Genomic DNA, 72,089 nt, shown 5'->3' on the forward strand with positions numbered 1-72,089 from the left:
CACAAATGGCTGGAAAGGTCGTGTCCCAATACTTTTGTCAATATAGTGCATGCCATTCCAACATGTACTTTTACAACTGTGGAAATTGTGCCATCTAGTGCCAGACTTTTCTGCTCCTCTACCTGAAATGGAAATGGACCATAAGTAAGTGGGAGCTGATTAGAATGGGATGAGATTTGGCAAAGTTCATCATCGATCCTCGTGATTTTCTTCTTTTTTGTTCGTTCAGTCATCTTCTGTACCCGGACACATTTCCCTGACTTAGGGATTGTTATTTTCTTAATAACTTTATCGTCACTCAAATCAAACAATTACTAATATATTACTAGTCTGCTAACCATAATTTGGTCTTACAACATGCCTTTAATCAAGGATGGTGGATTCTGACTTGCTGTATCTTTTATATGTCTGTTTTATATTTAATTTCTATCCTCAGAGGGTTTTAAGATATATACAGTATTGTGCAAAAATTTTAGGCCAGTGTGAAGAAATGCTACAGTGAGATTGAAGAAGACAGTTTCATGTCACAAGTCATACACTATGGTAAGATTGAGCACAGGAACAGGACACAATGTAGTTTTGCTGGGGGTTTCCAGATGTGCTCTTCAAGCTATTTGGAAGAAGCACTAAGAAACAGGCAGTGTTGGAGACTCATCAGAACACCAAACAGAACTTTTGGTATGTTTCCACACGGACAGTTTAAATTGCCGGATGGGTGCAGCATGGTGGATTTCGGTGCTTGATTTAAGACTTCAGTAAAATAAATGTTTAGTTATTAAAACTTATTTTTTGCTGGAGTTTATTATTGCCTCATATATATATATAGTTATTTATTTTATATCATATGTAAATATGCACACACACACACTCCTGCTTGTTAATGCAATGACCAAATCAGCCTATCATGTGGCAGCAGCAGCAGCTCAATGCATAAATCATGCAGAGATTGGTTACACTTCAGTTCATTTCAAACCTCAGAATATGGCAGGGTTGTTGATGCCAAGATGACTGTTTTGGAAATTTCTTTTAAGACACTACTGATCATCTGGGATTTTTGTGCCAAGATTCTGTAGAGCTGCAGTTGTGCAGGTGAAAAGCCACGAGATTAAAGGAAAAATGGCCAAAATAAATATTCGAACTGACAGGAAGGAAATAACCACTCTTGACTCTTTTTAATACTTTATATTACAAAGAAACGCATCGGTGAACATCCAACACATTGAACCTTAAGCCAGAAGAGCTACAAAATTAGAAAACCATGTGGGATTGTTTGCCTGTAAAAACCGTAGCTGTACACTTCTGCTCCATGAATATTTTGCGTTTGTGTGTTCGGAGATGCCTTTCTGCTCACTATGGTTGTAAACAGCATTTCTTGTTATTACAGACTTCCTGTCAGCTCCAGTTAGACATTCTCTGAGTTGTCATCAAGTCATTTATGCACACTGAAATTATGCTAGCTGGAGGTTGTTTTTTTCCCTCTTTAGCACTTTGAATCCCATCTAACTGGCATCCAGGAACAAAAATAGCAATTTTATAATACTGCTTAGTATAAGACAAGAAACTGCAAGAATATATGAAGCTTCATGATGATTTCTGACAATCTACTAGTTTATGAATTCCTTTTTTTTTTAAGGATTTGATGTCTCTGAATTTGAGGTGACCTCGCTGTTTTTCCAGAGCAATAAAAACATATTTGCTGTAATAAATTAATGTATTATCAGAAACACAAGAGGGCAGCTGATTTAAACTGATTAGGTTTATTTCAGATATTCATGACTGGTTTCACAGTCACCTCTGGCTAACTTAACGATACCATAAGAAGAGCAGGGAAAGAAAAAAAAAATACATTGATCAATATAAAGAAATGAATGAAATACACATATAGTAAACTGGCTAAGCGCTTTAGACCCCCTTTCCCCAAAACACCACCACAATCTATCCATCAACTAAACAATAGTGTTTTATCAACTGGAATATTTAGCAGGCATTTGCAGGACAGCAGGGGAAAAAAATAGGAAATGAATATTAAACATGAGAAAGCATGGGACAGAGGTGTGTTCTGAGGTCTATTTAAACTCCTGTTGCTCTCTCTATTGGGAATTCAATCTTGTTTACATTCAACCACTCAAGTGAAGGCCGTTAGTCCTTTCTCTTTTCACCAGTAGCTGGACAGTTAGAATTAGTTTTGACAGAAGGCTACATTTAGATTTTTATTTTTTGTGTGCAATTTGTGTAGCATGTTTTTATTTATCTCAGAGCACATTTATAAAAATCGAAGCAAACAATCATAAAGGGATCATAGTGTAGAAAACACGACATCCCTATTTAAATTCAGCACTTAGGCCTAATTTTCTAAACCTTGCCTGGTTTGTCACTCAAGCTGTGCAAATGTTCTTTTTCATATCCAAGATTTAACCATATAATCCAAACACATGTGGAACATGTGGAACTTTATAGGAACAAAGGACAGCCCCCAAAAGACGAGAGCAAGAATGTAAACAGTTCATTAAAATACAGATCAAGATTAACAAAGTAACACTGTTTGATTTTAAGAAATGCACATGATGTGTGTCAAGGGACTCGTTCAGTGGCTAATCTCTCATTTCTGCTTCTAGTGAAGTTACTTAGGATCTACAAAAGTAGCAAAATATTTGCAGATTAATAAAGGTGAGTTTATCTTTCTATGTTCTAGGTTTATAAAAAAAAATGTGCTGAAGACGTGCAGCATAAAATAAAGGCCCTTATATCTAAAATATAGAGTCTGCTTTGTCATGTCTAGCACCAACTGACAGGAGGAAACAACCATCCTCTGAAAGAACAGAGCACTTTAACAGTTAGTTCATATTTTAATATATATACTCATATTATTACCGTTAAATGATGAATAATATCCAGCTCTAAAACCAAAAGTTCAAATCTACATAAACAAAGGGAAAGCAAAAATCAAAGGAAAAACTACATCAAAAAATATAAACAAAGCGTATAGAGATACATGATTTGTTCTAAAGCAACATGCTAGTGTTTGTTGGCAGTTTATAACTATTTTAACTGAATTTCAGTGAATGCATTTGTTACACAACCTCTCGTTTTCAAGTGGAGCATAAGCTATACTTCTGTACATTTTCACCGATGGCTGAGTGACTTTTATTAAACCCTGAGAGTTAGACATTGCATTATCATCTTTACTGTTTGACCATATTTTGATGAAATATAAATTGCCCGGCAAAGTATTAGGGCTCATTATGTCTTTTTTTTTTTACTTCAAATATAGTTTTCTTCAAATTTCTTATTTGCAAGGTGTTAACTGCACCCATGCAATCAAAAAATGTGTATGTGTGTAAATACATTATATATATATATATATATATATATATATATATATATATATATATATATATATATATACACACACACACACACACACACATGTATAAAAGCTGCAATACTTTCCTCTCAAACCATCCCAGTCTGACATGCTCTTCTTAGTGTTCCTTTGGTTATGTATAAAATCTACATGCATCTCATCCTTTACATAAAAAAAAAAGATTACATAGAAAAAAGACCGTTAAAAATAGTTTCTGCACCTTTAAGAGGGTATTTTCTGATTAGTATGAAAATTTCTCACAATATATCCCAAATCTCAAACATGAAAATTAGTCTGTACGCTTATTTGCTTTGTTTCCTTTTCAACAAATTTATACAAAAGATCGTTAGTACCACATAAGAAAAATAAGTCACGCACAGAGAAAACTAAGACGTGCCCCGGTTTTGTGCTGCTGTACAGAATCTTATATGGTAAGGGCACATTTTATGGAGTATTTCTTTCATCCTTGGAATGAAAGTATTCAATGTTGTTTTTGATTGTTTCTATCTACACTGAATTTAAGCACTTATAAGTACTTAACATCACACACGCGCACACACACGCACGCACGCACACAGCCATGCAAACCCTTCAAAATATTATAAGTATCTTGCTATTGGGCATATCGATACACAATGCCATTCAACTTGACAGAGTTGGCATAGTGGTAAAACCCATAGAAACCCAATTTTTAAGATTCCATGGTAAAATCTAAATGCCCAGTGTATTATCACATTTCTTCATACTGTTAACAATTTAAAAACAAATCATCATCTCACTCAATGATCAGTCCCCCACTCTTTATGACATTAAAAGAAGAAGAAAAAAAAAAACATCTTCCTGAGTAGAGTCATAAAATGCTAAACTACAAGCATTAACAATATTCTTTATCAACCACCTCAAAATATCCAGCCTCCAAAGCAAAACACAAGCAGAATTTGTACCACTGAGAGTGCGAATGCAACAAAAGTGTCCAAATATATTTATGTTCTGGGCTCGGTGCAACAGTCCCCATTCAAACTCTGATTAATGCTGAAGATGTTCATATGTCAAGTTTGTGCTTCACCTGATCAAAGGATCCAAACAAGTGATCAATCAAAAATTTGTGATTTTTTTAATTGCATGGTGATTTTTAATCCATTCTGTTTTTTTCTGGACCAGTGGAGAAAGATCTCTAAGTATCAGCAATGTTGGATTCTGCTGGCTAAATCAGAAGTGTCTTCGAATCTAGAAAAAGGTCCCTCTCAGCACTGCTCTACTTTGGTGTTAGTAATAGACATTACTGTAATAAACTTGTTTAGTAGTTTATTAGTTGTGTTTCACCACCTCTCCTTTTTCCTACAGCAACTTCCAATCTTCTGGTGGTCTGGTTTCTCCTAGCTGACTTCTCTGTGTATGATGGCACTTGTGTAAGATTTGCTTTTGTGTCTTGAAATTTTGGCCAAAGGTTTCAGCCAAAGCAGTTTATGTATTTGAGGTACAATGGCAAATATGAAGGCGAACAAACTGAAGGGGTGACATTTAAATTAATGCACCATGTCAGATTCTACTATTTGGTGAGGGATGAAGGGCTGACCTGAAATTTAAAAGATGAACAGAAGAATGGTTAAACATGTTATTTGTATTCATATTCTAACCGACATTAAGAAACAAAGGGCACAAAATATCTAAAGGTGGAACAATATATGAATTTAAACATGAAATTAGATGTAAATAATTAAATAGTATATTACTTGTAATTAATGTTCTCTGTTGTATTTTTAAAGCTAAAAAATGTCTGTTACCTGCACCTATCCTTAGCTGGGCACCCAGTTGTGAGATGAGCTCTGTGTGGTGGCTGGCCCAGGGTAATTTTGCCCACCTGGTACAATGGGGTCAAAGTTGAAGTCAATCATATCTCCATCCATAAGGTCGCTGTTGATTATATAGTCAACATCACAGTCCAGGTTCTCGGTAAACATTTCAATATCCAAGTCTGTGGGCAGGCGATCGTGAGAGGGCAGAAAGCAAGCTGGTGTCCCATATTGCCCCTGCAAACCACCATTCCCAGCTGCAGAAGGGACAGCTCCATGTTGAAGTTGCCCTCCAGCAGACATTTGATGCTGGGTCTTCATAGTTGCTAGCTGTGGGTGTTCCTGGCCCATGCCAGGCAGCATCATGCCAAAGTTCATTTGAGAGTGCTGCTGATGCTGCAGTTGCGATTGAGTCTGAAGAGACATTTGCGGCACCTGGCTAGGTTCAATACTCTTACCCAACATCATCTGGCCAGCCTTGGTTTGGTTGCCAGACATGGGTTCCCCAAGGCCCAACAGATTATTACCTCCCTGGCTGGGCATCAGAGGGTCCACTTGAGTCATCAAGATATCAGTTGGTGGGGGTGAGTCAGAGGTGAGGAGTGCCTCAAGACTGGACGGCACATGGGTACTGAAACCACTTCGGGATCCTGGACCAGGCAGGGGGTTAAAGAGGGAGTTTCCAAAGTTAGATAAGTTAGGATTGGGCTCCCCAGCTTGCTGAATAGAGCTCTGCGACCCTGGTTGGGATGGTCCTTGAGATCCCTTAACTGGCTGCAGCTGACGATATGAAGCAAAATTAGACCCACGGGGCAGAAGGGTAGAAGCAGACGGCAATGGAGTAGGTGGAGCTTGAGGTGCTGTGCTTGGGCTTGCACCGCCTTGCTGTGAAGTCATCAAGGTAAGCCCATCAATTAGGTCCAGCTCCTCCATTAGAGTCTCAGTAAGTGTTAGTGGAAGACCGCTAGTGGTATACCCACTCAGAAGTCCATCTTCAGGCAAGTCATCTTCATCTTCTTTCACTGGGGGAATTGGAGAGTGCCTGCCACTTAAAGTACTGGCGTTTGAACTAGTACGTGGTCTGAAGCTTGTCCACATGTCTTGGTCATCCAAGCTACCACGTGATGATGGGCTGCTACTGTTCACTCCCCATTTTCCAAACTGTCCTGGAGTGCCAGGACTGTCTGCATTTCCTGCACCAGACACACCCTCACTCTGTATAGCACTGCCAGGACCACCACCTGCTACTGCTTGCTTCTTTGTCTGCTTTGCCCGCATACGACTTTTTAGCAATTTAGTGCTATTGTCCATGGAGGTAGCACGGCGCCGAGGTGCTTTTCCCGTCTTACCCCCTTCGGGATTAAGCATCCACCATGAGCTTTTTCCAGTAGATTCATTGTGTACTCTCAAAAACTTGTTGTGGAGGGACAAATTGTGACGAATTGAGTTCTAGGTGAAAGCATAAAACATGCACAGACAAACACACAAAACTATGAAATAACTGGTTCTGACACAATATAAAGCATTAATAACCTCATAGTACAACATTCAATAATGTTTCATAGTTCAGAATAATCAAAGCATGTGTCCTAATTTTGGTGAATATTCTGAAATAAACTGTATAAATTTGTAAATGAGAATTTGAATCTACCTTCCATCCAGCAGAACTGTTGCTGTCTCCTTTATCCTTAAAATACGGCACTGTTTTAACCATCCAGTCGTAGATCTGTGCCAAAGTGAGTCGCTTTTCCGGTGAGTTCTCAATCGCTTGGCTTATCAGATCAGCGTAGGACTGATTCCCCCAGGCGTTGCGCCGGGACGAACCCTTTCGAGGTGCAGCTCCGCCCACTCCTGCAATCAATCCTCCCTCCGAGGTGGCGGATTTTTCGGGCTCAGATATGATTGGCTGTGGCTCCTGTTTTTCTTCCTCTGCCGGTGGGGTTCCTGCGGCGGACTCGGCGCCGTCTGGCCCCTCCACTTTGACAGCTGAGATGTCGGGCCGAGGCAGTGGCCATGTGCAGGACCTCGGCCTGCTCTGCGGCTCGAAATCTGGGTCAATCGGGGGTGCATTGTCCGTCTCCATTGTAGAGAGCAATTACTCCAATTTCAAGAAAGAGTCTGTTGGTTTACAACGTGAAACTAACCACCACCACGTACCTGCTATTCTTAACCAACTAAAACTGTATTGCAGCTAACGTAAGATTTTACTTACTAATGATTTTTCGATCGTTAAAAGTTATGCAGATGACATACAAAAAGTTTCGCTGATTTGGAACGATATTTATTAAAAAATTATTTTGAATATTTGATCTAGTTTCTTTTTTCTGGTGGATTGAGCGAACGGTAATAATCCGATCGCACAACTATATATCTACAGAGCTGTTTAATCCTCAGATTGGAGATTAAATGGGGCAAATAATCTTCTTAATAGTAACTGTCATAAACCTTCCGACTGACAGGTGGGTCTCTTTGTTTACATAAAGAACAAAGGAAATTCACATGACAGATAGCAAGGAATCCATTACAACCTACTGACTCCCAGGGTTAAAGTTTAAATAAAAAATGATAATAAGAAATACGCCTAAAACATATATCTTCGCTAGAAGTTAACGACTAAAAAATTAAAAATAAAAAGGGCTGCAAAAAACATGTAATGGAGAAGAAAAAAAAATACCCAATAGTAAACTTGTAATAGAATATCTAACACACACCTGAATTGATCTCCGGGTTATACTGAAAAATCGAGATCAGTCACTTTCAAGTCATTACTACAGCAAGATACAATTATGAACATTTCTTGTAAACCAAATATTCGTTTTCATCACTTTATAGGCACACTGTCATGCCGTTTAAAACCAAATCCACTAGACTGGAACCCCGGTCGACTTTATTAATGGGTAATAATTGCACACACAGCATCGTGCAGGTCCAAATCATCCAATCGTCCGTCATTTCACGGTACCGGGGGTCCAATTTTGCGCTCAAATGTCACTTAGATGAGTAAATGGGTTATTTTGTACTGTACTGTACTGTACTTCCACACTAGACCCTCGCCACCACGCACGCGCCGTGTACACGACGTTTTGTAGGAGATTTGAATAGTCAAACCTTTTCCGGGTCAATATGAGTAAACTGAACTAATGAGTCCAGATTGTTTCCATCTGAATTGAACTACAACACTTCGTGTTACTGTCGTTCAAGTGTGTTCGCTCCAACACGCTGTGTGTAGGCGCGTGTCACCATCTGCCATGTTCCTACACACACACACGCACGCACGCACGATGCTCGCGCGGCAACTACGCCGAATGCGTCCGTACCCCGATCGCCGATTCCGAGCGATATCTCCGAACTCCTTTTAATCGTAAAGTGTAAGAATTCAGCCCCGCATGTGGACACCGAGTTTTCAAGAGCTCCGTCTATCCGGACAAAACTCGACACCAAAGTTTGAACGTGAGAAGAAACTGGGTAGCCACCGAGTTGGCTAACTCCTCCGGTTAGTTATAAAACAATCCCTCTGGAAAAGTGGAAGAAAGCGGATTTTCTTGTGGAAGCTGGTTTCCCGGTGTAGTTTGGATCCAAATCCTTTCCGTCGTGACCCCGATTCAGATTATCCAAGACTCATTCATCGTATGGATCTTGTTTTGTTTTGTTTTGTTTTGTTTTGACTCGAGGCGAAGACTCCCTTCTGACGTCTGTTTACCACGGCCAGCTAAAGTCTTTTGCGCATGCGCGAAAGAGGGGCTCTGGGAAATGAAGTTAGTCGTGTGATGGTACACCGCCTATAGTCTATAGGTGTAGTATGTCACTACTGATTTATGCTAATACAATTATTTATATATAAATATACCCTCATATAAGAATATAATGATCCCCTTATAACAAATGGGCCCCTTAGAACTTGTACAAAATCTTAATGTAGACATACACATATTCATTACTTTTTCTGAAACTAGACAAGTATTGGGACTGGGAAAATCGTATAGTCATGATGCGTGGTGACTGGAGGTGACCGGATATCCGCTATTAGTGAACTTAACACTGTTATGGACAGGCCTCGTGTATGAACTACATTAACCAGAAGGTGCTGCGCGCTGCTGTAGATGGGGGTAGAGAGACGACATGTTGCATGATGCAACAGGAAAAAAACGTGTTGCCGTTTGGAGTCTTTATCTCTATAAATGTTTTAGACCCCCTTAGTGACTCTAATAATAAAAAACAAGTTCGGCGACTTTTGAACACATCGTTGCGACAGTCGAACGCGATACGATTTGAGAACAGGTTTGTCCGAATTACTATCAGGGTGTAACTCTTGACAGTGAAGCGAGTTCGACCAATCATCGATCACAATTCTTTGCAGTGACCAATCACTGTGCACCTTTGTTTTTCGTCGACTAGTCAATCATCTGAAGTGTTTGTCCCGCCCCTTGTACTATTTTTCTATATTAACGTTTTTAAACTTGGAGATGGTTTTGTAAACTTTTTTTTGTTTGTTTATTAAAAAAAAAAAGCCATACAATTATTATTTGTACATACCATATGTACAACTGGAAATACATAAAAAAAATCTAAATTAAAAATAAAGTATAACACAATGTTATAATAAACGAAATTACCCCCCCCCCCCATGATATACAGTATTGCATTCACACTTTAAATCGACTGTTAATTGAATTATAAAACATGTTCATTTGCGCACAATTCATACAATTTTCCAAGCAGAATGAACATTTTATGGATGCACCAATAATAGAAGCCAATAATAGAAGCTCTAAAAAACGTATCATGGGTTCATCTGTTGTAAATATTTAATGAAATGCACAAGAAACTGAAAAGAATATCCTGTTCCAGAAACCTACAGAGTATCTGCAGGTGAAAAATAAATGTATAGGTTTACAAAAAGAACAGAGAGGTGAATTATCTTTCCTGAATTTATATTTAAAGGCACTGCAGGGCTCATATGTTTTAGTCTCGGAGTATTAGTTTTAAATATAATACAAAATAATGATGATGATGATGATAATAAAAAAAAATAATAATAAAATATAATATTACAACAGTCCATTATAATAGTATAGGTATTATCAAGTCTAGAAACTTTTATTGTCATTTCAACCGTATATAGCTGATGCAGTACAGAGTGAAATGAGACAACGTTCCTCCAAAACATTGGTGCTACATAACAGAACATAGAGCTAAGGACTAAAGTAAGTGTCCTCGCCACATAAGGTTCATCGTCTGCAACCTGACAGACACAGGACAGTGTAGGACAAAAACACAAAATAGCACCGCCAGTAAACCTGCTGTGTTATACAGTACAGTGTGCAAAAGAGAACTGTATACAAGAGTGTACTTGTAAATAAACACAAAATGTAAACACTAAAGGTTGTGCAAAACAGAAATAGCAGCAATCAAGTGGATGTGCAAAAAAAACAGCATGTAAACAGTTATGTAATAATAAAATAATAATATTATATGGGTGATACTGAAGACATGGATGTTTGAAATGAGTATGCGTCTGTTTTTGAGTTCAGAGTTGTAGCAGCTCAGTAACACACAGATAAGTGAGTGTGGGTCAGTTTCAGTTTTTATTATAATAATAAAACTACTATTACTAAATAATAATAATAATAATAGTAACTTCTACTGCTACTACAATTACTACTATTATTATTATTAGAAGAATGCTGAAGATGGAGCCACCAGGTAGGAGTAAAAGAGGAAGGCCAAGGAGGAGATTCATGGATGTGGTGAGGGAAGACATGCAGGTAGTTGGTGTGAAAGAGGCAGATGTAGAGGACAGGGTGGTATGGAGACGGATGATTCGCTGTGGCGACCCCTAATGGGAGCAGCCGAAAGAAGAAGAAGAAGAAGATTATTATTAGTAGTAGAAGCAGCAGTATTATTATTATTATTATTATTATTATTATTATTATTATTATTATTATTATTATTATTATTATATTTACTAGTAGTAGTAGTAGTAGTAGTAGTAGTAGTAATGTAATTATGATACATATAATATATTGTACTTATATTATACTTGTATATATATCACACACACACACACACATATATATATATATATATATATATATATATATATATATATATATATATATATATATATATATGTATATATTAGTAGTAGTATTATAATTATGATCATTATTATTATTAGTAGAAGTAGTATCTTTAAAACCAACATCATCATGATTTAATCCTATATTTCATAATGAAATCCTAATAACGATAGTACAATAATGAAATGTTATGTTATATTTTTATTACTGCTTGTATTTTATATAATCTGAAACATTTATGTAAAGATTTCGGCTTTTTCCGTTATAGGTTTTACGTCTTCCGGGGCGTGTTCTCTGCGGTGACGTCTTTCTCGTCTGATCCAATCAGGAACTGCGGTGTAACTTTCAAACGTGCTCCGAGGCAAAAGTCTTCCGCATAGCGATGTAGTTAGTTAGCTAGGTCAGAAAGTTCTCTCTAAAACACTGCGCTCTCAAATAATTAGGTAAGTCGTTCTGTCTATCTTAGCTTTATCTATTAATAACTTAGTATTCCTCATTATATTGGTAAAAGGATTACATTTTTTCAGACTTTGTGTAAGAATTCCGTTGGTAGCTCTAGCAAGCAGGCGAGACAGCAGTCAGATCGTGGTGTTGTGACGGTTCTGGGTTTATTGATGTGTTACCTAGCATTAATTATGTTTGAACATTATTCAATTGTTTGTTGTAATTCAGGAATGCATACAACCATTTAACTTTTAGATAATGTACACCGTCAAACATTATGCAAGCCTTCTTTATTTAGTGGCTCACTTTCTGTACTCATGCACGGGTTTTCTGTAATCTCAAATTGCATGCTTTGCAGGCAACCATGAGCCATCTTCATGGTTGATCATTTACATGCTTAAGACAAACAAGTATGCAAGGTTATATTATTTTATTAAAATATTAAATAGTTTTATGTTTGTTTGTTTTTTGTAATTGTAGGTCATTATGGAGAGTCTTCACCAGGAGCAGGCCTGCAGGATGTCAGTCCCCCGGAGGAACATATCTTCCCGTTTACCTGACCTGTGCTCCAATTCCTCAGTTTGTAAAATCACAGATGAAACTTTTCCCTACATGTCAGGAATTTTCGATGAGACGATGGATCCTTCTTATATATCAAATGAACCAGTAGCAACAGTAAATTTGCCTGAGCAGGTAAACTTAAAAACAGTGACAAAAACTCAAGATGAGGTCTTTTCAAGTGCTGGTAGTGAAACAAAGGCTGCATACAACAGCTGGCTTAGTATACCAGTGGAGGGCAGTCCTTCAATAGATTTCAGCATGTCCATGACATCTGCACAGGGTGACCATGAAGACAAGAAAGATGTAACTGAATCCAATTCAAAGGCAGACATTCCTGACACCAAGTGTCATTCCCTAGAGTCTGTAAGCGGTATGGAAAAATCTGATTCACTGGTGAAATCAAATAACAGCACTTTTGATATAGCTAAAGAGCAGTTTTCTGTACTGAATTTGACTAAACCTGTTTCCACTAAAACAACAGGGTCGAACAATGTTACTTTTGAGAAGTCAGAAGAGCTTCAAGGAAAGTCTTCCACACTCAGTTGTACAATTTCTAATGATAATGCAAGTGTGGGAGACAAACATTTAGAGGACAAATGTTTAAACTTAACTGTTGACGTCAACTGTTGTGGCTCATCAAACTCTACTGTAGAGCATCCAAAACAGAAGCTCAATGAAACTGTAGATATTACTCAGTCAAATGGACAGAAACAAGAGAAGATTGATGAAGGGCGTACATGTAGTAAGGACTGTGAGAAGCAAACCACTTATGCAGAGGAAACCAATGCAACTGTTGACTTAACTGCAGGTGCTACAACAGAAGATGCTAAGCCAGGTTCTCTAAATGTAGAACCAGTTCACGGGACATTCGTTAAACACAATTTAACCACTGACGTCACATACCCAGAGCCTGCTCCTAACTCAACTATGACCGAGATCAAAAGCTCTGACTCTGAAATACCAGAACCGTCAAATACTATCTGTGGTATGACTAAGAAAGAGTCACCCGTGTCTTCACCATCAGCTCCAGTCAACATAGCTGCACCAGTGAGAGTTGATGTGACAGTTGGCACTGACAGAATTCTAGATATTTCTGAAATTGTTGGCACAGAAGAGCAACAAGACCAAGTTAGGAGAAGAAATGGAATGTCTGATGGGGAAGGTTGCTTGAACTTGGACACCAGCCAAAGTAGCACATTTTCAATGGATGAAATACTTCATTTGAGACGATGTCCCTTCGTTATATCCACACCTATTGTTCTGGAACGAGGCTTTGACAAACTTGGATCTCTAAAGCCCACAAATATACAAAAACAACTCTCTGTTATCAACAGTATTAACATTCAAACGAATAATGACACTGCTGGTGTTAGTAAGCATGACGGATTAGAGGACTCGAAGACAAATCAGTTGTCTGTCAAGTCTGACACGTGCAGTCAGATCCAAAAATTTTCATCAAACAGCACTTCAACTTCTGCTACCTCTGAAGCAGGAACTGGGAACAAACCTCTTTCGAAACTTGCAGTCAGAAGGAAAATTCCCCAGCCCGCTTTTAAATCCAATATTCCCAAGACCCAGCTCCCTCCAAGGCCTTCCACCGTACAGTTAAACTCAGCAGTGGTGAAGTCAAAGGCTACAACAGCAACACAAGCTTTAATTCAGCCAGAGATGCTCTCATCTGCTTTGCACAGCACAAGGAGGACAGTCCAGCTGAATAAGGGAAAAACTCTTTCTTCTTCAAAGAACACTTCCACAGCTTCCACTGTAAAGGTAGGAAACATGGTAATAGATTTTATTAAATTGGCTGGTCATTGTTTAGAATTATAAAGTGCTGGCACTTCAGTGCTGGAATCAGCAAAATGTGTGGCATAAGCACTTCTGTAGAATAACAACAGCAGTAATAATCATAATATGCACTTTTTTGTTTTGTTTTGGAATGGGCCCCTCTAGAACCAAAAATTCTTTAAAAAGTGAAATTAAGCAAAATATCTAGATATAAAAAGAAATAAAGGTTAATTACGGCACAAAAGAAATGGCAAATGACCGCACAAAATGTGTCAAATGATGGTAGTACCGTCAACCGGTATGGGCTACTTTGGTCAAAAGTATTACTAAAAAGATCAGATTTATGATGTTTATAAAAAACCTTAAATTTTATAGTTGTAAAAGTTGTAAATTTCTGGGACAACACACCTTAAAGGTCTGCATGGCAACAAGTGATCTACAGACTGCACCAAAAATGAGGAGAATGAAAGTAGTAAACAAACAAACAAATGAACAATGACAATTTTTTTTTTTGTTGTTGTTTTTTTTTTTTTTTTGGTTTACATTTTTTACTGTGACTGTTTCACAGCAAATGAACAGGGGTTGCTATAGCACCACCCAGGCTCAAATGTAGATGGTTTATTCTTAGCACAGAAGTGACCCCATCATCTTTGTGCTGCTGGTATGATTGCACCAGATGCCAGTATTGCTGTGGATCTACGGTTAGATCAGCATCCATGTTTAGATTAGTGAAGCAATGGGGGCATGGATGGTAATCTTCTAATGCTCTAGTTCCAGTTTAGGGATGGCACGATACATAATCTCTACAATATCAGAATATAATACCTCGGTATCAATATTAAAAATAGACTATAAGTGACAAACACCCGGCTTTAAAAGATAAGTGAATTGAAAATATAATAATTAAAAAAAAAGATAAAAATAGATTCATGTCTTAATACCTTTGCATCAAACTGTAACAAAAAACCTATAGGTAACATGGGTTACATTTTGATGGCGGGGAAAAAAAATATCTATATCTATCTATCTATCTATCTATCTATCTATCTATCTATCTATCTATCTATCTATCTATCTATCTATCTATCTATCTATCTAGCGTGTGTGTGTGTGTGTGTGTGTGTATGTATGTATGTATATATATATATATATATATATATATATATATATATATATATATATATATATATATACAAACAATCAATCAATCAATTTGGGAAGCACTGCCGCCTACAGGTGAATTTTGGAAATACCGAAATTATGATATTGTACGGTTTATATCATATATCATATAATATAATATATACCGTTTTTTCCCTAGTACCGCTATACCGCGCAATCCTATTCAAGTTTTTTTTACCAGTCGCAGTTTACTTTTGTATTTTAACGTGAAAGACCACTCGAAGTGAATTTTCACCGAAAACACATCTTACGGCAATGTAGAGCTTTATTTTTTTCAATAAAGTTTTTTTAATGGGATATGTGGCAATAAGAAGTGGATGGGGACTTAAAATGCTGTGAGTGCTTAGCTGTCTTGTGTATGTAAGTGCTCAGGCATCAAAAGTTTGATTAACATATCAGGGGGAAAAAACATAAAATGTAAAATTTTGCTTTTTTTTTGTCATTCAGTTTATAAGCAGAGTAATGCTCAAATACACTTCACATTTATTTGACACAAAATTTCCTCAGTTTGTATGATACTCACATCATAGTCTGTACATCTCAGCAACATTGTGGTATACTTTAAAACACCTCTGCACCTTTGGGCAGAGACAAAAGTCCAAACATTGACAAAAAGTGAATATAAAAATATTCAACCAGCAGCAGTGCACATTTAGAAAGTAAGCGTCTCATGTTTGTGCTTTGCATTATGTCCTCTGCTTTTATTGCTGCACCTTTACATTGGTATTTCCTGTTTACAGCTTTTCATTTCATAGTCCACAGATAAAACTGTAATGAAAAATGAGCATGCACCACAGTAATTTAATTGCTTTTCTTGATTACAGTTAAATAAAACAGTTTGCAAAATATTGAAGAGAATACAACTCGGAGCAACAGGGTATTTTGTTTATTGGCTTTTACATATGTTATAATATTAGAAGTATAACAAAAATGATCACTTGTGTCCAAACCATTTCCTGTTGATAACACCCTCCAATATATTTTGCATATTCTATACAATCTAAACTGCAGCATAAGCTTAAGAAAGCGCTATTATTAGATTGGTGTGGGCCGTCATAAACCTGCTTGCACCAAGGTCTCTGATTTTTGCAGGATTTTTAATGTTAATTGTGATGTTTAATTTGCTCTCTATTGCACCCTAATACTAGACAACATTTTTTTGCCGTTGTCCTGTTCCAATTATGAATTGTGTAGCAGAAAACCGATTAATTGTAGATACCTGAGTAAAAATAATCATTGAATAAGTTTTGAGGTGGATGTAGCTAGTAATCTAGCATTGTGTACTTTTGCTACATTTAAGATTTTATGTGTTCAAGTAATATGACGAATGTACTGTATATTTGACTTTTTTTTCCTTTTTTTTCTCTCTAGTCTTCATCTGTTGCTACCTCCACCGGTACATGTAATTTGACTGCAGGTAAGCACTTTGATTAGTTTGTGTGGGCAGCACTTACTGCTAATTTTATACGATATAAATTTTATATTTATGACATTTGGCAGAAACCCTTATCCAGAGTGACTTACAGTGATTTTAGTTATACAACTGAGCAAAGGTTAAGGACCTTGCTCAAGGGGCCATCAGCAGTAGCTTGATGGTACTGGGATACTGTGATGACCATTTGTGCAATTTACATTGTTCCCTTCGACAATAATAACTTTCCATTCGCTAGTCTTGTGACATGAATGTGAACCAAGAATGTGTGGTTTTTTTTTATTGTAATTAGTGAATAATCAGTAAGATGTTGTACTTTGGATGGGATGGTTGTGAGTTCAAATCTGAGCTCGGCCCTTGAGCAAGGCTTTTACCTCTCAACTGCTCAGTTATATAAATGTGACCTATAAGTCACACCGGATAAGAGCATCTGACAAATGGTGTACATTTAATGGAAATGAGTGTGTGTCTGTCAACTGGTTCATTACATCCTGTGATAGTGCTTAGAATGTTTAACTGATTAGGGAAAAAAATTCAATATTTTTGACACATGGAAACTGGATTATTAGGTCAGTAAACTGATTGGTGGAGATGTTTAATCCCATAAATATGTTTTAATATTCAATAGTCTAGTGTGTTGGTTTTTTTTTTAAACAATTTTTTATAATAGATTATTTATATTGTTAAACTCAGGTAGCACAGAAATGGGGCAGAGTGGAGCTGTAGCTCATCTTGCTGTCCCAAAATTATTACTTTGGTACAGTATTACACTATTCCACAAATACCTATCATGCTTAATTAAACTTTGCTTTGTGTGAAGTTTTTTCCTTCTCATTTTAAAAAATTGTTGCAATGTCTTGCTTTCAGCGTCTAATTGTATACAGTATCTTATATAGCCGCTGAATATGGAACATGTAGTTATTTGTAGCCAGCTGGTGCTCAGAGACATTTTTGCTGATCTTAGATACTTTTTTTTAAACTAATGATCTTGCACTTGTTTCACATTGTGTAATATTTGCACCTTATGTAGTCCTTTGTACCACGCTGCTACATTGTTGTACCATAGCTCTGAGGAAACAAAAACTATCCCCAGAAAACATTTTGTTTTGTATTTGCAGATAAAAAGGCAGGGAATACTTGTACTGCGTTTCCTAAACTGTCTGGGTTGCCACCCCCTGGTCGAGGAAGATTTGGTCTGAAACCACCTGGGAGTGCTGTTTCCTCAGAAGAAATTAGTCATGCTCAGACTAACAACAAACCAACTGGTCTATCAGGTGCTTTACAGCAGTATTTTCTTCCAAACACGTACATTTTCCATCTGTTTGTTTGATATGTTGCTTTTGTTATTTGTCTTGTCTATTTGTTTAAGAGCGATGCACAATAATCTTTTGGCATATTCACTGTGCTCCACCTTGTTTAAAGGTATAAGGAAAAGGAATTCACTGCTTCCAGGTTTTTCCAAGAAGCATGCAAGCAGTGATGTCTTGCCAGTGGCAAAAAGAAAGAAAACTGGTATGATTATGTGCTTGCTACTCATTTATCATGCTGGATGCGAAGTGATTTATTCGCAAATTGCTTGCACAAGAAATGTGGAATTTATGTAAACCCTTGAATGTAAATATATGCATGAGAAGCTTAACTAAGCATATAATTTATTTAACTACAAATCATGTCATTTGCATGGATTACAGCTTTTTTTTTAATATGTGGATTTTACTGGGCTTTCATTATAGCATTTAGCATACATCTGTCTCAGAATTGATTTGTCAAATGTACATCCTTATGTACTTCCATTTATTTTGTTCAGGAATAAAAAATAATTTAGGGAAAACTGTTTTTCATATTATTGGCATTACATTTTTCTTTAAGTTTCTGAGGTACATTGCAAACAAATCTCCAAATGAGAGGATTTAGTCCCTATTTATTATTATTGCTATCATTATCATTATTATTATAATATTATATATTAAATGAGTCAAAATAACTTTCATTTCTGCCTTACAAATGCAAATTAGCTCCGTCAGAAAAGCAGGTGATCTATATGCAGCCTACGTAGACAAGTATTGAGAAAATCAATGTTTCCAAAGCACATGTAAATGTGCCAGAATATTTTTGTTTCGTTTGAAATGTTTTAAATGAAAAAGATTAATAAATGTCTACTGTGTTACTTGAAAATATAATGAATGTTAGATCAAGGCATGTTCTTTATTTAGATTTACAGAACCAGCGCAGCTGTGCTGAAGCTCCAGCAGGCTCAGAGGAAGGGGAAGGTGTTCAAAAAAATGTAGACACTCCCACAGACATCACATTGAAGAGAGCCGATGCTGGTATGAGTATTTTATAACGTATAATAGACAGTTTCCCATGTATTTGACTGCCTCTTCAGTCACTTTTCAGCAAGATGTCCACTGTTGTTATCAGGTCAGACTAGAAATTTGATCAGATGTGCCAGCATTTCCTGTGTGCATATTTTAAATATGAAACCTTACAGTTGAACAAAATAATTTACTTTTTATTAATATTGCTTTTACCATGCAGTGCACTATACTATAATATATCAAGTAAGATAAATAATTTAGTTAGAACGTTTTCATTTTTGGTTTGCCGTCATCTGTATGTGTGGTTTATATACCACAGTATTGATGAAATCTCAATTCTGATTGGTCAGGAATTTCATTGCAGCTATACCACATCTCATTTCAACTGTTAGATATATTGCAGGATTATAAGAATCTTCTTTCGGCTTCTCCCATTAGGGGTTACTACAGCGGACCATCCGTCTCCATACCCCTTTGTCCTCTACATCTGCCTCATTCAAACCAACTTCCTGCATGTTTTACTTCCCCACATCCATAAACCTTGGCCTTCGTCTTTTCCTCCTTCCTGGCAGCTCCATCCTCAGCATTCTCCTACCGATATACCCCATGTCCCTCCTATGCACATGTCCAAACAATCTCAATTACGCCTCCCTCACCATGTCTCCAAAACGTCCTACATGCGCTGTCGCTCTAATAAACTTGTTTCTAATCCTGTGCATCCTCGTCACTTCCAACAAAAACCTCAACGTCTTCAGCTCTGCTACCTCCAGCTCCACCTCCTGTCTTTTACTCAATGCCACTGTCTCTAATCCATACAACATCGCAGGTCTATCCACTGTCCTATAAACTTTCCCTTTCACACTTGCAGAAACCCTTCTATCACAAATTACTCCTGTTACTCTTCTCCACCCACTCCACTCTTTTCTTTACTTCTCTAACACACTCTCCATTACTTTGCTCTGTTGACCCCAGGTACCTGAACTCCTCCACCTTCTCCACCTCTTCTCCCTGCAACCACATCACTCCACTGCCCTCCCTCTCATTCACACACATGTACTCTCTTACTCCTACTGACTTTTATTCCCCTTCTCTCCAGCATGTACCTCCAGCTCTCCAGGCTCTTCTCAACCTGCTCCCTACTCTCACAACAAATCACAATATCATCCACAAACATCATAGTCCACGGAGACTCCTGTCTGACCTCTTCCTTCAACCTGTCCATCACCACTGCAAACAGGAAAGGGCTTAGAGCGATCCTTGATGCAGTCCTGCCTCCACCTTGAACCAGTCTGTCGTTCCTACTGCACACGTCACTGCCGTCACACTGTCCTCATACTGTCCTCATACATGTCCTGCACCATCCTCACACATGTCCTGCACCATCCTCACATACTTCTCTGCCACAACTGACTTCCTCATACAATATCACAACTCCTCTCTCCACCCTGTCATACACTTTTTCTAAATCCACAAACAAACAATGCAACTCCTTCTGACCTTCTCTATACTTCTCCATCAACATTCTCAAAGCAAATAAGGCATCTGTGGTGCAGTTCCTTGGCATCAGACCATACTGTTGCTCACAGATGGTCACCCCTTCTCTCAGCCTGGCTTCCACTACTTTCCCATAACTTCATGGTGTGAGTGATCAACTTTATTCCCCTGTAGTTACTGCAGGTAACTCCAACTTCTCCCTTGTTCTTAAAGATCGGTACCAGCAAACTCCTTCTCCATTCCTCACGCATCCTCTCCAATCCTGTTAAAAAAAAATCTTGTTAAAAACTCCACTGCCATCTCACCTAAACATCTCTACCGGTATGTCATCTGGTCCAACCAACTTTCCAATCTTCATCCTCTTAACCGCTGCTCTCACCTCCTCCTTACTAATCCAATCCACTTCCTGCTTCACCATCTCCACATCATCCAACCTTCTCTCTCTCTCTCTCATTTTCCTAGTTCATCAGCTGCTCAAAATACTCCCTCCATCTTCTCAACACACTCTCCTCACTAGTCAACACATTTTCATCTCCATTCTTTATTGCTCTAACTTGCAGCACATCTTTCCCAGCTTAGTCCCTCTGACTGGCCAATCGCTACAAATCCTGTTCTCCTTCCTTAGTGTCCAACTTCTTATACAGCTCCTCATATGCCTTTTCCTTGGCTTTCCTCATTCCACCATATTTCCAGATATCACACCAAGTACCTTCCTAGCTGTCTCCCTTATCACTTCTGCAGTAGTTACCCAAACATCCAGCACCTCTTCACCACCACCGAGCCCCTGTCTGACCTCTTCCCTGAACCTCACACTCACTCTTCCGCATTCAGTTTCCACCATCTTATTTTTCTTTCAGTCCTCACTCTCCTCTTCTTCTTCACCTCCAAAGCCATCCTACAGACCACCATCTGATGCTGTCTAGCTACACTGTCCCCTGCCAACACCTTACAATTTTAGAAAGGGATTCTCCAATCTCTTTCAGGTTGCATCTACTACATAGAACATAGTCCACCTGTGTGCACCTTCCTCCACTCTTTTGTCACCCTATGTTCCACCTTCATCTTTTTAAATAAGTATTTGCCACTTCCATTTCCATCCTTTTTGCAAAATCTACCACCAGCTGCCCTTCCACATTCCTCTCCTTAAGGCCATACCTACTCATCACCTCGGTTCCCTTCACCTACATGCCCATTAGAGTCTGTCCCAATCACCAATCGTTCATTCTTAGGTATACCATCTACCACTTCATCTTACTCACTCCAGAATCTTTCTTTCTCCTCCATCTCGATCAATACCTGTGGCCGTCGTTGGTAAACCGGGTCGCATATATTTGCCACATTTTACGCTGGATGCCCTTTCTAACGCAATTCTTCCCATTTATCTGGGCTTGAGACCGGCACTGGCTTGTGCAACCCTAATGCCTGGGTTACAGGATTATATGAATGTGATGTTCTAATGTGTTATTATTTCACAATTTGCAGCACTCTGGATATTAAATGCTTTTTTGTTCTTTTTGCCAAATAAATGTTAAATAAAATAAATGTCTGACTTGCAATAATATATAGGACAGCAGAAAGCAACATTTTGTGATAAAATCTTAAAACAAAACATTTCTGTTACATTATGGCTTCTGTAGATTTTCACTCAAGCTATAAAATCTATATCTTCAACATATATCTAACATTCAATGCTAACAGAATCTCCACTTTCCTGTATTTTTATCTTACCTTTTTATCTTGCGTCTTTCCTCACCCAGACTGTGGAAATTGTAAACTACTTCAAGAGAAATTACGCGCATTTCATGAAGAACTGGGGGAATTTCTTCAAGAACTTGGTCGACCAGCAGGTTTGACATCATAGTCTATTTAGTCTTGTTAACATTTTAAGCATATACACTATATTGCCAAAAGCATCACTCACCTATCCAAATCATTGAATTTAGGTGTTCCAATCATTTCCATGGTTACAGGTGTATAAAATCAAGCACCTGAACATGCAGACCGCTCCTACAAACATTTGTGAAAGAATGGGTTGCTCTCGGCAATGAGTCCAGTCGTGAAATTTTCTCGCTATTAAAAAAAATACACAGTCAACTCTTAGTGGTGTTATAACAAAGTGGAAGCAATTGGGAACGACGGCAACTCAGCCACGAAGAGGTAGGCCACATAAAATCACAGAGCGGGTCAGTGGATGCTGAGACGCATAGTGCACAGAGGTCGCCAACTTTATGCAGAGTCAATAGCTACAGACCTCCAAACTTCATGTAGCTCAAGAACAGTGTGTAGTGAGCTTAATTAAATTGGTTTCTCTTAAATTCTAAAAAAGCAAACTTAAAAAGTGCTAATTTAAGTGTTTCAGGAAGGGGTAGGTCTTCGCTTGAAGATAGCCAGGGCCTCCGCTGTACGGACATCTAGGGGAAGTTCATTCTACCACCTCGGTGCCAGAACAGAAAAAAACCTTGAAGTGTCCTTACCTCTCATTCTGAAAGAAGGTGGTACCAGTCGAGCAGTGCTGGAGGATCTCAGACAGCGTGGTGCAGTGCGAGATGTGATGACGTCTCTGAGGTAAGATGGTGCTGGTCCAGTACACAAAGCAAGGTCCATAAAGACATGGATGAGTGAGATTGGTGTGGAAGAACATCATGACTGGCCTTCACCACAAACCAATAGAGCAGCTTTGGGATGAATTAGAGTGGAAACTGCGATCCACGGCCCTCTCATCCAACATCAGTGTCTGACCTCACTAATGCACTTTTGTAGGAACTCCTAAACCTTGTGGAAAGCCTTCCCAGAAGAGTTGAAGCTGTTAGAGATGCAAAGGGTGGACCAACATCATATTAAACCCTATGGATTACGAATCGGATGTTACTCAAGGTTATTTGCATGTGAAGGCAGACGAGCTAATACTTTTGGCAATATAGTGCATTCTTTCTGCATATTTAGGCTTTTATGATGATGTGATTCTATGTGACACCATCTTTTTCAGATTGTAAAAAGTGGGTTTTGCTTCAACAAAATCTTGAGTCATGTTTGGAGGAAATGAAGAGTTTACAAACAGGTATTTTTCACTGGTCTTTCAAAAGACTTCATTTACTTTCTGTATTGAATGCTGTCTGCAGTCTCCGTTGAAAGCATTGGAACAGCAAGGCCAAGTTTATTCTTTTTTGCTGTAGACTGAAGACATTTTAGTTTGAGATCAAAAGATAATAATAAAGTGCCAGTGTAGGATTACAGCTTTTATTTCCTTGTATTTGTATCTAGACACAAAATAAATCATTGCACCATTTGTATCAGATCACACACTTTTTGGGTGAGCAAAATGATCGGAAAAGATACATTTTCAAATTTTCTAGAGAAGCCAAGCTCATATCTGCATCTTTGTAAATTCTGTTTTGAAAGTCTGATCCTTGCTGCTGATGAATGGTTAGTGTCTTGTGATTATGGCCTCTGTATTTATACACTCCGGGTTCCGGATTGTGATATTTTTACCCTGTGGAGTTTGTTGATGTCACTGACTGTAGTTTCAAGGGTTTTTTTTTTATTGCTCTCACAATGTTTCTATCATCAGCTATAGTATTTTATTTTTTTAGCCGATCCATGTTTTTTTTTTGCTCACTACACAAGTGTTATTTTTTATGATGCCTCTGATTGATTTTCCATATTTTCCTCTAGTTTTTTCCTCATAAGCCCTATCTTGGCTTGTCCTTTATCTTTAAAATACTCTAGCATATGTGGTCTTCACTTTGTTTAAACAATGTTTACAATTTTTAAGAGCATACCTGAACATATTTCAACAAGAACCCAAATGGTTTCAGTCTAAAGCAAATCCAAATAAACAGGCCTTGCTGTTCTCACTGTATTAGGAGGGGGCTGTGTGTTAATAACATTGTTGTTTTCACTTTATCCTATCTTTTGGCACTACTTGCAACACTAAATTAAAAAAATCTTTTCGCAGATCATCGTTAAGGAAGAAGAACTTGGCTGGCCTGCAAACTTTGTATTTTGTATAATAAAATGAAATAACAAATAAAATGATTAATTTATCTCCCCCTCCCATATTGACTTGAAAATAGACGCTTTTATTTAATTGAGTCAGCACACTCATTAATGCTTTTTACACTACATGTATTGTTAAATAGTCTAAGCTTTTACCTATAACAAGAACATTTCTTTACAGTATTTGTTTATTGGTTTTTTATAAGCATGAATAGACAATCACCCTGCATAGAGTGTGTAAGACATGGTAAGTAAACATGGTCCAGTTCAGATCAGTTTTGTATTTTTTGGATTCAAAGTTAATGTTCAGTTAAATTGTCCGTTTCCCATTTTGATGTGCCTGGTTACTTGATATTACGTGAATTAAAGATTTACTAATTAATATTGTTTGGTTTTTGGCTTGTGGTGTAACTAATACCAAAAAAACCTCTACACACCGACCAAATAAAATGTAAAACTCAATTCCAATTTTTTTCTAGCAACATTCACACCCTTTTTCAAATGCGTTTTACTTTTAAAACGTAATTTGAATAACATTATTATTAACAGTATTATTATAATATATTAGTAGCAGAGTATCATGTATTAGTGTTCTATACTATATGTTGCATCTAATACACAGATACATACACAATGTATAGTATCCCTGTAACAATGTGTACTTAAAGTTTGTGTTCAAATTGCCGTTGTGTTGCATGTAGACGTCCTGTGCTAGTTAAACCTTATTTGGATTCAGTAACAAGTGTGTTGAACTAATTTATGCACATGTATTGCAAAGAATTGCAAATGTTCTTGGGTAGACGTTTGTAAAACAGCACCTATAGCATGTATGAACTTGTATATGCAAGTTGTTGACATTAAATGTTTATTATACTTTATACATTATACCATCTCAATTTTTTTTTTATTTAAATTGTAATTATTGGTAGTTTTTAGAATGTACATTTGAATTTTTATGAGAACAGAACGGGTGTGGTACATGGTGTGGTACATGTGGATTTCTTGTTCTTGCCAGTAACTGCCCTTGTGCAATGCTTACGTAAGAGGTAAATACTATGTGCACCTTTTGTATTTAGATTAGGAACTTTTAGATTTTAAAACTAACTTTTATGAAATATAATCTAATTTAATATTTATTTATACATTTTATATATTTTTGCAGCAATTAAATTATAGTAGGTCAGTAGTTTGGAAAATGCAGCAAATAATAAATGTAACATAAGACAAATTAAATAACATTTTAACTCTGTTTTACTTTTGTTTTTATAAATAGATTCCCACTTTGACTTCTTCCTTGTGATCAGAAAAACTACTAGGTTTTTTATGAACAACAGTTTATTTGGATGCTTCCTGATGAGTAAAGTAGACTAGTGTAATAAGAAACTGATACAGAAGTATGAGGAAGTAGGAAAAAAAAAACAAGGTTTTCCAGCTAGTCAAGGACTGCATTTTTCTTATATTTATCCTTTTTTCCTATAAGAAAATCTCTGGTAGGATTAAAGAATAGAACTGCTCCTGTGTATCTAACCACTAAAAACAGTCACCCTCTAAAATATCAGATGATCTGTTTTTCTGTAACTATTCATGAATTTTATTGTGATTATTTATGTTTCTTCATGAAGAAATGCTGTTGTGCAAGACTTCTAGCTCTGGCAAAATTTAGAGACCAAGAATTTGTTACAGTGACTAGAATATTCTTATTGGAATTGTTGACTGCCATTTAATAATCAATTCATCATGTCCACCACACTCATTTTCTTTTATTTATTTCACTGCTGTTCTGACAACACTGCTCTACCCATTCATAAAAGACCAGGCCATTTTGTCAGTGTTGTTGAGGCTGTGCCAAGGAGTAGATGCCAATGTGGTCTTCTTCAATTGTAGCCAAACCGCTGCAAGCATCGTGTTTTTGTGTATTGAAATACTTTTTCCAATTTTCCTTCTTTTTTTAATCAAAGCCAATATGCCTACAGAAGTCTTTTCTGCTGGATATTTGAAGTTTTTTCTCACATGCCTGTTTAAACGTCCATCTTCAACACCACTGCCACAGTCAAAGTCCCTGAGATCAAATAGGTTAAAAAATATGACTTATGCTGATATTTATTTTGAAAAGCTTTTGACCTTTGTATGTATGATGTTTTTTGGTTTGTTTGTTTTTTCCATTGTAGTGAAGGGATATGATTGGCCAGGTTGTTCACTATCTGCAGTAGTTTGTACTCAAGTGGTCTAATGAGGGATAAATCCAGTTAGCTGGGTACAGAGTCAAGGGCACCCAAGGCAAAAGAACTTGGCTACTGAAAAACAATCTGGCAGAGGCAGTGTGATGCTCGGTGTGATGCTCGGTGCGATGTTTTTCTGCAACAGCTTGCAATTATTATGGGGATGTTATATGACATACCACCTTCCTAAATATTGTTGCACACCAAATATACCCATTCATGTGCTTTTTTTCTTTTTAATCAACATGAGGACATGGAAGAAATAGCACCAGGATGAACTATAGGAAAGATTTAAGTTTTCGGAGGCAGTGTGATGCTCTGTGCAATGTTCTATGTTAAAGCATAGGGTTCTGGCAATTATGTGGATGCTATATGACCTGTACAACTTACCTAAACATTGTTGTACAAGAAGCACATCCTCTCACGGCAGCGGCCTTGTATCCTGACACACTGCAAGAGAGGTGATACTATACAAGCATGCACACTCAAAACACTGACATTCACACAAAATTTCAGCTTATATTTCTTTATTCTTACTGTCTACACACAGACATTTTCTGTAGGGTTTAAACACTAGGATATTTCATATACTCGGTGCACAAAGTAAATAAGGGACATGTGGAAGTATATATAAAATTTTAAAAAGTGAAGAGAAAAAAAAAGCAAAACCAGTGTTTGTTTGTTTGATTAGAATATTTCACAGGGGTCGGTATAGATGTTGCATTGCCTGGCATGTAACTCTGAAGTTCTTAGTAACGTCATCAGCGTCATCAAACACATACAATAATCTGATCAAAACCAATCGAAACAATCCGATTACAGAATACTGAGATACTGCAATCTGAATCATGAGGTTTGGGTAACAAGTTTTAATGAACACGTGGTGATTGACTGGGACATTTTGTATCGGCGGATGTCGCGAAAAAAAACGAAATGGACACATTCCATTGACGTCATTTCACGTCACGCCAAAAAACGACCGCGTTTTTTCCCTTACATGGATATCCGGGTACTTTCAAACCTCTAGAGTAGATCTGAATAGTTGTTACAATCTCCTTCACTGCATTCACCGCCGGCTTTTTCTTCTTCTTCTTCTCTGTGTGAACGCATCTGGGAGTGTAAATCCACTCACTCACTCACTCTCGCTTTATCTCTCTCTTTTACAGGTAAATACGTTTTATTTTTTCTTATCCTGATACAGCTCTCATCTTCTATCATTCAAACAATTAGGTCTATATTGCGTTGAAAAAAAATATAAAATTTTAGTGAATTTAAGAGACGACTTAAATGTATGGGATGAGACGAGTTACCAAAATGTAAAATTTAGTTACAAAAATAATGCTAATATTCATAATGATCAAACTGCTCCGAAACTGCGATGAGTTCTAATATGAACATATTTAAATCTAATCCGTAATCTGGATAACAACATACCTAGACGATGTGTATAATCCGACATAACATCTGGAGAAATATACCTGTTAGATTTCTTTAAGATCAGGGTGTAGATTGTGTTTATGCTTTTTTGCCGCGCAAATGAATAAAAACCACAAGCTGTTTCACAGACATCACTGGGATCTCATCAGCTTTGCTACTCTGAATTACATTTACTGTAACCAATAGACGGTAATGTCATAGCATCGAACTGAATTTGTGCTTTTGTTACGTTGTTGTTGAGTTCATCCTGTTTGTAAGGATCATTCGGATCCGTCATTCAGATCTTCAGTGAAGCTTTAGAAGTGTCTATGAGGCTGAGGATGTACCTATAGCTAGTGGTTGAACACGTGGAGCAGAGCGCTATACACACACTCTTCTTCCTTTTGTTTCAGTGTGGCCTGCATGCTCTTAGTGTTCTCAAAGACAGGATCATATAATATATCAAATGGTGTGGGATATTTGTAATTAAATCTTGCTTGTTAAACAGTTACAAGGACTTGATCATAGATATTTTCATTAGTGATCTTCAGTACATTTCAGTATGTTCTAGTACATTACAATATATTACAGTATGTCCCATACAGTACAATGCTAATTAGGGATTTATTATTTCATTTACAATTGACATCTTGAATCAATATATTTCATTAAAGCGTTTTGTGACATTGTCAATTGTCAAAAATATTAAACAGGGTTTTAAACAAATAAAATTGAATTGAAAGTCAGAGTGTCATAAACGACATGTGACTAATTAAAACAATAGAAAAATAAATATTAAAGTTTCTGTGAATGTGAGAACTAATTTAATTTTAAGTTTTAAAACATAATTTCTTAGTTATGATGAAACCCCAACTCTCGTATTACATCAGCATTGGTTTGAGTTCCGGGTTCTGCGTCAACATAGTGTCTATAGATACTGTTTTTTTTACACCAAGACAGCTATTTGCATTTTCTAATCCTGGCTCGAATGACCTCAGGGGTTTACTGTCACCTTTGGAAGTATGCAGAGCAGGCATATATTATTTGCTTTATACCATTTATTGAATTTAAATTCTTGATTGTGAGCAAGTGGTGACATGGGATGGCTTTTTATCCAGGCAGAGATACAGAGCATTTTTCCTGGAATCTGATGAGAGTGATCTATTTATATAACTTGTCAATCAGATGTTTTTGCACAAATGAGTATAAAATATGAAATATAACAGTTTCAGCATTACGTCACATTCATGACAGAGTGTGTTTACACTGCTGTTTCTACCTAAGAGGCTATGTGAGAAACTGATATAAGTATTTACTATAACATTTGTAAAATACATTGTAAAAACCACTTCCTTTAAACTTGTAGGTTTTCGTCGATTTATTGGAATTGATAGGTGTCAAAGGGGTTTCTGTGGGTTTCTGTAACTTCCTCCTTTGCTACTATAAACAGATTTTCTTTGATGTTTGAAGCTTATGGTTGTAGATGAACTAAAAATACAATCAGTATATTTCTAGTAAATTTCTGTTTTGTTTAGAAGTTAATTGCTAGTCAGTAATCTTTATAAAATTTGACCTATAATGACTTCTTATTTATTTTAAAAGGAAACATTTTGCAATCTTTATTATTATTGTTTTTCTTGTTATATTATTCTTTTCTCAAAATGCGTATGTTTTCAGATTTGATTTTGGCAGATCATAAATTTACTGCATATTATAAGCTATGTCAGTACCAAAGGAGGATGTAGAAATTATCTTACTGTAACTCATTTCCTTTTAGAGCAAAGCATGGAGCAACATGCCAACCAGCCTGTACTGCTTTGTTCCTGTCCCATTAGGTTTATAATTGCCAGATAGTGCTTAAACAAATACGCACTGCTGTTCAGGTTGCTGTGCAAGGCAATGCTTAAAATATAAATGCCTAAAATGGAAAACTCTATGCACTCTGTCTTGGTTTGTTTCCTAATATGTGGTAGTGATATCACAGAGTGTAGTATTTTTATGCTCTAGACTATTAAGAGAGAAAGCTAGACATTCATGCTAATCTTTTGATGTACCGTTGTGCGTCATTATTCATTCACACATGATCAAATTAAAAATGTAATGAGTCCTGAGTTATTTGGCTAGACTTGTTGCCTCAGGCCAGATGCATGTCATGCATGCTGTAAATTCTCTTTTCCCCTTCCCAGTTCTGTTGATATTTTTGGCATTACTTTTGTGATTTATTTGCTTGATTTCCTTATAATCTGATTTACAGGAATCCCCTCTATTTTCCCTTATCTATTTTGTTCCTCCATTCTCAGTTTACACAGATAAAATGGTTGCACTGTGTAGCCTTTTTCCACTCAGGTCATCACCATAGAAACTATTTGCTATGTAGCATAGTCATTTTTTTGCTAGTAGACATTTTCCTACGCTAGTTAACTCCTTAATGAACATGGTAGGCATACCCACATGTCCCCTTTGTGACCAATAATCCCCTGGAGATTTTTCTCTGACTGGAGGCATTGTCTGTGTGTGTGTGTGTGTGTGTGTGTGTGTGTGTGTTGTGATACAACTAATGCAAGTGTGACATTGGTAATTGTTTGTTGACATCATGTTTGTGTTTGTTATTCTTTAAGGTTTTATCTTAAGCCAGCAGAAAAAGTCCCACTTGTTACAGTTTTAGGCAAAAAATAGGGTCTAATGTGGAGGTTTTTTTTGTGGCATGACAAATATTGAACATATAAAAATATAAAAATGAAATGGACCTCTGAAAAGACTAATGTCTTTTGTAATGTTTGTGTGTATATCAGTGTACACATATGTGTTTGAAAGTTTATAAAGAAAAATTATGATGCCTTAGGTCTAATTAAATGTTTTAATTTGTGTAAATATTTTCTAAAAAAAAAAAAAAAAATAGGGACCTTGTTTTAGTTATTGCTTTAAGATTTTTTTGTTTGTTTGTTTCATTTATTTAGTCAGTCTCTGTCTAGCTAGGCTTTATAGCCTATTTGGAATTAAATAAAACAATAAATTGGCACACCACTTCTCCAGCATATATTAGAGTATTTAGAGCAATTATTTATTTCTATACATAAATCAACATTTTAGCCAGCTTTTAAACAATGCAATGAGCAACCCATTAATGTTAGTTTTTTTTTCTCTTTATTACAGTCTTTTCTTCACCACTCTCTGTTGTCCCCTGTAATTGAATTGCCAAAATGATGCACTCAAAGTTCATCACATTTGGGAAGATGCTGGTGCGTAGGCGTGTGCTGGACACCACGGATATGGAGACTCGCTTTGCTCGCTGTCTGTCCACGTTGGACCTCATTGCGCTGGGTGTTGGAGCCACACTGGGGGCTGGAGTGTATATTCTAGCTGGAGAAGTGGCTCGGGAGAAAGCTGGCCCTGCCATTGTGATTTGTTTCCTGATTGCAGCTCTGTCTTCTGTGCTTGCTGGACTGTGTTATGCTGAATTCGGTGCACGCGTCCCCAAAACAGGCTCGGCCTACCTTTACAGCTATGTAACTGTAGGAGAAATCTGGGCGTTCATCACTGGATGGAACCTCATTCTATCCTATGTAATAGGTGAGTTGATGGAGTATGTTCCGATAAATAAAGTAACACGAGGCAGTGTAGAGGCAGCATACAATTAATTTGTATTTAAAGTGACCACTTGACATTAAAACAAGCTTGTAATACTTATGTGTATATTTGCCAGTGGTGAATCCTAATACACGATTTAGCTGTCAGCCCATGAGAGCTTATAAATAAGGCCAGACACTAGAACTTGTTACAGTCAAGATAAAATAACCTTAAACATGAGAAGTGTTTGTTTGTAAAGGTCCTGAGAGTCTGGTGAGGCTTGACTTCAATATATTTATGTGCTGTCTTTTATGTTTGCTTCTTTAGGCACTGCCAGTGTGGCTCGAGCGTGGAGCTCCACTTTCGACACCCTGGTCAATCAGACGATCTCAAACTTTTTCAGTAAATACATGTCTATTCCAAACACCGGAAATGTGCTGGCAAAATATCCGGACGTGTTTGCACTAGGTCTTGTTATAGTGCTTACTTGTAAGTCCATTTTTCTTGAATCTTGCAACAGCTTTCAGTGTCGATTCTGACTTTCTAAACCTTTTCACCATTGTTAATAGATTCACATCCGAAATGATTTTTTTTTCTCCCTTCTGTGGAGAAAGTAAAACAAATGAGCTAATGCGCTTGATTTGAAATAGCAGAGTACAAATGAATAAGCTGAACACAGCTACAATTAGATACTAATAATATTTTGTGTATTTGTGCAATGAGTAGCGTCTAGAGCACGTGAGGTTTGAAGCCACATGAGAATGCCCTCTTGATGTGATACATATTAAAGCCCAGCTTGCCTTTGCTTAAAGGCAGTAATGACAGTAATTCTGCAACTCTCACCTCCCACTCTGCAGGCTTGCTGGCGTTTGGTGTGAGTGAGTCAGCCCTGGTGAACAAGATTTTCACAGGCATCAACCTGTTGGTGTTGAGTTTTGTCATCATTGCTGGCTTTGTGAAGGGCGACACTGCCAACTGGAACATCACAGAGGAGGACATCAAAACCAACAAAAGCCCTCCAGTGCCCTAGTGAGTCAACCAATCACAATTCTAATGTGTAGGGGGTGGTAGAAGGTCTTATTTCAATTAATTGTGTGCATCACCATATGTGCTGGCTACACATGCAAATTCTATATCAACTAGGAGTCTGGAATTGTAATTGTAGCAAAACATTGTTGCAAAGAGATATGACTTTTTATTTATGAATGAATGATCCATAAATCCTTTGTGCTCACTTTGCATCCTTCAATACATTGTAACATGCAATATAACTTATAGGTTATTTTTCACGGTTTAGTTTCTCCATTACAGAATTAAAGTATTTATGTCTGTTGTGTTTTTTATAGTGAAACAAACTTTGGCACAGGTGGATTTGCACCATTTGGCTTTTCTGGGATATTGTCTGGTGCAGCCACTTGCTTCTATGCATTTGTGGGTTTTGACTGCATTGCAACCACAAGTACGTTACATATCACTTCTAGTTAAACGTGTAACCTTTGGGAAGGTAAATTATACCAACTGAATTAATTTTTTTTTTTTAACGTAGGTGAAGAAGCCAAAAACCCTCAGCGTTCGATACCAATAAGCATAGTGGCTTCACTGCTCATCTGCTTTGTCGCTTACTTTGGAGTGTCTGCAGCTCTCACTCTGATGATGCCTTACTACATTCTAAACACTAACAGCCCATTGCCAAAAGCCTTTGAATATGTGGAATGGATGCCTGCTCGCTATGTCGTGACTGTAGGTTCCCTCTGTGCCCTTTCCACCAGGTGTGTGTATATTTTACGTTGACCTTTATGTTCTTTTCACTTCTTGTTCTTCTTTTCACTACCCATCTGTTCTGATTTTAACACAATACATTTTTGCAGTTTAATTTAGAATGCAAACAATTTCAATGCTCATTTATTGGCTGATAGTAGGTGCCAGAGAAAAGTCAGAATTAAATGTCTTTATTTTTGTCTCTGTTTAAAAAAAAAGAATAATAAAAAGATTATTTTAATTCTTGTTTTCCACAACATTCAAAATTGGTCATTTTAATCTGGAAACAAATGTAATTGTAAAAAGCATTTTATCTCTTGGCATCCTTATTATTCAGTTTCTTACTTTGAATTATTTATTGATTTGTTCCACTTCTTTGCCATGAATTTTTTTGTATTTAATTTACGGTTTGCATGTTAATTTTTTATTATTGTCGCCTGGCTCTAGCTTGTTGGGCTCCATGTTCCCCATGCCACGTGTAATCTTTGCCATGGCTGAGGATGGCCTGCTGTTCCGTTTCCTCTCCCGCATGCACAAGAAAACTAAGACCCCCATGCTTGCCACCATTGTGTCTGGCATTATAGCAGGTATAGTTAGAGTGATATTCAGGATTAGGCTTGTGTGATATAGATTTTTTTTATGTAACTGTTTTGTACAAATTCACTGACTTCACAAATACACTGCATAAATGTCAGTGGACATTTCAACTATATAATGTTATGTAATATCACATAGGGATAAAAACATTATTTCGCACAAGCCTGCTTTTAAATGTATTTATTACTTCAATGATTTGTTTCATATTATACCTTCATCTTGTTCTTGTTCTACTGAATGAACTTCTATGCTCAATACTGTTGTCTCTGTATAGCTTTGATGGCCTTCTTGTTTGATCTGGCCGCCTTGGTGGATTTGATGTCCATTGGGACCCTTTTGGCTTACACACTTGTGGCAGTCTGTGTGCTCATTCTCAGGTCAGTGCACTTTTATGCGGCACACATACAAAGAGGCACTGGTTCACTTAATCGACTATATGGGGTTATTAATCCAAATGGCTAATTCAACCCTCTTTTTAATAGTAGAATAAAAACACTAATGACATTTACAAATATAAAGTTTGTTACAATTTAGTGAATTAATGAATTTTATGAAACTACTTTATTGTTAACAGTTTTTTCTGTTTCATTAAATATTGGCTGTTTTGCTCTAATTAAAGAAATATGTGAATGTTATTGATACTACTGCATGATTTATGATTATCATTATATTCATAGGTACCAGCCAGGCAGCCTGAATTCCAGTGCTGAAAAAAAGCCGATAGTGCTGCAGACACTGATAGAAAAGGAGAAGATAAGCACGCTGAAGAAAGAGCCAGTTAATGAGACGTTCTCCCCCAGACATTTGTTGCTGCCTAACTCTGACTCACCCACCAAAATCTCAGGCCTCATTGTCTATGTCACCACAGCGATTACCTGTAAGATTTCCTTTACTGTCAAGCTCTGTTTATTAGCAACTATGGTGTCACTTATGCTTTGTTGCCAGAGACATTTCTATCTATTATGAAAATTATATTTTTATTGCTGGGTATTCAGAAATTCACTTAAGCTGTGTAACTCAAGGAAGCCAGGACTGTATGTATTTGGAAAAGTTTTCTCCAATAGAAAATGTAGGCTTATTCCACGTGGCCAAAAGATAACGTTTACGTCCAAACTATAAAATATAATTTACTTACTGACAAGCTCATAAAATAAGCTTGATTTGGAAACACAGGAACTGCAAATATGCTTTAAAATTGCAGCAAGAAAAATCCAAGACACTGGGGAGACACTGTATTTTCTAATTAAACTTCTAATTCAGAAGTATAAATACAAAGACTTGGTCCAGGCATCAGTTCAATACAACAAAAAAGCTCAAAAAGCTTACATTTGTATAGAATGTGAACCCTCAGTGGCTTAGCAGAGGATGCATATTTATAATATTATAATACATATTTGTCATAATATTAAATATGTATATATTGTATATTATATCAAATGTTAATGTACTGTTTCTCTTGGTGACTATATAAGAATTTTTTGTGGCACCAGTAGCACTTTTTCAAAATGTAATATGATATCAACATCTGAGTTGGTGTGAAATCATTTCAATCGAGCCAACACTCTCCAAGCTGTTGTTGACAAGTTATGCAAAACATCATAGGCATCAACGTGTTGGGCTTTAATGCAAGCTGTGTCTTGTGTTGACACAAAAAATCTCTATTTAGTCAGTCAGCATTATATGTGTAAAGGCCTGGGAAAACCCATTGGATGTTGCTGTGGCTACAAAAAAGATTTAACATATAATATTGACTCCAAAGGTTTATGGAATTATAAGTATATTTAATAATATTATAAAATAGAACCAAATATTATTCCTGCAAAGCTAATGTAAGGGTGATGAACTGCTTTAACAAATCCAGTAATCTGATCTAATTTGTGATGTGGATGTATTTTTCTGTCCATAACATGAAATACAACGGTGGATCACCCGTTGAACATATATCATCCTGATCTTCAGTATCATAACTACATGATCCATTTATTATATTACACTATCCCTCTTTTATTTTGTGTAGGTGTTTTGTTCACACTCCTGTGTATTGTGCTGGCTGTGTGGGGTGAAAACATCATAGAGGGTCAGTCAGTATGGATCACTGTGATGACTCTGCTCATCATTGTCTCCGCCATCTGCATTATCATCATCTGGAGACAGCCCCAAAGCAGCGAGGAAGTCAGCTTCAAGGTAGACATTCATTCTTTTGTTTCTTTATATAGTGATCTGACTACATGGTAGTAAATGATCAGATATAGCATTTTTCATGCGTTCCCCTTTTTTTCATCTTATATGTTAGAGATTTAAAGCATTTAATTTCAGTGGTGTTCTCCTTCTTCATTCCAGGTACCTATGCTTCCTATCTTGCCTTTGGTCAGTATTTTTGTTAACATCTACCTCATGATGCAGCTGGATGGATCAACGTGGATTCGTTTCACAGTATGGATGATTATTGGTAAGTTAAACAGTACACAACTAAATTGAGAATATCTCGAAATATAATAGAACTACACACGATATGAACGATCACTGAATTCTTCATGCTGAAGTGCTGTTTTGTCCGTTTTAGTGAGTTTTGTTTATTCATATTCCTATTTTTAAGAACTCAATCTATGCATGATGTTGTAACAGGAGATGACAGTAAAGTTGCAAGATTAATTTTAAAAAATACAGAAAGAGCAGAGGAAGCCACAACTAAGCCATGCATCAGTCAGTCAGTCTATAGAGTATAATCTCAGTGATGATTTTAATGTTTAAACCTAAGCTGCTTTTACATGATTTCTTGTTATTTCTTGTAGGTTTTTTGATTTATTTTGGGTATGGAATCAGGAATAGTTCTGAAGCCAGAAAGAATTCGGGGGCTGTCCTGGAAGAAAAGCAGACAATATTTGCATGTGAAAATACATTTGAACGAACTGCAGCCTAAATAGTGAGTAAAATATAGTGTATGGTTTACAATGGGGTTATTTAAACCCCGTTTACACGCACAATTCTTTGCTTTTTACACATCAGGTTGCCTTGTTTTATTTTATACGTGAATGAGTTGTTTATCTTCTTATCAGTGGTTTAAATTTATGAAGAATTAATGACAAAAGACATTCATAATGCACTCTTTGAGCCAAATCTGACTCTAATTGTTATTATTATTATTATTATAAATATAAATAATTATAAATATAATAAATACAATTTATTAAAAAATAAATACAATAATTATAATAGCAGTGTCCCACTGTGTCAGCATGGCTCTTAAATATATCCTCATGATATAACAAAAATACAGTAACAACAGAAAGAATTGTGCACTTAATTCAATCTGATTAGCGTTTGGCATGAGTTCCATTGGTTCTTCTTCTGTTTACATTTTAACATGGTGTTTTTGTTATATAACTGGGGTCTTGCCACAAAGTTAAATATACTGTATCTCACAAAATTGAGTACCTCACATTTTAGCAACCAAGGGACAATACTATAGAAATGAATGTGGATATATTTTAGTGTATTCAATGTGCAGCTTGTATAGCAGTATAGATTTACTGTCCTCTGAAAATAACTCAACATGCAGCCATTATTGTCATGTAAACTGTAAATGTATATATATTTATATAATACTTTTTTTATTATGTTATTTTATATTATATATATGTATGTATAGGAATATAAATAGTGTTCTATATAATGTATTTGTGAACCTTCATGTGACTTGTAACATAGAAATGTAATTATATTTTGTGTAAATTGTTCAGTTTATAAATGTTTAGACTGTATATTAAGGGTGACAACGTTTTTTCCAAGTGCAGCTGCTGTGATTAGTTATAACTGCTGTAATTACCTATAAACAGTCGATGTGTAATGTTTACACAGTTTTGTCATGTATTAAAATAGCAGGCAGTTTTATGTTTTAGTGCCTTTAATCTCCGAACAGAACAGCTGTTTTATTCAACCACAATATTTTCTATTGTCAGATTGTTATGTAAAAGAACTGTCTATTGTTTGTTTTTTGTATTATTGTAAAGAAGTAACTGCATGGTAAATAATTTGCTGTACATTTTGATAAAAAAAAAACTGATACAATTCAATTTGATTTAACTGTGTGTTTTTACTTATTCAGTCATTAAACACTCACCTAAAAATCATTTGGCTTACCATCAATTTGTAATAACATTATATGAATAAATTCCAATGTACACAGGTACCTTGTTCTTGTGTCTAAAGATTCTAACATGTTACCAAACACCATTTTATTATTTATATAATTTGTATAATTTATTATTTGTATAATATTAGTGTTCTGAAACTGCACAGAGACTGCTTTTAATAAATGCTGTCTTTAATAACTCCTGCTTTTAGTGGGGGGAAAAGTGTTTGCATTTGTAGGATTCTATATGCTGGATTGCAGATGCACAGTACCTGCCAAAATCTTACTACACACCTGTTTTCAACACAAACAAAAATCATATTTCTAACATCCTGAGCTGGATTAGTTAGATTGTATTATGTTTTCTGTACACATATTAATTATATACGGAGACATTTTTAGAATATATTCTTCATATTTAATGTGTAGGTGACACGATTCTGTTTCAAATGTGAAAATGGAACATGGATACGGCCCATAAAAACGAGTCTATGTGCCTAAATCTTAAAGCACGGAAACATTATTATGTAAAAGTAATGCAAATGTAAATCTAACATGCGTGTGAGCAATTTTATTCCCAATAATCTTTCATACAAGTTAACATTTTTTGTTCCAGCTATTTAACTTTTACAGTTATTCATTTAAATTGGATTATTTTAAACAAAACAGTGCTTTGGTGTCACAAAATCTATTTTGGATAAAATTTGTTTTTATTTACTTATCTACATTAGACCTAGATTACTCAAACTACAATAAAATAAATCAGTCAAAAAATTGAGCCATAAATGACATGTAAGTATGCAGAAGTTTTAACCTTTAGTCTAAATGTATAGATGTGAAACCTCGGATTTTATCGTGAGATCTCTTTTGACAGGTTCAGGATGGTAGAGGAGATAAATACAAGCAACTGAACTGAAATCAAAATGGAGTAGTGCTGTATAAACTACAACTCCCAGTAGGTCGGACTGCGAGGTGACGAGATCTGTGCAGCTCCTGCTGCTTTCCGGTGTCTTTAAATGCTCAGCCATTAACCTGAGCCCAGCGCTGCTGGTGTTTTTAACTAAAAACGATAGAACACATTATGGCTATACCTATTAGTTAGTAAATAGGGACGTTACTGTGTGTTTATTGTTTGAGAGACTTCGAAACGAATAAGTCGTGCTTTGAGTCGGTTCGTGTTCTGTGATCGGTCTCGGTTCCTCTTATTTTCTGCCGCAGTCAGAAATTGTTTCAGTTCTCTCAGATCGGCTAACTGGAGTCTCCTCCTCCTCCTCCTGCTGCTGCTAGTGAAGGCCAGCTAGCGGGAGCGCTCACAATTACAAGCCAAACGGCGTATTTAGTCGAACTGCTCGGCTTCCTAATGCTTCGTTAGCAAAATAAGCACGAATGATATTTTTATGCCCTGTGTATCGAATCTGTTGGACCTTGTAGAGCTTGCTCCGGTTGTTCGCGCAGTTAGGCCGTGCGCTTGTACACTAGCTGTTTTTGCTAGAGCCGCTCTCGGCTAGCTAGCCAACTTCTCTCGCGGTCAGATGATGCAGCAGCAGTAGGACTTTTTCACCCGAAATTAAGCCTCGTCTAAAGGTATGTGGCGGTTTTATTTACTGCGATATGAATATATTAGCTAAAATTGTTAAAACCTAGTAATAGGGATAATAGGGATTCTTTAGCTTGTAGCAAGTTAGCCTGGCAGCTAATCAGCTGTTTATGCTCGGGTTCGTCTTAGATAAGAGCTTGTCATTTTCTTTTATCATTTGCTGCTGTTTCGGGTTAGTTACTTTACTGACTTGATTAAATGTTTAATTTTTAACATGTAGATGTGTATGTGTATTTTAAAACCAATATACACAAGTGTGTCTATGTAAAATATCAATGTTATAAATATTTTTTATTTATATATATCTATGCGGAGCTTAGAGATGATTCATAAGCATCAAGTCAAAATGGAAGCTGAAATTGTGTGTATGTATTATGAATATATATGTATACGTATATTGGTGTCATAATCTTTTTAGTGAGTTGTGACACTTTGACGTTATGACATAGTTAATTACTACCTTACTTTTATGAAGTGTGTTATAAACAGAATTATGAGCCACTTTGAGAATGGTGTGAATGTTTGTCTTGGTGCCAGGCAGTGTGAAGCAGAGAAAGGCTTGAGAGAAAAGCACATACAGGCTCTTTGTGCCAGGGTTTGCCACCTCCAACACACCATTTCCTGTGTGCCTTCCTCCTCTACAACAGCCATGAGCTCGCCGAGAGAATCACAGGACACAGTGAGTATTCTGTTTCCCCGCTGTTCGCTTCTCCTTACCCTCAGACTCGTTTGCTTGCGGCCTAGTATGAAGAGCACATCAATCTGCCGCTGGTGCGTACAGACTTCTGACCTACAAGCTTGAGCAAAACTTTGTATATAACCACAAGAATATTGTCATGGGTTCTGTAAAATGCAAGTGTTTTAAATGGAGTTGTGTTAAGCGTTTCTTTCCAGATTGAGGAGGGGTTTCGGTATGTGTACATTGTAAAACTCTGTAGAAAATCCAATAGTTATTTCTCGTATTTAATATCCATAAGCCGGCGCAATTCTGTTTCAACTCTCTGGAGGTTTGATGGAACAAATCGTACTCGTTCCACTTTAACTGAGGTCTTAATATTAAAAGCCTAAAGCTGATATCCATGAGTATTTGAATGTCACAGTATTTTATGTATAAAAACTGATCATGGCAACATTTTTATATGCAATTCATACGTTTTGTGAACACAATTTCTTTTTTTTTACTTTACTATAACTGTGTGACAAACTAACAAAAGTCTTTGTCAGTAGTGTAAAATATATTTTTTTGTGTACACGCTCACTAATACTTAGTGTTCAGCGGTCATAGTGGAATCTGTTTAAAAGGTATTGTTTAAAATGCATTAAAGGAAGACGTGGTAGTTCCTACTCTGCATATTTCCACATATTGCAGTCTGCTTTGCTTTGATTGGCATCAGTAATTGTAAAATATATCGATTCCTGTCGTTAGCATGACAACAAATCAGGCACATGAATATATTTCTGTTGTTTGATATTGTTTGAGCTTGTTGGATGTGCTGGTGTGTACGGTGACATGGTTGTTGCTAAGGGTAATGCGGCAGCTTTAACATGTGTACACATGGTGGTGGTCGAGTTGAAAATATTACAACTACTTATTATCCACCACAGATTTGCTTCTTAACACCCTAAATCCCTCAAGGTCAGGAGGGGAGGGGGGCGGGGGGTAATGCCACCAGCATTGTGAAGATCTAAGTGTTTGTAAACACACGGATGGCATGATGTCATAGTGTCTCATTGTTCTCTTCCTTGAGTAAAATTGTGGTACATGTGACAGAAGGGGGGTGGTTGTCTTACAATTCAACAGAACTCAATGACTGATCTGATTGCTTGACTGTAGTGATCAACATCATGTAAAAAGGAAATGGTGAACATAGTGAAAGCCACGTGATACATGTCCTCTTTCAGGGTGGTCACTGTCTGAGTAACTATCTAAACGTCTGTTGAGTTAGGATGTGTTTTAAAGGATCACAATTTTTGGCCTCCTCATTTAATTACACTGTGGTAATTGTCAGATACATGGTTAATATTTTGGCATTAGAGTGCTAACACACTTTTTTAAATATATATATTTAAACTTTTATAACCATAGCTATTTAGCACTTTTTAACGATTTTCTGCTTTCCCCTCCTTGAAAGTGTTAAATGTAAACCAAGCCACTTTTGGTAGGATGATTGATTACCTCTATTCGAAAACAAGATTGAAGTTATGTATGTACACAAAGTACACTGAACAGTTATATCAATTGGGGACACGATAAAAACAAAATCTGTTAATTTGCCAGGAATTGAACGAACATAAATGTACACACACACACACACACACACACACACACTGGAGTAGATGATGATAATATTGGATCTAGACTTAGGGCTGTGTGTTGTGGTCATATTTTGTTTGGCCAAAAACTGCATGGAAGAATAAAGGTACAGTAAAGTAATTAACATCATTAATATTTTGGTTTACAAAGTTCCAGGATAATTAAACTCAATACCTTGTGATTTTGTTGCGGAAGTTCCATCAATTGCCAAAAGCTGCATTTCAATTCAAACGTTTCGGATTTTGAAACGAATATTCAAAAAGTTTTTAGTGGAAAATGGAGGCTAATATGATCAGCTACAATTGAATAAATATGTGGAAGATGATACAATGTCAGTAAAAAATTTCAGGCATTAAGAAAATACCACTTGAATGAAACAATTTAAAAAAAGCGAATTATTTTCTTCAGTCCATATAACTACATGGGGAGCACAGGGTTTCTCCACGGACCATTATTACAGACACCACCTGCTAAACTATGGAGCGCTCTGGACATGTAAACACAGAAGACTCTGCAGAATAAAAAATAGAGTAATGAGGACAAAACGGCGAGGGGTGAGGAGAGGATTTAGGCCAAAAAAAGACAAAGTTTGGGATAATTTTAAACTAAAACAAAGAAAACACTGTACATTATGTTTATCTTTTCAAAAGTTAGAATTTTATATTTTTATTCATGATGCTTTTTAAACTTTTGTTTTTGCATTTTGATGTAATATGGCAATTAAATGCGCTAAATGGGTTTAGTTTTCACAGATATTCTTGTATGTAATTTCAGCAATAACATTGTAGATTTTTCTAAAAAGGAAATTAATTTATTTAGAGATGTCTTTTTTCTCTTATGTAGTATTGCCCTTTAATGACGAAAGTCTTTCTTATCTGATTATTCAATTTATCGATATCGAATAATCAATAGAATTCTCGATTACTTAAATTGTCGATAGCGGCAACCCTAAATGCCTCCCCAAAAAGTGTAATGTATAGACTTGTTTATTTATTTTAGTGATTTGTCCAGAGGTCAGAGTGATATCTATTGGTGCTTCTGTTGATTAAATCATAATCTTTTTTATAAACAATGCATGAGTTGCATCACTGGTGACTTGTGTCATTTATAAAGCCCAGTTCAGTTCAGTTCCTATTAACCCCAGCATCTAAATCTAACAAAATCAAGAACCCCCAAACATCTAAATCACCAAGATCAGATATTTGTACTAGATTAAAATTAGCATTTCTAGTCCAGTATTGATCAAGGGCAGGGAAAACAGCCTTTATGTGGCATGCTGTAAACATACATGTCTCTCACACCTCCATGCAAACAGTGAACTGAGCTCAGGATAGAAGCGAGGTCCCTGAGCTGTAAGGAACAGAGCAGATGTTCAAACTGAACCGGGGAGTCCAAATGGCTAAGAATATAAAATGTTAGATCAGAAAGAAAGAAAAAAATAAACCTCTTGTAATGTTCTGCATAAAGGAATATAAAACCTTCAAGCGTTTTTAAAATCCTGCTCAAGCAAATTGTAAAAATACAAAATTGAACTCATTGCAGGTTTTAGGTTTATTTCCCCCCCCCCCCCATTTGTTCTTGGTTACTTATTTTAAAAAGAGGGTAAATAAATCAAGAGCAGAACACAGGTCCATGTTTGTGCCTTTTTTCTTTTTTTTTTTTTTTGTCCAATTGTTTTTGTATTTTGGATTGTCAGACGCATGGGTCCTGAGCAGAATGTTAAATTTTAAATGACAAGTCCTTTATTCATATTTATCATATCTGTATTTGCAAATGCTTAGTGGCACACCTACATATCACTCGAGTGTTGTGTTAAATTGAAGTGTTCCAATTGCACATGTCTTGTCTTAAACAAATGACCAGTGGGCAAGACATTTTGTGGATCATATACAGATTTATTCATGTCAATTTTAGTCAACAGTGCTTTGATAAAGGCTATAGTGACTGAAGAGCAGTATTATGTTTATACAACAAAGTACACTTCAGAAGGAATTTATGCTAAAAACTCAGTACAATTTGTTTTGTATCTAAATGCTTAAACGACTAAAATCATTCTAATGCTAAATGCAGAAGTACTCATGGGTACTCATTGTTTTGCTACATATCATGCAGTCTGTTCTAGTTCTTTTAACACCGAGTATGAGACAACAAAAGTTTTGAGGAACGTAACAGGAAATTCTTGTTTCTCACTTCTGCTTTCAAAGGCTAAACTTTCAGAAAAAGAGAAAAAAAAATTGGTCTTATTGCATGAACTCGAATGATGAGTTGCTTTTTGTGCCCTTGCCCTGTTCTTTATTTGGTCTTTTAGTGCAGCAAGGGTGCTAAAGCTCACAGCTGTGCCAAGACTAACTGACTTTCTTTTTTTTTTTTTTTTTTTCGTCTCTCATCCTCCACCTGATTCTGAACGGGTGCATTTAGTCTTAGCCAAACCTTGCATACAGCATGCGGATGATGTAATGTTTAAACCAGGGACTCCATTCAAAACCAGAAATAGTGGAAAATGTACCTTTTTTAAACTCTGGGGGGGTAAAGAGCCTAACAAGAGACGTCTTTTTGCCTTCTTTTACTCTCAAAGTAAGCTCAGACACTGCTCCGTGTCTCATTTTATTTTGGGAGCAGTAACAAGGTCTGGTGGTATCTAACCTCAATCCACAGTGCAACAGAGCTGCTATCCGTGCTTCCCTTTCAGAGCAGGATGTTCAAAAACAAATCAGGTCATCTGCATTTGGTACATTAATCCCAATGATGCAGCTTAAATGACAACTTTTCATTTTTTTTATATTCACTTTAACAGAATACAACAAACACTAACCCTTAAGTTTTGCTGTTTAAAATGAGATATACCTTTATTCATCCCACAGTGGGAAAAAGAAATGTGCAAATTTAAAGTAGAGATGGAGTACAAATATAGACAATAAAACAATACAGCAGATACAGTTTCAAACTAATTGCACATGGGTAATATTGCACACTATAAATTGGTGTTATTGCACAGTTAAAGCTCTGATTGTAAAGTCTAATAGCAGCAGGGGGAAAAAAAGACCTTCAGTGTCGCTCCTTTAGACACTTCGGATGTAACAGTTTGTCACTGAAGGAGCTGCTCAGAGATGAAACTTTCATACAGAGGGTGAGATGTTGTTCTCTAGCAGTGATGATAGTTTAGATTCCATCCTCGTTTCTCCCACCTACTGTACAGTGTGCAGAGGAATCCTAATAATTGGGAGTAATGAGCAGTCAAATGTGCCCGTTGTTAGGGGTGCACAATCACTAGCCTCAGTGCCTCAAGAAGGCAGATTATGTGCCCTGACTGTTATTACAGGGTGGTCAAGAGATTTCACAATACAAGTCACCATTGTTTTTCTTTTTCCTCTTGTTCGTCCCACTGTTCAAGAAAGCCTGTTAGATTTCACAAAACAAATTTGCATTTCATATAACTGATTTAACTGTTTAAATTTAGTTGATTTGTGTTTTAGGGTGCAGTGATGCACCATTTATGCTCTGCTTGCTCTTCAGTCCTGCTACCTGCTAAACTACAACCAGTGAGGTGTGGTCTGGTCCACAGTTGAAACTAATTTTATTTGATGGATTAAGTAGCTGTCCATGGTTCATGGATTCAATCATTGCACACTTGAAAACATGCAGTGATGTACAAACAATCACAAACCTAAGCAAAATACAGAAAAGCACAGTTTGAAACTGTAGTAAAAATACAATTATCAAGGGCATTGACATAACATTAGATGATATCTGTGAGTATAAGGTTTTATATCAATATAATCTTCCCGTTATGGGAATTCCATCTTATTCTTATTTTCCAAATGCTTAAGTAATGCATCTGAAAATCAGACTGCAGTGGTCCCCTGGAACTCATGGAGGTTACGTTCTAAATCCGCGAATTTGACCAAATACATAGTTTAAAATGTTATTCCTAACGTTCCTGGACATTTGGTCCCGCTGCGGATTCCCACGATTTGTAAAATAATCCGCAACTTGCTGTTAGTTAGGTTCCAATTGAGAACCCGCAAATTTTCCAAGCCGCGCGTTCCGAACAGCGAATTATCAGGGGTTGATCGTACATTATTCTGTATGTATTACCAATTAAATAACTTCTGGGCAACCAAACATGGAATTGGAAAGCACGTGATGGCTATTTGGTTTTTTTACACACCAGAAAATAATCTGGATTCTACACTGAAATTCTGAAGCCCACATCATGGCTGGATTAGCTACTGGGCTTGTAGGTTCGAGGTGTATGGAGCTCATACCTATTCGGGATCAGATGTGTTGTATAATTATGACTCATTTGTTCTCAAGTCTTTGAACACATGATGCATAGCATTTTATGTCACTTACCAAAATGTCACTCTTGTTACTTTTGTGTTCTTAGGCTACAATTTGTGGTCTGGCTGGTTGTGTATAACAGCTTGTAGGCTAGGCTTATTTGTTTATTGACTTGCTGAACTTGCTTTTTAATGGTACAAACGCTTCTACAAATCGTCTGGATTGCTTTCACCCCCCGTGACTGAGTTTTTATGAAAAAGTAAAAACTCTACTGGTATGTCTTGAACACCTAGAGTTACCATATTACTGTGTTAGACTAGAGACAAAGAGAGGAAAAAGAAAAGCAAAGGCTGGGTGGTTCTCAGTTTCATGGCACCAGAGCATGCAGGAATGCATCTTTTTGCCCCACCCTGTCTGTCTGGTCACTCTTGTCCATTTAACAGGAAATTTTATAGGGGCTGGGTGATTTGAGGGACAAGCAGCCCAGACATTGGGAACAAGATCTTTTTTTCAATGGTTGTGTATTTAGGTTTCAGGTAGAGGACGAAGGGACGAGTCATATGTAACCCATGTGTAATTTTTTTTGACAGCATTTGAGGTACGGTTCACATAAACAGGCAGTCAATTCAGGTTCTTTTTCTGTTTTTAGGTGAGCCTGCGTCTGATCCTTGTGAGTGGTAAGACACAGGACTTCACCTTCTCCCCCAATGATTCAGCCACAGACATTGCTCGTCATGTCTTTGAAAACTGGCCTGCAGGTAAGTTTTGATTGGAATAGTGATTTTGGATAATAGATATTGGGTCTGGTAACTTTTTTTTTTTTTTTAGTTCATTTTAAAATCATCTTGACTCAAGACAGTTGCTGGTTACTGCAGACAGTGTTTATCTCAAGTTTATCTCAAGTTTTTTTTTTTTTTCTTTAAACTAGCGTTTTGTAATATTTGCTTTGATGTATGTGCTTTTTAGTTGTGCTTCTTTCAACAGCATGCATCGAATGATGTGTTGACTTTGTCCCTGTTTTGTTTTGAGGATGGGAAGAGGAGCAGGTGAGCAGCCCCAGTATTCTAAGACTCATTTTCCAGGGCCGGTTCCTACATGGCAACGTCACGCTAGGAGGTAAGAGGCATGGTATGCCTGTCAAGCACAGCATGATGGCTTCCTTCCTTTTTTAAACATTTTTATTAATTTAAGTAATGTAGATCAAAAAACAAGTTTGGACTGTTGTCATCTGTCAAACCATGTTTGACATTAGGATTAGGTTGGTACTCAAAAAGAGCAAAATTTTTGTTGACTGAAAATGAGATTCATAAAGTGTAAATAACCAGTATTCTCATATTGTACCATTTCTTGAATAGCCTTGAAGTTGCCTCCTGGCCGAACAACTGTTATGCACTTGGTTGCCAGAGAGACACTGCCAGAGCCTAACTCCCATGGTAAGAGCTGAATTGCCCCTTTGGCAGTCCCTTTAAACACATCCAATGCATGTCTGAATGTCCTTTGTTTTCTTGTTTGAGGCTATTAATCTTCAACACCATATTCATTTACACTTCAAACCCATTTGGAGTTTATAGAGCGATGAGCAACACAAAGCTGATTTTTTTTTTTTTTTTTTTTTTTTTTTTTTTTTTTTTTTGGGCCCTGTCTGAAATGTGACCTTATAAAAAATCATAAAAAAATTAAAAATAAATTGTGTATAGTACCAGTCAAAAAGTTTGGACACATCATGTCCTCATGTGGTTATTCTGTATTTTTATTATTTGAAACATTGTACAGTAATACTGAAGACATTCAAACTATGAAAGAACTATGAAAGAATCGATTCTTCGAAGTAGCTACCTTTTGCTTTGATTACAGCTTTGCACACTCTTGGCATTCTCAGTCAGTCTCATGAGGTAATCATCACAGTTCCAGATAGAACATCACAGATCTAAATGCATTAACAATGTCTGTGTCCTCAGTAAGCTCAGTCGACAAATTTGAGACAGAACCAAAATTGTTCCTGTTTAATTGGATTTCATAATTTTTTTTAAGGTATCAATTCTCTTTTATGTAAAGCTGTGGAAACATTGTGGAAACAGTGAAAGGGTGTGTTTCCTGTAACTTGTGAAACCTCTTGAGCCAGCAGCCTGTTCTATGCTATTATCATGGGTGGGGCTTTGGGATGAATTATATGGAGCACAGTAGCAACGTCTGGAGAGCTAAAGTGCTTGCTGTCAGTATTGCAGGTTGTATATGATGAAAATAATTTAAATCACACGACTTTGTTGATTACATGAACAAAGGTTAAACCAGAGTTTATGTATTAGTTCTGCTGCATTGCATTTTGTCATTGCATGTAAGCCATTGGCTATAAAAAAATGGATGTGGTTACTAAGACTAAACTAATGATAATCCTTAACTTTTGGGGGGGGAATTATTAAATCAATGATTGATTTTGAAGCTGAGGTGGTTTTCATTAGAATATCTTGGATAATGCATTTTTATTTTTTATTTTTTCATTTTCTTGTTCAGGCATTAAAAATAATTAAGCCATTACTGGTAACTTAATCTTGACCTTGTTCTCAGTGCAAGAATAAGTCAATGATAAAGATGACTGTTGTTTGTTTTGGAATTGTGGCTCAAACCCAACAAAACTTTTTCTATTAAGAATATGAGACACCCACAAAGTTTTTTTGTTTTGTTTTGGTCAAATCGATGGAAACACATACAGTTCTATAGAAATAGTAGTTTTCCTTAGCAAAGTGTTTAAAACAGCTTTAAAATATCCAGATATTTGTGTACTTGGTTGTTATCTGATCAAACAATACAATTTCCAGATAAAGAATGAGGCGAATTGCATTTCAGAATGTTTTAACAACCACTTAATGGTTGAACTATTATAGTTATGCATTATGTAAAGGTTCATATTTGCAAAGGGAGCCTGGCTTTTACTTAATAGCAGCTTATTATTCTATTAATCTCCTAACCAGCTTAAAGGTGATTGTCTTCAATACTTATGGTTTCTTAATTTTTTGCTTGTTACGGCCAATGAGATCTCATTTTTTTGTTCTTAGTTGACCTTATTTGGCAGTTTTAAAACCTACATTGAAACATACTGCACAATGGTATATTTCGAGTACTTTGTTAGAACAGTGATATTTGCCTGCTGTTAATTTGTTTAATTTCTTTATTTAAGGGCAAAGAAACCGGGAGAAGACTACAGAAAGCAGCTGCTGCTTACTGCTGTAAAAAGAAATTATAATAAAAAAAGAAGAGAAAAACCAACTCCCTGATCCCCGAACATGCCTTCTTTACCTCTGTCCCGGCTCCCCTTTTTCTGCTCGCCAACCTATGATGCATACTGAATGATTATAGAATTGGCTGAGGGTCAGATCAATTTTTCATTCACTTTATTCCTGTATAGTAGCTGGAAACCTTCTGTGCCAAGTAATCAATTTCATTCTTCCATTTGCTCTATTTTCTTGCCAAAATTACCTTTTTGCTTAGTTAAACCATGATCCTTTGTACATAGATTACTATAAAAAATCCAAATATTAAATATTCAGATAACTAAAAGGAAAGTGTAAAATAGGAGTCTGAGAAACTGAATTTCTTGTTCTTAGAGGAGATAGAGATCCCTTTCTCCACATATACATGGTCTTTTTTGGCTGGAAACATTGTTTTGGATGTGGCTCAGCTCTTAAGGGTTAGCTAGCACTTAAACTCACATATCTGATCATTACGATTGATTGCACTCTACTCAGACCCTCATTAGAAGCTGACAATGGTGGACAGAACATCACTTCATCACTTCCCAGTTGACATCACGGTCTGTTTGGAAATCTCTTGCTTTGTACAAATAGGACGAGAATGTGTTTGCCCTAACGTTGGTGGACTGATAGGACATGCCATGACCACCCCGTATGCCTTTGACGCTGGACCAAGCAAGAGACTGGACTCAATCATAAGGCTTTTTTCCCCCCTGATGTGAAGGTTATGTCAACACCTGTGCATGCCCTAGTCTAGCCCTAGTGTTGTCTTACCCTGGGTGTATACCTGACCTCTTAAAAACTGTTCACCTCTTGTGTGCTTGAAGGGCCGTCTACCTATAAAGGAAGAGAAAAGGTTGCCAAATGTGCTTGAACTGTGAGAAACTCCTCATCTCCTTATTCACATACACACTTTGTTTGCTAAGATGTCCTAAGGGACAGTTACTACTGTCTGATGCAAAGAATAAAAAGAAGGGAATCGTCAACGGGCTTTTGCCTGAAAGCCTTGGCCATAAAGGCTGCATTGTAAGCAGGGTGGATTCCTGGAGCACCCCGATGAGCACCACTGGCATCGGAAAAGACTCTCATTGGGCAGAAAATATGGGTGTTTTATTTCCTAATGTTTGTATGCTGTCTGCTTTTCTTTTGACTTCAAATTGTGGAGAAATAATATTAATAACAATGGAATTCTAAACAAAGTTATTTGTAATCTTGTGTCTGTGTATTTCAGCTTTTAATTGCTACACATTTAAAAGTCGACTGGTGTGTGTGTGTGTGAGAGAACGGTTTTTGAGTAGGGATGGCCCAAATGATATGGAAGAACAGATCGGCCATGGGTAACAATGTCCAGTGGTCTTTACTCTTCCTTTGAGTGGTCATCCCACAGTGAGTATGTATTAAAATTGTCACTGCTATAAAATTAGCTTCAGAATATTAAATGTAAAAATACAGTATGCCTAAAATCCTGTATTATAAATTAATAATAAAAAAAAACCATTTCAACTAAACTTGGTGTCTAATCATCCATGGAGAGGGAAAACATTGTTTTGATTTGTTTTACTTGGCTCTCTGGGTTTGTGCTGTAGATGGCACTGTTGCTTGGGTTCTCTGATTAGATGCCCAAATCCATTTCTGTGTTGACGTTATGCTCAGCACCTCCAGCCTCAATTTTCTCACCACTGGCACTGTATCAGGAATGAATAATAATCAAGCAGTGGTGTAACACCTAGTGGATGGAGTCATTTATTAGCCCCTATTTTATTCTCATTATAATTTCTAGAGTCTTAGAGTGAGTCGGTGCGTTTATAGTCTTCATTTTTTTAAAATGCAGATTATGCCTGACAATGTAGACAATGTTAACCTGCCTTTATTCGATCTTTGATAAGCTGTCCATGTGTGTATGTTTTAGTCAGCTTCCATCTAATGCTTGTGTGAGAGTACAGTACATTCATGTCCATATAATAAGCTTGCTTTCCTTTTAAATACCGTTCATTCTTTATATCCTTAATATGTACAGCTTTGCAAGATTCAGTTTTCAAGTCGACACTGGCAGATAAGTAATGGAAATGTAATGGAATTGTTGGTCCAGGCAGCCTAAGCACATGTCATCTTAGTGAACTGAGAGATCTTTTATCTATTGAAACACGTCATTCCTCTTTATTAACAATATTTTGAGTGATGGTTATATACCATATATTAATGTTCAGGGTTTTGGGGGGAGAGAAGTATGTACCACAACTGGTTTTGCTGTGGTATTTGGACCAGACCTGTAGGAGTGATGGGGCAAGCAGCCTTACAATTCCATTTCCTCGTCATCTCCATTGTTAATATCTTAATATGTAAGGCATAGCAGGGGAATTTTAGCAATTGTGGCACATAATGTTAGAACTGTTTGAGACCTTTTCTTTATGTAATTTACGAATAATATTCTCAGCAAGCTTTAACTTCCCAATTTGGACCTCTGATAGAAAATGCCTCTCGGATCATTATTATTTTAGTTGAATTTGCTGATTTTATGTTGTCTTTAGACAGGTTAGGCAAATTCATTATGGAATATCTGCTGATATTAAAACCAGCTGGTTGTATATACAGACTGTGACTCCAGATATTCCAAAGTCTCTGTTGACCAATTTGTATTTCTGTTGCTGCCATTTATTGACTTTCTGCTGCTGCTTATGAGTGTCTTAAGTCTTTGCCTGTGAAAAGAAATTGTCTTCAAGCATGGACTAAATCATAAATCCTTTGACCCTTTTGGCCAAGGTAGTTTAGTCATGGGAGAGTTCAGCACAAGTCTTTTCTGCGCTAAGGGTCAGCATGCCAGCTTTTCGCCTCACTGCCTCTAAATCTCTCTCCAATCTGAAGTTCATGTAGCAGCATTATTCTTTTGAATGGAAGGCGCCCATAAAAAGACGCGCTGCGTCAAGTTGCTACTGTTAACAAGAAATAAGTACACGGCTCTGTTTCCTGGTATTGAGGACAAGCCAAGCACTACAGTTGTTACATTGAAGGCATTGGGGTTTTTTTTGTTTTTTTTTAAGTTTCTAAAATTCTCAAACCTGTCATGTTAAAAGAGAGAACTATCATTTAAACAATATGATCTCTGCACCTCATGCACAAACCGAGCAATGCATTTTTGAATGAGCTAAATTTTACATGGGCTAGATCTTCTGGATGCTGTGAAGGTTAAATAATTTCTCACATAGTTTGGAATGAAGTGTATAAACAAAATTACAGGTTGCACTATTCAACCATTGTTCCCTTTCTTACTGTTCCTCTGGACAGATCGTCTCAGGTCAGTGTTAAAGAGCACATTTTATCAAAGTAGTTCAAACAGGGTTTTGGTTGATTTGTATCAAGCGTTTTTCTTCCTGCAGCAGCATTACCTTCACTCAGCAGTGTAATTACTGCTTAATTATACACTGGATTTTGCTAAACAAGTCTTGATTTGCCAAGACTGCACAAAATTCACAGATATAATGTCTATTATTTTATTTCCAAGTTTGTCTGGTCTCCATCACTGTGTTAAAGCCACACCCAAGTGTTGAAGAAAGTTTTTGTTAGTGCTATATAATCTCAGTCAGTACAACACTTTTTGGGCTTGTCTTCCCCAAACATTTGGCACATTGATAGTTGTATAAAATATCTGCATACTGTAGAATTACAGTTTTTAGTTACTTCAATGGAAGAGACAACACTCGGTTTTCTCACTTTTTCACTCGGGGCCATGTAGTTTTGGATTTAGTTTTCCCTCAATAATAAGACATTTAAAAATTGCAATTTGTTTACACTTGTTACCTTTTACTAATATTTAAATTAGTTTGATCTGAAACATTAAAGTGTGACAAACATGCAAAAAAAAAGAATCAACACTTTTTCACACCACTGTGTATATATATATATATAGTTATATGTATAAATAGCCTACTTTGTTACACGTGTTCTGTTACATGACATCTTGTTAATGTCACAATGTGTCTAATGTCTGGATTCTGCATTAGGAATGTACCCTAATCAATGATGAAACATGCCAGTCTTGAGGATGAATTTTGCTATTTTTGTATTTAATAAACAAACCCTAATGACATTTCTTGTTAAGCTAAGCGTAGCCATGATCAGATACATCAAGAATATAGTCAGCAGTACTAAAATCAACCTGGCAACTTAATCTAAACAACCTTTTCACATACTACCATACGTTAGGATTTAGAAGTTTACAGATGCTTTAGTAAACAGGAATAAGCATAATCTTTACCTGGACAGTAACTATAACAATGCTAAATTCCAGTAGAAAATGAAAACACCAGACTGTCAAATCCTTCAGCTGGGTAGACACTTACAAACAGAAGTGTGGAGAGCAAAACAGACTACATTATTCAATATCCACAAGGTTGTGGGCAGAAGAATGTACAAAAGATTGTCATTCTATCTAGTTCTCTATCCTGTGAGTTGAGTTTCTGCAGACTAGAATTGTCATTTGAGGCCATTTAGGAAAATCACCTAGCATATTACTAAAACCCTGTTCAGTGTAGCAACAAAAATGTCATCAGCTGCAGCATGCCTGTAGCCCTCTTCCTAATTTCTTTACATTTTTCAGTGCACAGGAAACTAAACAACTTTGACCTTATTTTGCAGTGACCTTTGCTCTGACTTTACAGCAAACTGCTTTGGTATTGCGCCCGGGCCTCATTAGGAAACAGTTCAGAAACGACCTTTTGTAAAACCAGCAATTAGTGAGGCTTCACTGCACAAGCTGTCACAGGGCTCCAATGAAATTGACAGCTTTCTGGAGACATGCATAACCTCTAAATGCAACTTTTTTTCCCCTCTAATTTTTCTAAATATCAGACCTGAATATTTATCCAGATGCGGATGGGTTCCCTGAGCCTCGTTTCTCAGGCTTCAAGGCTGAAAAAAAAAAATTGTTGAAGTATATTGAATTAAACATTCCAGTATTCCAAACTTCATTGTTTTCATTTAAATGCAGATGATGAAGTGGGTGGTGGCAACTCAGTAGTTACAATGTTGGACTTCTGATCAGATCATCATATGTTCAAATCCCTGCACCACTAAACTGTGACTATGGGGCCCTTGAGCAAGGCCCTCAACCCTCAGCTGCTTAGTTGTATGAATAAGATAAATGTAAGTTACTCTGGATAAAGGCATCTTCAAGATGCTGTAAATGTAAATGATGGAATCATCCAACCTTTGTCATGTTCTCATGCACTGTTTTTATGTAATGAAAGAAAACTGTTTATTATGTGGGATTTTGGCTTTACTTTACAATTCTTTCTTTACAACCCATTGCATCAAGTCATGCATGTTAGATGGAAGTTGCTCACATCTCTCCGGTTCTTCAGCAATTACACTGGCTTCCAGTAAAGTATAGAGTAGAATTTAAAATCTTGCTACTCACTTATAAGGCACTTCATAATCTTGCACCACAATATCTTACTCAACTTCTTCATGTTTACACTCCTTCACGTGCACTTAGATCTTCATCTTCAATTTCTCTTGTGGCACCTTGGAATCGTCTGACTACCATGGGTGCCAGATCTTTTAGTTATGCTGCCCCCCGCCAATGGAACTCTCTTCTCCTTGATGTTCGCAATAGCGAGTGCTTGTTGACTTTTAAAAAGTGTCTTAAGACATATATCTTTTTATACAGGCCTTTTTATGAAATGTTTTATTGAGATTTAAATAAATTTTACATGCATATGCTGTTTCTCTGTTGTGTGTTCTGTTTTATGCAATGACCTGTATATTGTCTGTAAGGTGACCTTGGGTGTTTTGAAAGGCGCCATGAAATAAAATGCATTATTATTATTATTATTATTATTATTAATAAAGGTTGTACTGTTCGAAATCTTGAGATTTACAATGTAATTTAAAAAACTCAATAGAAGTAAATATTTGTAGAAGAAACGCCTCTCATAGGACGCTTTCACTATAAAACCAAACATGGTGTTGAGAAAATGCAGCAGAAAAATGAGGCGGACTTGATAAATGGCCGTCATATGGTTCAGAATCACCATGGATACAAGCTGTTCTGACAGCAGGCCGTCTGGTGGTTCATGGCTGAAAACAGTCTAGCGTCGAATTATTCAGCTGTTGAATATGCACACTGCACAAAACCTCAGTAAACCAAGTCAGCTGGATGGTTTCATTTCAGAGCAAACTGCTGCATTTGATTATTTCACACATAGAATGCGTCCCAGTCATGCCATCTAAAACACATTTGAGCTGTTGAATGTTCACCCAGGACTGAAACCACTGGAATGTGCTAAGGACGTCCTGTCCTGCTTTATATTTGTGTACAAGTAAAAAAAAAACCTTTGACATACAAAAGTGTACAATAAACCTCCCTATCCTTTTCTTATCAAATTTTCTTTACCAAATAAATGTAAATGACTGCATGAACCATAAGCACAGCTCATTACCAAGTTTGACTCTTAAGATGTATGTATACTTGCATCCTTTAATTGCTCTTTCCTCCCCTTGTGTTTCTCTTAATTGGCAGGTTTGTGTCTGTTTTTTGGTCCTTTACTTTGTAAAATGTGTCAGATCATAATGCTGTTAAACTTTTGCTTCACCTTTGGATGGTTCCTTGGGATTCCAATTCCTGGAGATACTCCAAAGTGTTTACTGCTTTTAATAAACCAAAAATAAGTGCTTAGGAAGTGATATATCACTGCATTTAATCAAATCTTAGTTAGGATCTTACTTCTCTTGTAAGGTCTTTCAACAAGGATATCATCGGTACAAGGATTTGTCTCCTTGCATTGCAATTCTGGAAATTGAATAAATTGTATGTTTGCTCATAGGCATGCGTGCACATATAACAATTAGGAAATATGTATATGTCAGTGGGCTTCACTGTATTCTCTACTTGTTCAGGGGTGAAAAAGGCAACGCATCACAGTCGACTAAGAATATACATAGTTCAAGCTCGTGTGAGGTCCACATGCAAAACACCAGCATGCTCATGTGTATTTCAGCAGGAGGTGATAAACTTACTAATGTCCTGAGTATGGGTGGAAATAACTTTCAGTCCTAAAGCATGTTAAGTTCTCCTGCTTAATAAAGCCAAGAGTGCTCTAAATAAGTGGCTGGGTCAGTTGTTAGAGTACTGAAGATTTATATAGGTGTTAGAACCATGGACTTCACGAAGACTTTGTGTGGCCTCATGGGATTCCCTGTGCTTGCAGCTCCAACTGTACAGGAAGCACCATTTGGAGGATGAATAGCACGAGGGAAGTAGTGAAGGGAAAAAAATGGCTTTGAAGCACAGTATCAAAAGGATTATTACGCATCAGAGGAAGAGAGTAAGGAGTACCACACACCAGTCTGAGGTGATCCATGAGGATTTCTTCATGTGGGATTTGCGTCATAATTGGGGTGTTTTGCTCAAAACTATATTTATCTGCGTTTCATATGGCGCAAAGACGATAAAAAGGATTGTCACTCTGTCTAAGCTGTCACCACTATCATCTTTTTTTCCAGCTAATATATAACAGACACACCCCTTTGGATTTTATGGAACTATTTTAATTGTCAAAATAATGTATTTTTATATATAATGTAAATAATGAAAATAATCTAATGCATGCATTATAAAAGTCTGTAATTGTTATAATACTCTTAATATTATTAGATTGTGAATATAGCAAGTGGGCATTTATTTAAAAAGATACTCAAGTAGGTTTTTTAACCTTTATTAACCAAATTTTCTTTCTCCTGTAGTTTGTGTGATTTCCATAAATAACAACTTGGATATTGTTTGTACTAAAAAAAACCATCATGTTCACAGAAAACGTGTGTTCTAAAGGCACTTATGGAATCAATAAAAGTTGAATTATAGTAATGTATAACAGATGGGACACTTGATTTAAGGCCTCAGACTTGAGTCACGAGTTGCCCCCTAAGTGACTTGTGAGGTGATTTGTTTTTGAACTTAACTGACTAATGATTTGACCCACATCATATCATGTGAAACATCTGCCAGTTATAAATTAGGAAGGCAAAAGTAGCACAATTCATGAATAAAACTGCAAGTATTGTTCAATGACTACCTATTATCATTTATTGTAATGCAGATAACAACCATAAAGTGCAAAAAAAAAAAAAGGTCAGATAACAGTCATCTTTTACTGTATTTAATAAAGATGCATTTTCTTTTACAATTCTGAATGCATTACCCACATAATATGGACAAAGGAAATGAGACACCTGACTTTTTTCCAGCATTACAATGAAATGATGGCACACAATTGTATCGGATGTCTTTAAAAATGGGTAAAGCTTTCCTTTATTTGAACTAGGAGACCCAAACCTGTTCTAGAATGGGTTCTGTGCACAAAGCCCTATTAAGATCTGCTTACATGGGTTGTGAAAGATCTTGAAAACCCTGCTATAGGCCTCTTCAACCTACATCACTATCTGACTTTACTAATGCTCATTTGGTGAAATAAGCACAAATCTCTCTAACTACTTTCCAACATATAGTGGAAAACCTTTCCAGAATAGTGAAGACTCTTATGACAGCAAATGGGGACTAAATGAAGAATGGGCTTTTCAAGAAAGCATTTACGAATCTTAGGGTTAGGTGTCCACAAACTTTTGTAAACCCACAAAAACAAACTCTTCCCTCGGTAAATGTTGTCCCATCTAGAGAGGATGAAGCATACCTATTTAGTGATTAATATACAAAATATTTGATTGACAAATTTATGAAGACATTCTATTAAAATCTGTTTGCACAAATATTTACAGTACAGTACTACTGCTGGTCATGCTGTACAGGTTATACTTCTATCATCAACAGTTATACTTTTGGTTATACCTTCCTCGATAGGTGATTTTTGGGTAAAGTTTTTCCCCCTTAGTACAGGTAAAAATGTATGGAGCTAACCATTCTTATATACTGATGTCCTGAAAGGCAGTAAGCAGAATTTGACACTAAACAGAGAAATGTGTGAATCCATAAACACATCTGCTGCTGTTCTATATGTGAGCTATGTGTTAAACATGTCAAGACCTGGCTTGGCTGCTGTGGAAGAATGAGTTGGCTTAAGCCCTTGCTGTCAGAGCTATCCTGGGTCTCCTCCTTAAAGACTATGACAGAAACAGTGTACATTGGTTCTGAACTGCAGGCAAGTTGTTTTTGGTTCTACCTGCTTCCTGTTTCTTACTGACAGTGATAGCTTATTGTATGTTTTGTAAAGTCTATAGGTATATAGGCATCATATACCTATGGTTCCTTAGAAAACACACCCATTCTCACAATCACCCCTGAAGGTGTGTGAAAACTTAGACAGGTGTTCCTGCACAGCTGGTAGCTTCTATAATTATCAAGGAAGAAGCCACTCTTGTGTTCTTACAAAGAGACTGTCAGTTATATATCTGTCACTGTCAGGTCTCCACATACGTGACCTTTAGTTTAGACTCTGAATGTTGTATAACCTTTCATACTTTGTTTCGAGCACTAAAGCTTTTTAGTATCGTTTCCCCTGAAAAGAAAAAAAAAACGTATAGAATGATAGAAAGCAGTGCCTAATACATAAATTACATAGACAAACATTTCTGGGACACCAGACTTTTTTTTACTCATATGTGTTTTTTCTCCAAACTGTTAGCACAACTTTAATGGCACACTATTACATAGGATGCTTTTGTAAGCAGTAGCATTACTTTTCCCTTCACTTGAATAAGGAGACCCAGCATGACAATGCTCCATGAAGATATGGTGTATGTGGGTTGAAGTGAAAGGTCTTCAGTGGCCCGAACTCAGCCCTATTAAACACCGTTGGGACGAATTGGAACGCTGACTTTACCCCAGGCCTCCTTAACTTACATCAGTATATGACTTTACTAATGCCCAGAAGAGTGGAGGTTGTAGAGAGGAATAAAGATGTAAAGGAATGTTTAAAAAGCACATTCCAAACTGTTGGTAAGGTGTCTACATACCCTTGTCCATAAAGTGTATCTTTTTCATGAGCAATCATGCACCCCAGTTTCACAGGAGGAGTTTGGTTTTACAGTCTTAAACATACTATGCCATTACACCCTCCTTAATGATCATAAACCATTCACCTTTTTAGACATGATAGCTCGGATGGTACCAGCAAGGTCAGGAGTTTACAGTCTAGCCTAGTTTCCCTGAACCCTCCTGAACCCTGTTGGTGTGGGTCATTTAGGAAGTATTGCATAATAGCAGATGGTTTGCATTTAAACCTCAGCAGACGATAAAGTACCTTATGTCTGGATGGCTCTACGGCTCCAGAGCTTCATCACAACTCCTGACGCCCGCATGGCTGTGGTCCACCTTAAACAAGCCTAGAAACATGATTTATGCCTCCACATTATTCTCCCTAAAGGTGTAGGAGGATTATCTGACACGGTTTCCGAGAGGTTGGGTATTTTTTTCTGTGTGCAGATTTTATTGAGCTTCTGTTCGATGCATGTTTCATAGTCAGCCATGAAAAGGTTTGCTTTAGTATCTGTGCTTGGCCAAAGTATTAGGGAGAATATGTCTCTTGAGAGCAAGGTTTTGAGCTCAGCTAAAACACAATATAAGCATGGCAGTTGAATAAAAGGACAAGCAGCTGCAGGCCAGTCTTTCTCCAAAGACTTTCAAATATTTAAAAGAAGTTATTACTGACATTTGTACTTAGAAAAAAGCATAACTTTTCAGTGAGACTGGACTTATCAACAGCTGGATCAATTGCGAATGTGAAGCTTGATATACCATGATGGAGTTGCACATCTGTGCAATATATAATCTTATTTATGAACTGTCATCATAACTGGTCCATTGGTTACTTTTGAGTTACGTGTAAGGCTTTTAAAAGACCAAAAGCTCTGAATTGCTCATACTTTCTCTGGCAATCACTTTTTCCTGGTCTGGGTCATGGTAGATCCAGAGTTTGTCTCGTGACCGAAATACACCTTAAAAGAGGATGCCAGTCTTTTACAGAGCTCCACACACTTACTTATTCAGATATATTTGCAATTTAAAGTGTCCAGTCCACCTACTAGCATGTTTTTGGAAGCAGGGATGAAAACCCACACAGACATGGAGTGAACATGCGAATCTCAGTGACAGTAACTTGAGCTCAGGAACCCAATCCACGAACCTTAAAGCTGTGAGGCAGCAACACACCACGCAGAATCACTTGCGCCAAAACTAAGATCCCAGTTCAGTTTTGATTGATTAGTAAGTCTATTTTTAGGGATGAAAATACATGCAACATTTTCTAGAACCGCAGATGTCGTGGGTTTGTTTTTGTAACAATGCTGGGATTCGGCAATTATCTTGAGGGGCATGTCCAAATGTTATCATGCTCAAAGAATCAAGAATGCCACATCAAATCTCTCTTTTTATTGGATTCAGTACAGCAAAATGACTTGCATTTGAAACATTCACATTCCTTTCACATTTGAGACGACTGATATGATTTTCTTACTGATACGGTCGAGGCAGTCATGTTAACTATTTATGAAGAAAGATAACAGGTTTAAAATAGTGGAAATTTCTTGTCAGTTATTTTGAACTAATATGGAGAAATAAAACAAACAAACTGTATAGTAGTTATTTAACCACTCGTGACTCAGATCTCAGCTAATGCCTGGTGACATTAAAATCTAATATCTAACTGTAGTAATTTCCTATTTATTGTGTGGACTGATGTTTGACAGGACCTCTTTGTGCAGATTAGGACATGCATGCAGTGTTGGGCTGGTTCCTAGCATAGGCGCAATATCAAAATCCACTCTTTAATAGAGCGTGGTCTGTTTTTCTAAGCTTCTCTCAAATAGATTCCTGCTGTCAGGAGCAGGGATGAGGGTTTCTCCACCGTGTTGTACTTGGCAAGGTGCTAGATGTGTTAGACTGTTGTATGATCTCTTTATATATAACAGTTGGAATGGTTATACTGATGCTATTAACCTGAAATGGTGGTGCACAGGGGGGACGAGAAAAGAAGCAATTATGGCTCTTTTCCATGAGCTCTACTTTAAAGTGTAGTGTTAATGCCTTTCCTGGAATGCTGAGCCTTTTTTGTTGTGTTTTCTCTAAATTAGCAGTAGATTAAGTGATTCTCAGTGCAAGCAGTTTTAACTAGTAAATGAATCTGAGAAGACAGTAGTCTAAGCGCATTAGTTATTATACAAAGGTTACATGTTCTAGTGGCATCAGCCCCATGAAAGGATTGCCAACAGTGTTCTATTGTTTTAATAGATGCCACGTGCTTTGTATACTGTGCACCTAAGTGGCTTACAGATCTTTTTTTACAAGTGCTAAGTGATAGTGTACTTAGTCTCAGTCTGATTGTTGGTATGTTTGACATTAAAGGGCTTTGAGTGAGCCTTGGATCCTTTCAGGCTATGGAACTTTTGAGAGGCACACTCTAACACTGCTCTTTTAGGCCTCTTGGGGTCCAAACACACTCCCTTGTCCTTCCAAAGTGAGATGGAATGGAAGCCAGGAATTGAGGACGCCTGCCAAAACCTCAGCAAATTCTTGATGAAGGAAAGAATGTAGTAGGAAAGAAGCCACGTACTCCTGCTTTTCTCTTCTCTCCTGTTATTTATTTTTCAATAAAACATTCAAATGGTCTTGTTCTCATTTCTACTCAGCCCACTTTACCTTCTTTCACTTGTCTAAGCCTGGCACAGAAGTGAATTTAAACCTTTGAACAGAACTATATAATTGCATTGTCAATGTTAATATCTGGCAACATGACTGCCAACATCGGTTTAATGATCCAGCTTATTCATATCCAAATCCAAACAATATATACCCTATTTGAATTCACCAATATGTGCTATAATCTTTTCTAATGTGTTTGCTTTTTTTCTCACAACATATGTCCTTTACTAGTTGAGAATACAGATATGTAAGCCATGTGTCTTTGTTTACTGTTAAGCATCAGTGAGGGGAAATGTCATATTACTGACTATCACATCACAGACAGCACACTGTAGCTTGTTTGGCTCGCGATAAAACTCTGGTAATTACTTCTAGATGCATTTTACAGCCTATTCCCTGCCATATATTCCACCAGTGCTTGGATATGGTCCTGATTAGTCAACAGCAAACCAAGAGATTTTTTTGTTGTTGCATATGTATGCATCGAATGCCACTGTAAACATTTTAGATACATATTGTATTGCACAGTTTATAAACTATCCCTTCACATAACCAGTATTTAGCAACTGTTTACTACAGCGTCCACTCATTTGGATCATCAAACAGTCAATACATCTCATCTTAGCAAACACCCTCATGAAATATTCTGTGAATAAACGAATTCCATGACTGAATAAGTACATCCAGCTGTTTCTTGTCTCACTATTTGAAAACACAAAAATGTGCTAGCTCTTCAGTCCTTGGAACCTCTGCAGAGTTAGTGAAAAACGGCAACACATGGTGTATAGGTCCGAGAATAATGTTGCAAGAGATTAAAATGATCTAACCTTTTTAAGGGCAATTCTTCAAAACCTGTGAACATTCAGAGATCTGTGTAAAAGAACATTTTGAGGTTCACCAACATATTTTCAGCGTTTATTTTTTTTTTATATATACTCAGATCCTTGCAGCTATTTTCTCTTTTTCCTTTCTTAAATATTGTCATAATATTTGTTCCTATCGTTCCATTTGAAGGCCTGCACTACACAGCAGGAACTTCCCAAGTATGGCTTTACCATTAGTCATGTGTTTGAGCAATAAATCCAACTGACGAGTTGTCAACATCTCGTTATATCTTCATAGGTTTCTCTGTAGAATTGGGAAGCTCTACTATGCAGCAATTCTCCTGTTACTGAATTCTTCAAACATTTGATCTAACTAGCAGAAGCATTGTTAACAAAGTGGCAATCAACTCAAATATGAAAGCTTATGTTCATAGACATCTGCAGACGTAACTTTTTTAAAATTAATTATGGTCAACACACACAATAGATAATGAGGTTTTAATAAACTATCTACATTTTTTTGTTGTTTTTTTAAATAAAGATGTATTGATGTTGTCTTTTAAAACAAAAACAGCTTTCTATTCCTCCACGTCCGCCCATTAATGTTTCTTTACTGAACTCTGCCCAGCGCAAAAATGTCATCATCCATGTTTTGAATACAGTTTACAGTAAACCTAAAGAATTTTCCTTTGGAGCCAAGACAAAATAGGGCTGTGTGCCTGGATTGCAATCTTACTCCTGTAGTCTTTCATTTTGGCTTTGACCTATAAAAATCTCAGTCTTTCGTTGATCTCATTTGTAAAATGTCTTGGTATTTTCCAGCTCTTACACTGTTGAACTGATGTGCAATGTGATGTGTAAATGTGCTTTAGGCTGTTTAGCGTAAGGAGACTTGATAAAAAAATGCTGTATAATTGCACCAAATTACAGACCTTTGTCTCCTTTTTGTCTCCTCTCAGGACTGAATGGAGAACTGCTAAGTACAGCATTGTTATTCCCACTATGTTCATTAATCTGCTTGCATCACTGTGTAATAACTGTTTACTCAGCTGTTTTGAGGAGCCTTTTAATATTTCTCTTAAGGGATTGCATCACTTTTCAGGGTCAAAAGCAAAAAAATAATAAAAAGGTTTGCTAAAAAGGCAGTAAAAAAGCTCACACAGAAAGACTATAACAATAAATCAGTATCAAACAACTGCCTTAAATAGAGCTATGATTAATATGATCCATATGAAACTGATAGAGTTTCATACCTTTTTTTGTATATAGGGACCACATTAACTGTAAAACAAATTACAAAGACCACTCCTCAGTATGGACTCAATTAATTTATTATAAAATCCATTAGGTTTGAGTTTACTTGAGAACTCAGGACTCTAAATATAAGGACATTAATAATAATGTAAGTTGTGATTTACACATGTGTAACAAAATGTAATCAATCATTTAATCAATCAGTCAATCAATCAGCTGAAAATGAGAACCACAGTTTTAATTAATGATTAACAGGCTAGTATAAATATAGTATCAGATTAATTATTGGAAAAAAATATATATGAATAGATAGTTTCTATATTACAGCTATATAGACAGCTTACATCATTTAAATGTGATACAGTTGTGAAGTGATGTAAAAATGCAAGGACAAAGGACATCACAGAGCTTGTACATGATTGTGTGTTGAAGTGTGTACATTGTTGCTGGTCTGTGTAGAAGCTTTGAGGTTCTGTAATATGAAGACACGAATCATTGTGTACACGTCGATTAAAAAATCACAACATTCTCAAACAACAGATCTCCAAAAGGCAAAAATCAACCTGAGCAAATCATTCCTTGTGTATACATATTGAATATTGTGTTATTAATCTTTGAGTTAAAAGGTTGGACAGAGAACTAGATTTTGAAATAATCCGCCAGATCATATTGCTAGATGCTGTAGATCCTAATACAGGCTAACACAGTTTTGTGTTGAATGAGATGGCATTGTATTGCTGTACAAGATTATAGGCTAGGCAGAGTGAAATAAATATAAAAAATAATTTGAACAACTGAATTTTCCTGCAGTCGAGACTGGCCATTATTCCAGAGACTTCATGGAAAAACTGATATCTGTTGCATATGCTGTAATGCTCTCATGTAATGTTAAGCATGTTAAGTACGGTGGTTGGCAGTAAAAATCTTTTCATAATGAGTCATGCAGTAGTGCAATATGTTTCCTATCCTATGGCTACTGTAATAAAAAAAAACTTTTAATAAAGCTCTATACATTCCATTCATGTAGACTGAGAGTTACACTGTTTTTTGATTTAACTCTTGAGCTGTGAGGTTTCTCTTTTTGGACATAAACAAATAAGTATTTTTGCGTTGGAAAAATTCTGTAACCTCATCACAATCTGCCTGATTAGACACTTTTTAGGCATTACAGCGCTTTCCAGACTGAAAGTTGAATGATAACTTACAATTACTCCTAGTTTTACTTGCCCAAGTTGGTGTAATAGACTTAGATCAGTTTGATACAAAAATAAACTGTTAACAAAAAGGCAATAACCCTTTATGCACTTTTAAACCAGGGAAAGATCAGGATAATAGAGAAAACGTGAAAAAAGAAGGAGACAGTCATTAGAAAAGCATAATAACTTGATTTACAGCTGAGCTGTAGAGAAACTCTGTATGTGCGTGTGTGTGTTGAGGCATTTTTAAGAGGAAACTAATAGTAAAAAATGAAGATAATCAGGGTACATTGTCTTAGGCAGGACAAAGGGCCCTTTGGGGTGTACATGTACATGGACACTAATAAAAAAATTAAAAGGATGATAAAAAAGTAGGCATAAAATGGAAGGGTGCAGAAAGGGAACATTGTTTGGGTTCACAGCTCAGGTCTCCTTCCGTAACTGGAAGCCTTGCATTCCTGAGTCCATGAGTGACAGTATACAGGGCGATTGAGGGTCAAGCTCAGTGTTTAATGTTCTGAAATGTTTTTTTCTACAGTTGGCAGCACATTTCTCTCACCTCAATATGAAGCCAATTAAAAAATTACAAAGTGCAGAGGAAGGATACCAGTAACAAACTCTTCTTTGCTCAGAGGGCTAATAACTAATTGATTCAAAAAGCTGAACATTCTGTCCCCCTCTCCGTGAGGGTCATTTGAGAAAGTAGAAGTGTGCAGAAGTGTATGTGCACTTGACCTGTTTACCAGCATGGTTCTGAATGGATATGTGGTCCTATTTAATATACAATAAATAAAACTACATTGTTTAGTTGTTCTTGTTTTACTCTGCATGACAAACTCAGTTTACTGGTAATGCATATTAAGTTGAGAATGTTTCAGAACTCATCCACACATGTCGTGACTTGTGGTAGAAGCATTTCCATGGCAATTTAAGGTATGCTTACTCAGTTAATACATTCATTAAGACTGTACTTTACCATATTTAGACGTACTTTGCAAGTTTATTTTTAATAAATATGCCCTGATACCAAAACAAATAGCTATCATTTGTACAATAAGATTAACTGCATCTTTCTGAATTATGAAGTGTTTTATAGAAGTATGGCCAATCACTTATGCACACATTCATAGTAGATAAAGAAATTTTTTTTTCCTTCTCTTTAATGTAATTTCTGTTAGCCTTAGCTAATAGTGAGGAAAAGGACCTTTAGAACCAGTCAGAGATACTGTGACCCAGGGCTCATATCTGAAACTGGAGGTGATAAAAGAGTGGCTTTTGGGCACACATTAACAGAGTTCCCTACTCATTGAGCTCTTTTTTCACCCTTCGTCCCTCCCACAACTCAGGACAGGTCAAGAACAAGAGCTCCACTGTACACTGAGCTGGGGATGGTCCAAAGTGGTGCATTCCTGCTGGCTGGATGAGTTGAGCTCCTTGAATTCACCCCAACTTTAAAGAATAAATGGTGACATGGCATCATAAATATAATTTATTAAGAACAACTTGTGCTGCGAATCAGTAAAAATAAATAATCTGTGGATGGAGAGGAAACAAGGATGCTTGGAAATATCTGAGCACAAAATATTGAAGCAGTCAGTGCAAACACAAACTAAGCACATGTTGCTAATCCACAGTGACCCACAGGTTCTTGAATGATCCGATCACTGCACCAAGCTGTGCTGTGGCCTCACACATTTGCACTTAACCACACACCACCAAAAGTTCACTGTTTAGTTAAAATAACACTGCACCTTGGGCAGATTCACAACTCTCTAAATATAAACTAAAACCCCTGATGTGTTACAGAACATGCATTCCTTAGATCCTGCATTAAATCTCTGAAACTTCCATAGCCAAGACAGGAAATTTGAATACGATAGCAAGTTTAATCACTTGTACAGTTGTGTCTTAACAATTAATGTACAATTTTCATACTGTATAATCTTTTTACATCTGCAGAATTAACTGCTGCATAAGACACCTTAAAGGCTATTAATTCCTGAGCTAATGACCTTATGCAGAACTTAACATTAGCAGAGCGTATGGTTGATAAAGTAAATGAAAGCACAATTAGACCTGTTTTAAAAGGCGATTGATTTGCATTCTGTCAAGTCTGAATGGATTTAAATAAAAAGCCAAAAGTTTGTGTACACATAATTATGTTTTCCCACGTTGTCATTAAATTAGAATCATACACCTGTATAGATATGTTTGTGTGCAGTAATATTAATAGGCCCAAACTTGTCTCAGGAAGATTTGGTTTATCAAAGTTGGAGTGGAAGAACTCTAGTCTCCTGCACAGAGCTCTGACCTCATCACCACTGAACACCTATGGGATGAAGTAGAACTCTGACTGCACAGCAGACATCCTTATCCAACAACAGTGGATGATTTCACTAGTGCCATTGTAGCTGAATACAAATCCCTACAATCTTAAAGCCTTTCCAGTAGAACAGATGCTATTATAAAAGTAAAGGTTGACTAAGTCTGTTCCAAAAAATGTCAAGAAGTGCATATGTGTTATGGTCAGGTGTCTGCAAATCTTTGCATATGAATGTATGTTGGGGTAAACAGTGTGAGAGTGTAAGCAGGGTTTTACAGAGTTTAATATGCAATTCCAGAAGCAAACAATGTAATCATGTGCTCAGATACAGACATTTCGAAAAATATTCCTTTCAAAGTGATACAGCCTGGTTGTAAATCAGTGGCAGGCCGTGCATTTCAAACCTAGGCTTCGACCTTGGTGTCCCACCTAAATCAGTACACCTCTTAATACTATAATTAAGACAGCACAGACGTAGAAACTATCAACATTAAAGAGCAACGCAGTTTAACAGAATGCTGTATCACAAACAGGTATCACAACAAGTGTCCTTTAACTGCAGCCACGGCTGTGCTGCATATACTCTATCATCTCTAGCAGAAGCATCGATATTAACCTCATTGTGGTTTTCCTAGGGATTTAAAATTAAGGTAAATTGTGTGTTTTTATGCAAATTCCACAAAAGAACAAAAGAAAAGAAAGACATTGCAAAAATATAAATGGCACATGGAAAAGCTTAACAACTGTTTCAAACTGATTTGGCTGACCTTTCTTTACTATATCCAGCTTTTCTTAAAAAGTCTATGACCAAATCAATTTCTTCTCCTCTGTCCCTCATTGTAGAATGAAAAAACAGCTATTAAATCCACATGTATTTCACACAAATATATATGAGCTTGTGCAATTTGCTACAAACAAAATGCAGATGTTATTGTATGCCTGCTAGATGGCTCCATGTGTCCAACTCCAACAGCAACAGCTTCAAACAACATGTACTTTATACTACAGGTGTCTAAACAGCTGATTCTGAACACCTCATGGCAAATTCTGACCCTGGCAACACACAATGTGATGGCTGAAACCTAATTGAATATAAACTCCTTTGTAAACAAACACTTCTAGGAGCAGAACAACTGAGAGAAAAGCTACGAAATTCATGGACACAAATATATTAAAACAGAAGTCAGTGATTCTGGGAGCGTTTAGGCCAGCAGAGAAGGCCTTGCTGGCCATAATGGCCCAACACTGGTGTAAATACATTTACATTTATTAATTTAACAGATGATTCTTGAAAAAAAAATTTACAAGCAAGGCACAGCCCATACACATTTCTATGCAGTTAAGACTTCTGTTCTGTTAAGACAGAAGTATATTCTGGAATCCACCAGTTGGACTGGGCTGCCATTTTAAATATTTTTACCCCGAAATAATTTTACAATTTATCATTCTTTAATGTTGCCAGAATGTATGTCTTTGTTTCTCAATCCCAATGTTATTATAATAGATCCCAAAATATTAGCACAAACTTTGGCAACATCGTCAATAGTGGCTGAACTGGAACTGAACTACTGATTGTTACATTAGGACATCTTTCAATAGCAGAGCACTTTTCATTACTTTAGCATACACCACATTCCAACAGAAATTTATGGTGCCGTTAAAATTTAAAAACGTCTGAAACTACATGTGGCAAAAATCTGACAAATCTGTATCTAATCTGACATTTAAAACTGTTGCAGAATCAGTCATGATATTCAGGCAATATATTTTGAGGGTTGCTTATACTAAAGGCTCCTCTCATGCATCCTCTTAAACAGCTTTTTGTTGTAAAAGTAGAGCCTAATAGTTGGCAAAACTATTAAAAACTTGGCAAATCCAATAACCAATATGTTTTCCCTTTAAACCAGCTTTAGACTGCAAGACTTCAACTGTCTTTTAAGATCATTTCTTGTGCCGCGATTTCAATACAAAATCTCTGCCAAATTCTGTAAACGACTATGTGATAACATGTTCTATCCTCTAATGACAGACCTGTGATTAAAGAAAATTATGATGTTATGCTCTATTTAGTTAGATCCATGTCTGGGCAGAAATCAGGGACATCATCAAAAAGTGACTTTGTGGTTTTTACTATTATAGTTGTAGCTATACTGTGAGTTTTACATGTTTCTAAGTCATCCTACATCTGGTGATTTTTAGACCTCAGGCCATTCAGAGACCAGTTTTTGACTGACAGAACTTGACCTCAACTCATGACCGGGGCAGATGAGTAAATTAGGGTTTTGGCTTGTTTTAAAACGTGTGCACTTCATTTAAAGCGTCACTTGTGTACGAAGACTAAACTGGCACCTTGTCACACACATACACACACACACACACACACACACACACACACACACACACATGCGCACGCACGCACGCACACACAAACACCAACACACACACACACACACACACACACACACGGCGGCGCTAGGACCACGAGGTTAAAATGCAGCGCCAAACACATCTCTGGTTATTTGGCTGAAGAGTGCTCAGGAGAACACACACACACACACACACACACGCAAGCACTGTCCTGCCTTTCTGCAGGAAACCAACTCATCTTACGGGACTTGAGTGCAGATGTGAAGCAGGCTATCCGCAGAGACAGCAAGTGGAGTGTGTGTTCGTGTTAGTGTGCAGTGGAAACCTGTGACATTTCAGCGGAGACGCGCGTTGAAGGCGAAATGGGAGGAAACTCCAGAGCTCGAATAGCCGGTGCACTTGAAGACGAAGACGTGATTTGGATTTGAATAGAAAGTTTTCTTAGAAGGAGCCACTTTAAGGTTGAGTTCTTTTAATTACGGCTGTTCAAAATCTTTTTTTATTTTAAGGGGTTTTTTTTATTTGACCGCGTACTGATTCTGTGATGTGCGCAAAAGTAGAATTGCGGCGACTGGCGGAGCGCGTGCGTTTTAATGAATTAATATGAATAATAATAACACCGTGAAATACTTATTTTAAGGACTACAGTTAGCTAGGAGTTGAAATGGCTTTAAATTCCTAACCTGGGATACTGTTTACACTGAGCGACTCTTCATTGCTAGAATCTGCTTGAGCATTTGCACGTACTGCTTTATGGTTTGGACAGCCTCAATACAAGTGAAACTCGGTAAACATGGTGTGTTTTTCTTTTCATTAACAAGTCAGATTAAGAGTGGGTAATGATGGTCGGACACCCATTCAGCATGTGAGACAAACAAGGACGAGGTGTGTTTTTGGTGCTGGGAAACAGATTGTACTTCTGTGATTCCCAGGGAAGGCAGTACACAGGGGTCAAATATGGGCCCATTGTACGTTTAGAAAAAGGAGAAGGTCGAACTTTTGCTACTGAGGAATGGAATCTTTAAATCAGTTACAGAATTCCCCACACTTCTGGTGTAAAAAAAGGTCAAATATTGTGGTTGGAAAAAACAAACAAACAAAAACAACAATTATAATTGGTCAAAAAATTACCCAAAAATGAAACAAGTGCACTCATTAGCACTCCTGTGCCACCGTTTGCTTCTTTAGTGTTGATGCAGTGAGAAGTTTGAGGAAAAGCTAGAAACAGTAAAATTTGTTCATATAGTCTTATGCAAAAGTATAATCTTGATAATGATTCAAATGTTAGATTTGAAACTAGAATAACTAATATGTGTCAGTACAGTATTTTTTATCTATCTTTTATCTTAGTATTTTTTATTTATTATCTTCTGGCATGTTAGTCATTTTTTGGTTATCTGCCACCCCTGATGCAGCCCATCAAATCCTTATATAATGCTCAACATAAGAAAAAAAAAGGGAGCCATAATAATAGAGCAGAGATTTCCAATAGAGTATTTACAGTATTTGTTTAATTCTTGCTTATTTGCTGACCACCGATTCGTTGTTAATATTATTGAAAGCTCAATATTTTGTGCCTGGTTTTTTTTTTTTGCCTTGGAGTGTTGATTTAGGGGGGGAAACCCCCAGTCTGTATTAATGTCATTGGAGTGTATTAAAGTATTAAAATATTTATAATTTGGCTACAATATAAAACACAACTAGGCTTTGTAGTTATTACTTTCAAAGGGGCATTTAGTTGTTTAGGTTTGAAATTGTGGTGAACAGTTACAAAGGCTGACAAAGTGCTGACTAAGAGCTACATTTTTTCAGTAGTATTTACTGGGCAAAGAAAATACTTTTTTGGTTTGTGAAGTATTTGTCAAACCATAATTTTATTACTAAATTCTTTTCACAATTAA

General features: G+C 36.7%; 5 protein-coding genes across 7 annotated transcripts in view; 4 read left to right on the plus strand and 1 right to left on the minus strand.

The window, feature by feature from the left end:
* Window positions 1-1,741: 1,741 nt before the first annotated feature.
* Window positions 1,742-8,893, minus strand: foxo4 (forkhead box O4). Its single transcript, XM_046849253.1, has 3 exons — window positions 6,809-8,893; window positions 5,149-6,606; window positions 1,742-4,940 (listed from the first exon to the last, which is right to left on the minus strand). Exons 1-2 carry the CDS (start codon window positions 7,238-7,240, stop codon window positions 5,161-5,163), a joined length of 1,878 nt encoding a protein of 625 aa, XP_046705209.1. The 5' UTR covers window positions 7,241-8,893; the 3' UTR covers window positions 1,742-4,940; window positions 5,149-5,160.
* Window positions 8,894-11,511: 2,618 nt separating this feature from the next.
* si:ch211-126c2.4 (uncharacterized threonine-rich GPI-anchored glycoprotein PJ4664.02) lies at window positions 11,512-24,831 on the plus strand. Of its 2 annotated transcripts, XM_046849251.1 has the most exons (9): window positions 11,515-11,680; window positions 12,162-14,012; window positions 16,581-16,626; window positions 17,760-17,915; window positions 18,064-18,153; window positions 18,855-18,968; window positions 22,211-22,300; window positions 23,440-23,511; window positions 24,409-24,831. In XM_046849251.1, the coding sequence occupies exons 2-9, from the start codon at window positions 12,168-12,170 to the stop codon at window positions 24,417-24,419; spliced, it is 2,424 nt and encodes an 807-aa protein (XP_046705207.1). In that variant the 5' UTR covers window positions 11,515-11,680; window positions 12,162-12,167; the 3' UTR covers window positions 24,420-24,831. The 2 variants fall into 2 exon arrangements, with proteins under 2 accessions (XP_046705208.1, XP_046705207.1); XM_046849252.1 differs by lacking the exon at window positions 18,064-18,153 and having other exon boundaries at window positions 11,512-11,680.
* A 2,845-nt stretch (window positions 24,832-27,676) lies between these two features.
* slc7a3b (solute carrier family 7 member 3b) lies at window positions 27,677-37,536 on the plus strand. Its single transcript, XM_046849028.1, has 12 exons — window positions 27,677-27,834; window positions 31,238-31,654; window positions 31,979-32,140; window positions 32,509-32,680; window positions 32,998-33,110; window positions 33,198-33,420; window positions 33,857-33,996; window positions 34,281-34,383; window positions 34,684-34,883; window positions 36,024-36,190; window positions 36,347-36,455; window positions 36,799-37,536. The coding sequence occupies exons 2-12, from the start codon at window positions 31,285-31,287 to the stop codon at window positions 36,924-36,926; spliced, it is 1,887 nt and encodes a 628-aa protein (XP_046704984.1). The 5' UTR covers window positions 27,677-27,834; window positions 31,238-31,284; the 3' UTR covers window positions 36,927-37,536.
* Window positions 37,537-39,138: 1,602 nt separating this feature from the next.
* On the plus strand, window positions 39,139-49,594 carry ubl3b (ubiquitin-like 3b). Of its 2 annotated transcripts, none has more exons than XM_046849029.1 (6): window positions 39,139-39,722; window positions 40,273-40,414; window positions 46,980-47,088; window positions 47,360-47,446; window positions 47,686-47,763; window positions 49,506-49,594. In XM_046849029.1, exons 2-6 carry the CDS (start codon window positions 40,385-40,387, stop codon window positions 49,556-49,558), a joined length of 357 nt encoding a protein of 118 aa, XP_046704985.1. In that variant the 5' UTR covers window positions 39,139-39,722; window positions 40,273-40,384; the 3' UTR covers window positions 49,559-49,594. The 2 variants fall into 2 exon arrangements, with proteins under 2 accessions (XP_046704985.1, XP_046704986.1); XM_046849030.1 differs by having other exon boundaries at window positions 40,277-40,414.
* A 20,726-nt stretch (window positions 49,595-70,320) lies between these two features.
* Window positions 70,321-72,089, plus strand: part of LOC124386558 (serine protease 23) — a 4,796-nt gene continuing 3,027 nt past the window's right edge. Inside the window, exon 1 of the mRNA XM_046850466.1 lies at window positions 70,321-70,649. The gene's annotated coding sequence lies outside the window, so the exon portion shown is untranslated. The remainder of the gene's footprint in view (window positions 70,650-72,089) is intronic.

The sequence above is a fragment of the Silurus meridionalis genome, chromosome 5 (assembly GCF_014805685.1).
Source record: "Silurus meridionalis isolate SWU-2019-XX chromosome 5, ASM1480568v1, whole genome shotgun sequence".
NCBI classification, from domain to species: Eukaryota; Metazoa; Chordata; class Actinopteri; order Siluriformes; family Siluridae; genus Silurus; species Silurus meridionalis.

Coding starts and splice junctions, on each gene's coding strand:
- foxo4 (XM_046849253.1), bottom strand. CDS start 7,240: ATGGAGACGGACAATGCACCCCCGATTGACCCAGATTTCGAGCCGCAG. Junction 6,607..6,808: donor ACAGTTCTGCTGGATGGAAG/GTAGATTCAAAT, acceptor GCTTTCACCTAG/AACTCAATTCGTCACAATTT.
- slc7a3b (XM_046849028.1), top strand. CDS start 31,285: ATGATGCACTCAAAGTTCATCACATTTGGGAAGATGCTGGTGCGTAGG. Junction 32,141..32,508: donor TCTTGTTATAGTGCTTACTT/GTAAGTCCATTT, acceptor CCCACTCTGCAG/GCTTGCTGGCGTTTGGTGTG. Junction 34,884..36,023: donor TGTCACCACAGCGATTACCT/GTAAGATTTCCT, acceptor TATTTTGTGTAG/GTGTTTTGTTCACACTCCTG.
- si:ch211-126c2.4 (XM_046849251.1), top strand. CDS start 12,168: ATGGAGAGTCTTCACCAGGAGCAGGCCTGCAGGATGTCAGTCCCCCGG. Junction 18,154..18,854: donor GGCAAAAAGAAAGAAAACTG/GTATGATTATGT, acceptor TTCTTTATTTAG/ATTTACAGAACCAGCGCAGC. Junction 18,969..22,210: donor ATTGAAGAGAGCCGATGCTG/GTATGAGTATTT, acceptor TTCCTCACCCAG/ACTGTGGAAATTGTAAACTA.
- ubl3b (XM_046849029.1), top strand. CDS start 40,385: ATGAGCTCGCCGAGAGAATCACAGGACACA. Junction 47,089..47,359: donor CTTTGAAAACTGGCCTGCAG/GTAAGTTTTGAT, acceptor TTTTGTTTTGAG/GATGGGAAGAGGAGCAGGTG. Junction 47,447..47,685: donor TGGCAACGTCACGCTAGGAG/GTAAGAGGCATG, acceptor TTTCTTGAATAG/CCTTGAAGTTGCCTCCTGGC.